This window comes from Meriones unguiculatus, chromosome 4, assembly GCF_030254825.1.
Source record: "Meriones unguiculatus strain TT.TT164.6M chromosome 4, Bangor_MerUng_6.1, whole genome shotgun sequence".
NCBI classification, from domain to species: Eukaryota; Metazoa; Chordata; class Mammalia; order Rodentia; family Muridae; genus Meriones; species Meriones unguiculatus.
This window is the reverse complement of record NC_083352.1, coordinates 53,191,014-53,263,102: the sequence shown is the minus strand read 5'-3', so window position 1 is coordinate 53,263,102 and position 72,089 is coordinate 53,191,014. Positions and strand designations below refer to the sequence as shown.

The following is a 72,089-nucleotide window of genomic DNA, read 5'->3' as shown; positions in this document are numbered from 1 at the left end:
CCTAAGAATAATAGGAATAGAGGCAAAAGAAGATTCCCTGCACCAAAGCCCAGAAAATATTTTCAACAAAATCATTGAAGAAAATTTCCCCAACTTAACGGAGAGGCCAATAAGAATACAAGAGGCCTATAGAACACCCAATAAAATAGACCAGAAAAGAAAATCCTCCCGCCACATAATAATCAAAACCATAAGTATACAGAACAAAGAAAAAATACTAAAAGCTGCAAGAGAAAAAGGCCAAGTAACATATAATAGCAAACCCATTAGAATCACACCTGACTTTTCAACAGAGACTATGAAAGCCAGTAGGGCCTAGATGGATATCATGCAGACCCTAAGAGAACACAGATGTCAGCCCAGGCTACTATACCCTGCAAAACTCTCAGTCCTCATAGACGGAGAAAACAAGGTATTCAATGACAAAAACAAATTTCAACAATACCTACATACAAATCCAGCATTACAGAAGACACTGGAAGGGAAAATACAACCCAAGAAAACTAGCTACATTCAAGAAAACACAGGAAATAAATAACCCCACTACAGTAAAACAAAAAGCAACCAAGCACACAGCCGTATGACCACAGTCAACATCAAATTCAAAGGATCTAACAGCCACTGGTCATTAATCTCTCTCAATATCAATGGACTTAATTCTCTAATAAAAAGACACAGACTAACAAAATGGATGCATAAACAAAACCCAACAATCTGTTGTATACAAGAAATACACCTAAGTCACAAAAATAGACATTACCTGAGGGTAAAGGGATGGAAGACTGCTTTCCAAGCAAATGGATGCAAGAAGCAAGCAGGAGTAGCCATTCTAATATCTGATAAAATAGACTTTCAACCAAAATTAATCAAAACATATGGGGAAGGACACTTCATACTCATCAAGGGAAAATTCCACCAAGAAGACATCACAATCCTGAACATCTATGCCCCAAATACAAGGGCACCCACATTTGTGAAAGAAACATTGATAAAACTTAAACCACACATAGATCCCCACACACTAATAGTGGGAGACTTCAACAACCCACTCTCAATAAAGGACAGGTCCACAAAATAGAAATTAAACAAAGAAACAATATCTTTAACAGAGGTCATGAATCAAATGGACCTAACAGACATTTACAGAACCTTACACCCAAACACAAAAGAATTTAACTTCTTCTCAGCACCTCATGGAACTTTCTCCAAAATAGACCACATAGTTGGTCACAAAGCAAGCCTCAAAAGATAGAAGAAGATTGAAATAGTCCCTTGTATCCTGTCTGATCACCATGGAATAAAACTGGACCTCAGTAACAACAGAAATAGCAAAAAGCCTACACATACATGAAAACTGAACAACTTGCTACTAAAAGACAGCTGGGTCAGGGAAGAAATAAAGAAAGAAATTAAAGTCTTTCTAGAACTCAATGAAAATGAAGACACAACATACCCAAACTTCTGGGACACAATGAAAGCAGTGCTAAGAGGAAAGTTCATAGCACTAAGTGCCTTCAAGAAGAAATTTGAGACAGCACATTCAAGCAACTTAATGGCTCACTTAAAAACCCTAGAAAAAGAAGAAGCAGACACACCAAGAAGGAGCAGACAGCTGGAAATAATCAAACTCATGGCTGAAATCAATCAATTAGAAACAAATAAAACAATCCAAAGAATCAACGAAACCAAGAGCTGGTTCTTTGAGAAAATCAACAAGATCGACAAACCCTTAGCCAAGCTAACTAAAAGGCAGCAAGACACCATACCATCCAAATCAACAGAATCAGAAATGAAAAGGGGGATATAACTACAGACACTGAGGAAATCCAAGCAATCATTAGGACTTACTTCAAAAGTCTATGCGCAACAAAATTTGAAAATTTAAATGAAATGGACAGTTTTCTTGATCAATTCCACGTACCAAAGCTAAATCAGGACCAGGTAAATCAACTAAATAGTCCTATATACTCCAAGAAAATAGAAGCAGTCATCGAAAGTCTCCCATCCAAAAAAAGCCCAGGACCTGATGGTTTCAGTGCAGAATTCTACCAGACCTTCAAAAAAGAGCTAACTCCAGTTCTCTTCAAACTATTCCACAAAATAGAAAAAGAAGGAATATTACCAAACTCATTCTATGAAGCCACAGTCACCTTGGTACCTAAACCTCACAAAGACCCAACAAAAAAAAGAGAACTTCAGGCCAATCTCCCTTATGAACATTGATGCAAAAATACTCAACAAAATACTCGCAAACTGAATACAAAACACATCAAAGATATCGTCCACCATGACCAAGTAGGCTTCATCCTAGGTATGCAGGGGTGGTTCAGTATACGGAAATCCATCAATGTGATCTACCATATTAACCAACTGAAAGAAAAAAACCACATGATAATCTCCCTAGATGCTGAAAAAGCATTTGACAAAATCCAACATCCATTCATGTTTAAAGTATTGGAGAGATCAGGGATACAAGGCACATATCTAAACATAGTAAAGGCAATATACAGCAAACCTATAGCCAACATCAAACTGAACGGAGAGAAACTTAAAGCAATCCCACTGAAATCAGGGACAAGATAAGGCTGCCCACTCGCTCCATATCTCTTCAACATAGTTCTGGAAGTCCTTGCTAGAGCAATAAGACAGTTGAAGGAGATCAAGGGGATACAAATTGGAAAGGAAGAAGTCAAATTATCACTATTTGCAGATGATATGATAGTATACGTGAGTGACCCCAAAAACTCTACCAGGGAACTCCTACAGCTGATAAACTCCTTCAGCAAAGTGGCCGGATACAAAATTAACTCAAAAAATCAGTAGCCCTCCTGTATACAAAAGACAAAAGGGCTGAGAAAGAAATTAGGGAAACAACACCCTTCACAATAGCAACAAATAACATAAGGTACGTTGGAATAACCCTAACCAAGGAAGTCAAAGACTTGTATGAAAAAAATTTCAAGTCTCTGAAGAAAGAATTAGAAGAAGATATGAGAAGATGGAAAGATCTCCCATGCTCAAGGCTTGGCAGGATTAACATAGTAAAAATGGCCATCTTACCAAAAGCAATCTACAGATTCAATGCAATTCCCATCAAATTACCAACACAATTCTTTACAGACCTGGAAAGAAAAATTCTCAAGTTCATATGGAATAACAAGAAAACCAGAATTGCTAAAACAATCCTTTACAATAAAAGATCTTCTGGAGGTATCTCCATCCCTGATCTTAAGTTGTACTATAGAGCAACAGTTTTAAAAACTGCATGGTACTGGCATAGAAACAGAATGGTGGATCAATGGAACCGAACAGAGGACCCAGAAATAAACCCACACACTTATGGTCACCTGATCTTTGACAAAGATGCCAAAACCATACAATGGAAAAAAGATAGCATCTTCAACAAATGGTGCTGGTCCAACTGGATGTCTATATGTAGAAAAATGAAAATAGATCCATACTTATCACCCTGCACAAAACTGAAGTCCAAGTGGATCGAAGACCTCAACATAAAACCAGACACATTAAATAGGCTAGAAAATAAAGTGGGGAATACCCTAGAACTCATTGGTACAGAAGAAAACTTCCTGAACATAACACCAACAGCACAGGCTCTAAGAGCAACAATCAATAAATGGGACCTCATGAAACTGAAAAGCTTCTGCTAAGCAAAGGACACTGTCATCAAAACAAAGCGACTGCCTACAGATTGGGAAAGAATCTTCACCAACCCTTTATCTGACAGAGGACTCATATCCAGTATATATAAAGAACTAAAGAAGCTGAAAAGCAGCAAACCAAGCAATCCACTTAAAAAATGGGGAACAGAGCTAAACAGAATTCTCTGTAGAAGAATACCAAATGGCAGAGAAACACTTAAAGAAATGCTCAACCTCATTAGCCAATAGGGAAATGCAAATCAAATCCACCCTGAGATTTCACCTTACACCCATGAGAATGGCCAAGATCAAAAACTCAAGTGACAACACATGCTGGAGAGGTTGTCGAGAATGGGGAACCCTTTTCCACTGCTGGTGGGAATGTAAACTTTTACAACCACTCTGGAAATCAATCTGGCACTTTCTCAGACAACTAGGAATAGTGCTTCCTCAAGATCCAGCCATACCACTCCTGGGCATATATCCAAAAGAGGCTCAAGTACACAAAAAGGACATTTGCTCAACCATGTTTGTAGCAGCTTTATTTGTAATAGCCAGAAGCTGGAAACAACCCAGATGCCCCTCAACTGAAGAATGGATGCAGAAATTGTGGTACATCTATACAATGGAATATTACTCAGCAATGAAAAATAAGGAAATCATGAAATTTGCAGGTAAATGGTGGGACCTGAAAAGGATCATCCTGAGTGAGTTGTCCCAGAAGCAAAAAGACACACATGGTATATACTCACTCATATAGACATACAACATAGGACAAACCCACTAAAATCTGTGCATCTAAAGAAACTAAGCAAGAGAGAGGACCCTACCTAAAACGGTCAATCTCCATCCTGAAAGGCAAAGAGGATAGACATCAGAAGAAGAAGAAAACAGGAAACAACCTAGGAATTTACCACAGAGGGCCTCTGAAAGCCTCTGCCCTACAAACTAACAAAGCAGATGCTGAGCCTGATGGGCAACTGTTGGGCAGAGTGAATGGAATTTTAGGTAAGACCTGGGAAATAGTAAGAGCTGGAGAGTACAGGGTCTCCACAAAGAGAGCAACAGAACAAGAAAATTTGAATACAGGGAACTTTCCAGAGACTCATGCTCCAACCAAGGACTATTCATGAAGATAACCTACAACCCCTGCACAGATGTAGCCCATGGCAGTTCAGTTTCCAAGTGGGTTACATAGTAATGGGAAGAGGGACTGCTTCTGACATAATCTGACTGGCCTGCTCTTTGATCACCTCCCCCTGGGGGGGAGCAGCCTTACCAGGCCATAGTAGAGGACAATGCAGCCACTTTTGATGTGAACTGATAGACTAAGATCAGAAAGGAGAGGAGAACCTCCCCTATCAGTGGACTTGGGGAGTGGCATGCATGCAGAGGGAGGAGGAAGGGTGGGATTGGGAGAGGAGGAGGGAGGGGCTTTTGGGGGGATGCAGAATGAATAAAGCGTAATTGATGAAAAATTTAAAAAAATAGGAAAAAAAAAGATAATTTAAGAACCTTAAATGACTTTCAAAAGTGGAGGAAAACATGGAGTTAGTCAATTTACATGGAACATGTCTCGCCCCTGGGGGCAATAGTCTCCTGAACCTACTCAGACCTCGGACACCACCACTGCTAGTTCTAGAACTGATGCAGGATGTTCCAACGAGGGGGTTAAGGCTTCTCATAATATTTCCTATAAGTCCATACCCGTTTGTTTATATCCCCCATTTTTATTCATTGTTAGCCAGACAGAGCCAAGTAATTGTGGTAATGATACTTGCTTTTTTGCCCAATGCTGGAATGCTAGTAAATTTAGGTATGCCCTGGTTACTTGCATGCCTCGCTGGGTGCCTGTGCCCCTTGATGCCCCTCACGCTATGACTCTCTTCAGACAGAAAAGGGATCTTGGAATTACAGCCACCATTGTTACTACCATCTCATTGGCGGCTGTTGGAGCTACCACTGCGGCATTAGCCATGAGTCATACTGTGCAGACTGCTCAGACCCTGAATAATCTTTTAGCCAATGTAGCTCATGCATTAGATGTACTAAAAGGAATTAATGCTCAACTAAAAGGCGCCTTGATGGTGTTCAATCAGAGGATTTACTTTGTACAGGAGCAAATTGATACCCTATGGCAAATCACTCAACGTGGCTGTCAATGGAAGTATGCTGGACTTTGTGTCACTAGCATACAATACGAGAATTTTTCCCGTGCTGCAAATCTGTCTAAACAATTGTCTAGCTATATTTTAGGTAATTGGACTGGAGAATTTGATACTACGATGGAGCAGCTGAGAGTGGCCATTGTTACGGAAAATCCTACCAGAGTGTACGCAGGACTAGCCACAGGATTATTATCATGGATTGCTGCAGCCATGAATCATCTGAAGGAATTGGCAATCATGGGAGCGTTAGCAGGCCTTCTGGTGTTGGTCTCCTTGGTTTGCCTGTGGTGTATATGCAAGATTAGAGTCTCACAACAGCGTAATGCAGCCATGATCATTCAGGCCTTTACAGCCATTGAAGCAGGACAGTCTCCCCAAGCGTGGTTGGCTACCATAAAAAGCTAAAATGTTATGCTCAGGATGCGAGGCTAAGCACTGCACTCAGGGTCAGCCGCTTTGGACCCAGAGAAGAGCATGTCTGATTGCATGCGGGGGAAAAAAGTTATCGGATGGGTCTGATGCTCTTTGGGTGGATGACACCTAAATGAACATCGGTACAAAGTCCCAATTTATTTCTAATATCAGATATCAGACCTCTACTCTTGCCTGATGTGTCTAAAACAAAAAGGGGAAACTGTAGAGATCTGCATAATGCCACGCCTTAAAGATGGAGCTGGTTTCCGCCTTCCACCTTCCCGATGGTGAGTGCTCTCTGTCACAAACAACTCCATATTTGGCTAAGGCTGAGGATCTGGCTTGCTGCCATGTATGTGGACCTATCTGCATTGCCCACGTGGCACGCTGGGGTTGGCTACCCAGAGGCTATTTAAGCTGTGGGCTGGCTTTCTCCAGGGTCAGAAGATTGTTCAAGGTTCCTGAATAAACTGCATTGAGAAAACAAAAAAAAAGAAATATTCACGATCTTTGATCTGGGCTTGAGACTTGATTTATTGACATTGTTATGATGTAGGATGTCCAAGGCTCTGAGTTTGATCCCTATCCCTGAAGACAATAATCAAAAGATGTCTGTCTTCTTAAATCAATAAGCATGCTTTCTCTTACTGTGTCTGCTAGAAATGTATTATCTGTCCTATTTATTGTTGTGAGTTATTTTATTTCTTTTTCCTTTAGTATAATTTTAACATTTTCTACGGAAGGCCAATCTGTGTGCTCTGTGCTGTCTTTCTCAACTTTTTTCCAAGAAATGAGAACCAATTCAGATTGTAATTACTTTAATAGAGATGGCTTTGCTCCACAATAGAATGGTTAGGAAGTTCACTAGAGTTTGTTTAAAATACTATGATGTGTTCTGAAAAGGGGTCTAGATAAAATATTTGGAGTCCAAGTCTCTTTGAAGATAAAAACTCAGGAAGATAAATGTAGCAATATGATTACTTTTTCTGTAAGGATACTCATCTTGAATAGAATGGGTCTAAGACATTGGAGTCTTCCTAGAAGATGAAGAGCGGGGTTTCCACACATTGGAGACTATCAGAAAGTATCTGTTCCTCATGTAAGAGGAATAGAAAGAAATATCTCATAGACCACTTTCCATTCCCCAGCAGCAGATGGGAATTAGCTTGATGTCTTTAAAGAGAGATGGTGAGATATTTTGAGCTGCCTGGAAAACTCAAACCATAAATTAATTGTTTAATTGAGTCTACGATATAGTTCCTGTTTTCACATATTAACATTTTCATACTATAGAAATATGAATATAGCCTGTGATGCCACACACTGAATACAATAATAGACTTGAGAAATTTTCAACAGAAGCTAAAGAATCTCTTTTGGGATGTGTATTTATCTTCATCTCAGAGAATTCATACAAGTAAACTTTCTGGAAAATGAGCAGCTCACAATGAACAACTGATGGCCTTTACGAGAATCAGGGCCCATCCTGTGTGACAGTCGTTAGTAACAGATTGTTTCAGCCCTCCGTATTATGAGAAATGGAATGGTTGCTATAGAGAAGGCATTTATGACAGTGAACAATTCTGGAAATGTCTTTGGGGAACAGGAAATTAACATCAACACAAAAACAAGAGGCCTAGCAGATCTGAATATGAACCATGTAGAAAAGCCTTAAACGACCTGAGTTTCACAGTTTATATAGGGTAGTGATTTTCATTTCTCCCTTAATAATGGGATAGTGAGATGGTTCTGTTTCTCACTGTATATTTTTACGTTTGTGAAGTCACACTCCAACACAAGGTGTTTTTGGAAGAGAGCTGTTCTCTATTTCATTTAGTTAGATTTTACACATTTTTTTTTTAAATATTAGAACTATGGAGAACAGTCTCTCGATATGTGGTTCAGAATTTCTCAGCAGTGTCATTTCCTTCCAGTGAAGGAAACACTCTAGAGTAAGCATTGCCTCTTTCATGCCTATGTTAGATGCTGGGCCCTGAATCTAGAGCTCACAGTTGTTTCTTTTAGAGATACACGTACACACACTTTAGAAATCTTTTGAGTGATGCTGGTTAACATCATCGGTTAAAGCATAAAGCTAAAGATGCAATTTAATGTGTCCTGTGAGTGTCAGTTTTCTTTATTTGAAACTCCAGTCCAAGAGGGCTCAGGCTTTTTCACAAAAATGTGAGTTGGTGACATGTTAGCTAATGGGTAGACTCAGTAGAGAGAATGATGGAGGCCACCCATCACAGTGCTGGTGCTTTAGTGGCAGTATTTTGTGTATGAACCATAGCATTAAAAAGAAATTGTCTTGATTTATGTTCATTCCCGATTCCTTTGTACTTCTAAGTAATATAAATAATGAGAATAAAAAATTTATTGGTTGTCAAGGGCATTTCTACAAGCTATATTCTACAGAAAATACCTTTTTGTTTCTGTGAAGGCAAAATCCTCTTTGTAACCTTTTTTTGTGAGTTTCTTTTTTTATTATTTTTTATTTATTACAATTTATTTGCTTTGTATCCTAGCTGTAACCCCTTCCCAATCCCACCATCCCTTCTTCTTCTCCTCCCTGCCCCCTTCCCAGTCCACTGATAGGGGAGGTCCTCCTCTCCTTCAAACTGATCCTAGCCTGTCAGGTCTTTTCAGGACTGACTGCACTGTTTTCCTCTGTGGCCTGGTAAGGCTGCCCCCAACTCAGGGGGAGGTGATCAAAGAGCCAGCCACTGAGTTCATATAAGAAACAGCCCCTCTTCCCCTTCCTAGGGAGCCCATTTAGAGACTGAGCTCCCATAGGCTATATCTGTGCAAGGGTTCTAGGTTATCTCCATGGATGATACTTGGTTGGAGTATGAGTCTCAGAAAAAACCCCTGTACCCAGATATTTTGGTTCTGTTGCTCTCCTTATGGAGCTCCTGTCCTCTCCATGTCTTACTTTCTCCCCCTTCTTGCAAATGATTACTTGCACTCTGCCCAAAGTTTGGTTATGAATCTCAACATTTGCTTTGACACACTGCTGGGTAGAGTCTTTCAGAGGCCCTCTGTGGTAGGCTCCTGTCCTGTTTCCTGTTTTCTCATTCTTCCAATGTCCATCCCATTTCTCTTTCCGAGTGAGGATTGATCATCTCTCCCAGGGTCCTCTTTCTTGCTTAGCTTCCTTAGGTGTACAGATTTTAGTATGTTTATCCTATATTATATGTCTAGTATCTGCTTATAAGTGAGTATATACTGTGTGTGTCTTTCTGCTTCTGGGTCACCTCACTCAGAATGATCTTTTCTAGGTCCCACCATTTGCCTGCAAATTTCATTATTTCCTTGTTTTTAATTGTTGACTAGTGTAAATGTATCACAGTTTCTGTATCCATTCCTCTGTTGAGGGACATCTGGGTTGTTTCCACGTTTCCAGGTTCTGGCTATGAATAAAGCTATTATGAACTGGTTGGGCAAATGTCCTTGTTGTGTACTTGAGCATATTTTTAATATATGCCTGGGAGTGGTACAGATGGATCTTTAGGAAGCGCTATTTCTAATTGTTTGAGAAAGTGCCATATTCATTTCCAGAGTGATTGTACAAGTTTACATTCCCACCAGCAATGGAGGAGGGTTCCCCTTTCTCCAGCATGTATTGTCACTTGAGTTTTTGAGTTTAGCCATTCTGAGGGGTGTAAGGTGAAATCTCAGGGTCGTTTTGATTTGCATCTTCCTAATGCCTAATGGCTTTGAACATTTTTAAGTGTTTCTCTGCCATTTTATATTCTTCTACAGAGAATTCTCTGTTTAGTTCTGTACCCCATTTTTAAATTGGATTACTTGATTTGTTGCTTTTTAACTTCTTGAGTTCTTTATGTATTCTGGATATTAGCCCTCTGTCAGATATAGAATTGATAAAGATCCTTTCCCAGTCTGTAGGCTGTTGTTTTTTCTGATGACAGTGTCCTTTGTTTTACAGAAGCTTTTCAATTTTATGAGGTTCCACTTATTGATTGTTGCTCTTAGAGCCTGTGCTGTTGGTGTTCTGTTCAGGAAGTTGTCTCCTGTACCAAGGAGTTCTAGGCTCTTCTTCACTTTTTCTTCTAACTGCTTTAATGTGTTTGGTTTTATGTTGAGGTCTTTGATCCACTTGGACTTTAGTTTTGTGCAGGGTGTTTAATATGGATCTATTTGCATTTTCTACATGTTGACATCCCATACTTAGCCTTTCAATAAATATTCCAAATTCACAGTGTGAAGCAAGTGTATTCATGTAATTAAAATAAAATTGTCTTAGGCATTGATATTTGAAAGTGACAGTCTTTGATGGTTGACAAATCTCTGTGTTTTATTTTATGACAGAAAATAAATGCAAATTGGTTTCATCTTAATTTGACAATGTCACCTTGTCAAAGAATTTTTTCTTAGTTATATGAAAAATTATATTACAAATGTAGCAGAATTAAAAACAAATCCCATATACTGTTTAAAGGTTTGGATGTAATAGCTCTGTCACCCACATGAAGGCCTGTGAAATGGCTAGACAAATGAGTAACAGTGAAGCTATGCTTCGTTATCATTATGCATTTTATCTAGTCCAGTGAAGCCACACACCAATGAAGACAATGCTACAGTCGTGAGTATTTGTAGAGATGAAGACCACAAGCCAGAGTGCCTCTACAATGACGGTGTTGATATTTTAGAGCACATATTTTATTGGGAAGAGGTATCTCACACATTGCAGGGTGCTGAAATCGCCCTTCGTCTGCAGCTGGCAGATCCCTCCAATAGCAGTCAAAGGTTTTTGGGAAATCTCACTGGGAAAGAAAACACAGTTGCTTCTGGCTGAGAAACACTGCAATGTTGCTGTCATAAATCTGAGCTTATGCAAGGCTTGTACGGCAGGCACAGAGGGCTAGAAAGTACTGTCTGTTTTAGTGAACAAGCCTGAGACAAACTGACACCTTAAAACATCAGGCTTGTCCTGGAGTATCACTTGTGGTAATAAATTTTTCTTTCTTCTTTTGTTTTACTATTTTCTGTAAAAGGAAGAATTTTTTTTTTAAACAGAAGGTGAGGCAACAATGCCTAATTTCTTCAGAGACGTGCACCTTATTTGAAGATCGGAGAAGATGTGAGAGGCCTGTGCTGAGAACTTGGATTCTGAAGCTAGACTAGAGTTTGCAGGTTCAGTTCTCTGAGATCAGTTGGGTTATCTTTTAAAAACTTCTGCCTTTCCATTTTCTGCGTTCTCTACTAGCAACATAGGGGTAATGTGTGATTTAAGAAGTCATAAGGAGGAAATAGTATGTATGATGTGTGGTGTGCTTAGGAAAGCACAGTGACTAGAAATGATGAACCAATATTAAGAGATAAAAAGAAAAAAGTTATAAGAAAATCGGTGACCTAAGTTGGTTAGAAAATTTACAAGCTCCTTAGTGTAATTCAGCTGTGTACTTACCATTTAAGCCACATAGACTTAATGGTGTGGCAGTACTATCATGCCTTAGATACACAACAAATGACGTTTTCCACAGCTTAGGTGAAACCATGACCTCTTAAATATAGAACTTGCTACAGTTTCTTGATTGGACATGTTTGGCCCATGAAATTGTGTTTTCACTCACCATGACCATTGTCATCTGTATATTTCATCTTTGTCTCAGCTTAGGTATGACAAACATTTGTTGAGCTCCTTTCCTTCAGTTCATTAGAACAGTGTGGTCAGGACTTCCAAACTGCTGAAGTACAAGCAAGCCATAGCTGAACACCAGCAGAGACATTTTATGATTCTTGGCATGGAATGGAGCAAGAACATACACAAAGAAACAACTGCTAGGAGTGAAAATCCTCTGAGCCCACTTAAGTGATTTTTTTTACTCAGAGATGAAAACACATAGAGAAATTTAGCTATAACCTGAAGCACTGTCTAACTGAAGCAATATAATGCTTTTATAGTTCAAATTAAAAAAAAAAAGAAATGGATGGAAGCATGCTTTTGTTATTTCCTGTTATTTTGAGTATGAATTGGGATTCATAGAAACTATTATTAGGCCTGGGTCCTTGATATATAAATACATATATATATATATACATATATACGTACATATATACATATATACATACATACATATATACATATATGTTCTTGCTGAGTTCCTTTTGTTGTCATTAGAAAGAGGTTAGTGTTGGGATGGGACATAGCTCAATGGATAAGAGCACTGGATGCTCCTCAAGAGGACCTGAGTTTATGCCCAACATCCACATGGTAGCTAAGAACTTTCTGTAACTCCAGTTCCAGGGCACCTGATGTGTTCCTCTGGTCTCATGTCACCATGCACATGAGTGGTGCACAGACATTCATGCAGGCAAAACACCCATACACATAAAATCAAAAAATTAAAATGTACTTAGTTATGAAAACCTCAACTTATATCAGATATATAAAAAACTTCATGTGCTCATTGTTATCTTTATAGCAATAGTTTATAACTTTCCTTTAAGACCCCAACGCTAGCATGTGCTTTAACTATAAGAGCAAATACAAACTACCTAAAATACCTCATGTCTTGAGAGTATGACTTGAGAGAAGCCATGTGTGGTATGACCTGAGCCAAGTTTATTTATAGAGCAAAGGCATCAAGATCTCTACGAAAACCCATTTTGAATCCCTCTTCTAGGGTTATGAATGCTATCCACGGTTGGGTATCCTGGAATGCATTTCTTAAGGGAACATGATTTGTCTGTTCTAAAGGTATTTATAGAGGGATAGCCTCTTGCTTCTGTTATTCTAAAGCTGTATCAATGCGGTTTTTAAATTATACAGACACCTTGGAAGGGGCAGTACAGGACTGTTACACTTGTGCCATCAGAAAGGTATGAGGGACATAGTTTACCTTATCAATCAGCCACCCACACTTCTGCTACAAATTACACTTCGGAAAATGTGCCCTCCTCCCACGTATGCATTTATATTTCGTTTTCTCTAAACAAAAGTAAATATCCAAGTTACCTTTTCCTATTATCTTCATGTTAGTGGAAAATGTGTTGAGGCATTTTTAGAGCATTTATTTTCTGTTTTAAATGAGTTGTATAAGAATATGTACACCTCCTGAGAGGTTGTGGGTTTATTGAGAAAACCGGCAAATTCTTCTCATTGTTAGCCCGTCCTAGTAGTGCTTGCATATTCTTCAAAGGTAGATAATTTCATTGCAGCTGTGCCAGGCAGACACAGGCTTTGTTGAGCCTGGGGCCCTCTTCTGTGGGTCTGGACCCAAATCTGATCTTGCTTACTTTTCTGTGTCCTATATTTTTCTATTAGAACATTCATCACAACAGAGAGGGTTTTGATTCTCCCACTCTCTCTTTTGCAGCACCCTGCTGTTAATTATTATGAAAGTCTTTCTCATCTGTACTTTATAGCTTTAATTCCCCAGGTTTCTAATTTATTACCAAAGGATTGTTCTCCTTTAGTGCAGGCTTGGAGAATGCCATCTGCGTTGCCAGTTACCAGATAGGGCTTTGCTCTCTCTTTGAAATTTCTCCTGGCTTTGTGTCCTCTTGTTTTTGCCTGGCAGTAAGAAGTTGTTATAGAAAGACCTGGCTTTTTGGCAGGGAAAGAACAGCTTCCAGGCTAAGTGATACCTGAAAAAAAATCTCCCCACTGTGCTCAAGTCATTTCTCTCTGATGCTTCGAGTGCCAGGCCATCCAGAACCTTTGTGGCTATAGCAGCCCTGGGTTTAATTGCTTCATGTGTTCTCTGAATGACATAAAAGGGAACAGGATGAAGCCGAATGGAGAAATCCAGGGTTTGATCTCCTATTTAGCAAGGAGACTTGAATGACAGTCTAGCTTTTTCCATTCTAGTTCTTTTTGCAGCAATTTTATTCTTGTCTTTATGTGCAATTTTTCTTTTCATTTTTTCAAGTTTTAAATCTCTCATCTGCTTCCTGAAGGAGACAACCCAGTCTGTTTCTTTTACATAAAAGAATATGGAGAACTTGTGTGTGTTTGATCTCCTGAGTGAGTGCATTGCAGTGAATGCTGAAACAGACTGGTGTTTTGATCTTAATTCACACCTCTTGTAGAGGACAGGAGACGTTTTACTGAAATAAACTCATGAGAGAAAATTAACACGCTTCACACCAGAATGAGATGCAGCAAAATAGGGGCACTTAGTTTGTGATGTGCGATGTGCTTGCCTTTATAATTGAACAACACTATTCAAACACAAAGAATTATACTGATTGGGAAACATTCAGGAACTAAGGAGGTCACTTGATTTCTACTCTATTATTTTACCCATTATTTTATGTAACACCAGGAATAACCTGATTTCATATTTCTATTGAGGCACATATATTTAGGATTTTTATTTTAGTGTTAAAGGGTAGGAAGATGCATGCATGTAATCTTAGTTCTTGGGAAATTGAAGCAGAAGGATCAGGAGCACAAAGCCAGCCTCTGAAAGACCCTGTCTTCAAAGTCAAATAACTGACTGGCCAACTACTAACCAATCAACCAGCCAACCAACCAACCAACCAACCAACCAACCAAACAAACAAACAAACAAATACAAAATCAAAGGTGGATCAACTTTTAACTAGTTAGTCATAGACTTTACAATTGTCTATTTGGAAGACAATTTGTTGAACTGAACTTTTCTTTAATAAAGGGTCAATAACTTATTTTTGCTCATTGAATTAATGTATTCAGAGATTAAGAGAAACAGATTTAATTATTCACTTTCTGTTTATCTTAGGTTTTGCCACTTTGTCAGAAGCGGAATGAAACACCACTCACTCCCTGACTATGTTTCAAAAACATAATGAATGCTCTCAAAGCAGGTAGTTTTCACTTGAAACATTGAGAATCAAGCTATTATTTAAGAAGAACAATGAAATGCTTTAAGAGTTTCAGGGTTGGAATTTAAGATCAGAGGGCAGAGGGCTGATCTTCTACACTGAAGGCAATGACATGGGGTGCAGAGATGGAGGTAGAAGGATCACAGTTCAAGGTCATCTTTGAGCTGAGTTTGAGGTTAACCTGGGGCAAAGAGCCCCCTCCTTTTTTTCTTTTTTCTTTTATTTTTTTTAAACTTCATGTTCAGTTGTTCAAAGTGATTTTTTTTTATAGAAATGGTTATTTTGGACTCATCTAACACAATATTCTTTTAATGAGAAATTTTGAAGCTGCTCATCTGGATCCATTTGACAGCTGTCTTTATTTATTTATTTATTTTTTCAATGCAGTTTATTCAGGAACATTGAACAATCCTCGGACCCCGGGGAAAGCCAGCCCACAGCTTAAATAGCCTCTGGGTAGCCAACCCAGGCGTGCCACGGGGGCAATGCAGATAGGTCCACATACATGGAAGCAAGCCAGATCCTCGGCCTTAGCCAAATGTGGAGTTGTTCGTGACAGAGAGCACTCACCATCGGGAAGGTGGAAGGCGGAAACCAGCTCCATCTTTAAGGCATAGCATTCCGCAGCTCTCTACAGTTCCCCCTTTTTGTTTTAGACGCATAAGGCAAGAGTAGAGGTCTGATCTCTGATATTAGAAATAAATTGGGACTTTGTACAGATGTTCATTTAGGTGTCATCCACCCAAAGAGCATCAGACCCGTCCGATACCTTTTTCTCAGAGGCGGGACCTGGGGCATCAACCCGCATGCAATCAGACATGCTCTTCTCTGGGTCCAAAGCGGCTGACCCTGAGTGCAGTGCTTAGCCTCGCATCCTGAGCGTATCATTTTAGCTTTTTATGGTATCCAACCATGCTTGGGGAGAATGTCCTGCTTCAATGGCTGTAAAGGCCTGAATGATCATGGCTGCATCACACTGTTGTGAGACTCTAATCTTGCATATATACCACAGGCAAACCAAGGAGACCAACACCAGAAGCCTGCTAACACTCCCATGCCCACCCGTTCCTTCAGATGATTCATGGCTGCAGCAATCCATGTTGATAATCCTGTGGCTAGTCCTGTGTCCACTCCGGTAGAATTTACTGTGACAATGGCCACTCTCAGCTGCTCCATCGTAGTATCGAATTCTCCAGTCCAATTACCTAAAATATAGCTCAACAATTGTTTAGACAGATTTGCAGCGCAGGAGAAATTCTCATGTTGTATGCTAGTGACACAAAGTCCAGCATACTTTCATTGACAGCCAGGTTGAGCGATTTGCCATAGGGTATCAATTTGCTCCTGCAAGAGGTCAATCCTCTGATTGAACACCATCAAGCTTCCTTTTAGTTGAGCATTAATTCCTTTATGTACAACTAAGGCATGAGCTACATTGGCTAAATGATTATTCAGGGTCTGAGCCGTTTGCCCAGTATGACTCATGGCTAATGCCCTGGTGGTAGCTCCAACAGCCGTCAATGAGATGGTAGTAACAATGGTGGCTGTAGTTCCAAGATCCCTTTTCTGTCTGAAGAGAGTCATAGCGTGAGGGGCATCAATGGGCATAGGCACCCAGTGAGGCATGCGAGTAACCAGGGCTGTCTTTAAAATCATCTCAAGTGAAGTTCAGACTTGTTTCAAAAGAGAATTAGATGACATTAGACTGCAAACCTACTCTCAACAACATCTGATAAGCAAATGCCTTGAAATGCCACTTTGAAGATGGCTCACTGAAGTTTGAGGATAATCAAGTTAATACTTTGAATTCACAGTACACATTTCTATATATTTTGAAGTTCCCAAGACATGTTCTTTCTTGGCTGCCTTTGAGCTCCTGAAATTTGTCATGATAATCTTGATGAATTTGAAGACATATTGAAGTTTGTTTTTGCTGTATAATTTGAAGTTTTAAATATATCTATGGAGGGTTGCAACCATCAACAGAATAAATTTTAGAATATTTTTACAGTCCTGGAAAGCAATCTCAGTCCAATCGGCTGTCACTTCTCACTTACCTGTTCATCAGATTTTGGCATTAACTAATTTTCTGTGTCAATAAACACAATTATGTACATTTTGTATATAAATTCAAACATTTATACTATATATACAATAGTATATATTATACATAGAATATCATAAAGATATGTAATATGTATACATATGTATAGTGACTTGTTTCTTTAAGCCATTGTAAGATTCTCTCAAGGTACTTCCACATTGTAGAATGTAGAATTTTCTTCATGTGTGTTGTATAATATATATAATATAATAACTCCTTAAAAGCTAAGCTATATTCACTGTTTTTGTTCACTCCATGACTGGTAGGGATTTGACTATTTCCACTCATTGCTATTATGGGTTATGTTGTTATGAATATATGCCAGCTTTTGACTAGACATTTTTTATTTCTCTTGAATACATGCTTAAGAATGGGGTTCAGCAGAGAAGAGCATGTCTGGTTGCATGCGGGTTGATGCCCCAGGTCCCGCCTCTGAGAAAAAGGTATCGGACAGATCTGATGCTCTTTGGGTGGATGACATCTAAATGAACATCAGTACAAAGTCCCAATTTATTTCTAATATCAGAGATCAGACCTCTACTCTTGCCTGATGCATCTAAAACAAAAAGGGGGAACTGTAGAGAGCTGCGGAATGCTATGCCTTAAAGATGGAGCTGGTTTCCGCCTTCCACCTTCCCGATGGTGAGTGCTCTCTGTCACGAACAATTCCCATTTGGCTAAGGCTGAGGATCTGGCTTGCTTCCATGTATGTGGACCTATCTGCATTGCCCACATGGCATGCTGGAGTTGGCTACCCAGAGGCTATTTAAGCTGTGGGCTGGCTTTCCCCAGGGTCCGATGATTGTTCAAGGTTCCTGAATAAACTGCATTGAAAAAAAAAAAAAGAATGGGGTTCAGATTATAAGAACCTGTTTCATATTCTTGAGGGACTGCCAAACTATTTTCTAAAGTGAGCAGATTTAACTTATTTCAAATTTTACTGTACCTCTACTTTCAAAAGGGATTTAGGTCAATTTCATCTAAGTGCTGGAGTTGGTTTTGTGTTTCCTCTGTGTTTTTAAGATGATCTGATTGCTTTGGTCACTTTTGTGTGCAAACAATTAGAATAATTGGAAGTTTTTTTCTTGTCTTAGAGCTTCAATACAGTTGAGTAGTGCATGTGTACGTGTGTGTGTGTGTGTGTGTGTGTGTGTGTGTGTGTGTGTGATGTATAGTGTGGTGTATAAGCTCATTATGCTAACACCAGAGTAAAACATCAGATAGTTTCCTCTTCTGCTATCTCTCTTATTGCCTAGAGTCAGAGTCTTTTTCTTCACCAGATGTCCACCGTTGATGCCCACTGTTTAAGCTAGTCAGGCTGTGGAATCTACCTGTCTCCTTCCCTCAGTACTGGGGTGGTGGGCACAGTCAGCTATGCCTGATGTCTTACGTGGATGCTGGGGATGTGAACTCAGATCTTGATTCTTGCACAAGTGATTTTATACACTGATGCCTCTCTCTAGACTCCTGTCCTATGGTATGTCTTTTAATTCAAGGTGATGCTATATACTCGGAGCCTTGCTAGAACTTATTGCTCTATGTGTTCAACTGTTCTCCAGTGGGGAAGGTTAGCAAAGACTTTAGTGTGCAAAGAGTTTTGATTGGTCATCTTCAAACAGTTGAAGATGTTACATTAGGATATTTTTATAGTTTGCTTTGTCTGTAGACCACTGTGCCTTAGGAGAAGATAAAATAAAGTTTAAGGATTATTGGTAAGTGTGTAAAACACTTATACAGTTAAAGCCAAAACTGGGATAACACGGGAAAACAACCTTCTCTCAGTTGAATAACACCTATAGAGGTGAAGGATGCTAACAGTGACAATGATCTGTGCTACACATACTCCGAGGTATTACAGTGACTAGTGGCTTAAAATATCTAAATAACTTTGAGATGTCTGGAATACTTATCCTGGGCTTAACACTGGGGTCGTCCCTGTGGCTTCCTCCAGAGGGCTTCAGGTACTGACTGTTAATGAAGGCCTGAGAGACTCCTTACTTTCCAGTCATGGAGGAGCAGTTCTCTGAGCAATAAGAGGCTCCAGAGAACCAGGGCCAGCTGTCTTAGACAGCTTGTGAGAGCCACATGGGGATACTACTGACACAAGGAGCCACTGATAAGAGCAGCCAGTGTCTAGGGAGGACTTTCTCCAAGAATAGTCTGCAAAGCCATTACCCTCGGCATCTTCTCCTGGGATGAAAATTTTAAGTAACAAATTGGAGAGCACTTAGTTTCTTAACGGTGTTGTCCAACCTTTGCCAACTGAGCAAGTCACTGCAAGGAAAATGTTGCTACCCCCTCGTAATTCCCAAGGTAAAACTTGGCTTTCTTTTTAATAGCTAAAATTCTATATCAATATCAAACAGTTAACAACTTATCCAGAAAGTGGATACTTATCCCTTTCAAGGCTATGAGAGGAAAAGTTGTGGTTGTCTAAAGTTTGTGTACTCATGCTTATGTGGTACAGCAGTACAAGATAAAGATGTTGCTAAATCTTAACATGCTCAAAGTCACACTTTCCTCCTCTCAGAAGACTCATCAAGCCCCAATACCAGCAATTCTGGAATAACATGAGAATCTCTAACATGTAAGAAAACAAAATGTCCACAAAAGTTGAGCTCTGAAAATGTATTTTTCTACTTTGAAAGTAAATTGTTGCTGTTGTTATAGGTTGGGAAAAATAAAAACAGAGTGAAGCTAAACAGATCACGACTCTGAGCCATTTGAGATTTAATGCTGGTCCCATCTCCAATACTTTTGGTTTGCATAGTTTGAGGAAGGTGACTCATTCTTTCTGAGCTTTGATCCCTTCAATATGGAGGGGAAATACTAGCCAATTGTAAAGATTAAGAACGTGAGTTTTCTGTTGGTATTAGTGAAGTGTTAAAAGGAAGCATCACATAGTATTAACTGACATCACCTTTTTTTCCTGCTCCACGATGAAGTCTGAGAGTTATGATATTGCCCAGGAGTTCAGGAACAGGATTCTTTTCTCTGCCTATTAAAGAAGTAAAAGGTTGAAAACACATGCTATTGTAAACCTTGAGGAGTCCTGGTGTAACCACCCTCTGATTCCAGCGGACTCAGAATCCTTCTTGGAGTAGTTAGGCTCAATAATAGAATATAGATTATGAATGGACTCAAATGGAACTTAGAATTGAATTTAATAAAAAAAACCCCAGACAGTCAAACTCTATGCCTCACTGATGCCAAGAGTTGAGGAAAAGAATGGAGCAGAAAAGGGAGGAGGGGAAATGCCACAAACCTATGTCATTTAGGTAAATAGGTATAAAAGTTAGCCACGTGGTGGACAGGGTATCTTTAGAAAGAGGTTAAGAAGCCCAAAGTACTAGGAAATTTTAAAGCACACTTAGGCTCTGGCAAACAACAACAATAAATACCAAAACCAAGAGCAATAACAATTAGAAAACAAAGACAGAGAAACGGATAAGGGTAGCGCTCAGTAGAATTTCATGTGGTCTCCTGAGGACTGTGCTAGGGGTCCTGGGAAGGAAAAGCACAATGTCCTAAAGCCAGGCATCTTTTCTAGGGGTGGTACTGTAGCTGGCATGGTCCTATAAGTTGAATGGTCCTGCAGCTGGAATGGTCCTGTAGCTGGGCTGGTTCTGTAGCTGGAGTGGTCTTGTAGCTGGATCCTTGAACTGCCCGAGATAGATTAATTTTAAGGAAGGAGACAAGGATGTGTCCCTACCTAGAAATAGATTTGGCTATTTGCCATAACAGTTACATGTGGGAGGCTCTGAGACATTTCAAATAAGAAAATTTCTAGTCTGTGAAGAAAATTAGATGGTAGGAGAGACAGCTGTGATGGTTCTGCATAGGTTCCGCAATTTCAATAGTTTTGTTTATTGGTTCATGTGGTACAAAACCAGGACCAAATATATTTAAGAGAGAGTAAGCCTACTTCTTCTCATTTTCTTTAGGCCTCAATTCTCTTGCTGGAGGCATTTCCTTTCTGATCTAATCTAAATAATTTTTGTATAGGTGAGGGGCAGGCGCAGAGAGGCCACAGCTTTGTGTTGGCTGTCTTTTTGGATCACTTTCCACCTTATTTTTTGAGTCAAGGTTTCTCATTGAACCCAGTTATCATTGAGTGTCTCTCTATCTCTAATCCTTTGCCACCAATCATTCTGCATTGGGGTTATAGATATGTGTGACTATTCGTAGCTTTTAGAAACGGCTGTTAGGATCCTGAACTCAGGTCTTCATGCTTGCATAGCAAGAATTATGCCAACTGAGCCTCAGGCCTTCTGATGTGTTACTTTAGATTAAAAAAGAATCTTGCCAGTCTGACTGAAAATATTGATGTTAAGAACATAGTTTTCATGAGGCCCTGTGCCCCAAAACAAGCAAATGTAAATGAGGGAAAGCACAATTTTACAGGGCAGACATCAGGGAGCAAATCTGACAGCTCTTGACAGAACCAGGAAGACAGGAAGAAGATGAAACAGTAGAGGAAGGAGCACTGCCAGAAAAAATAATACATTTGGATTTAAATCAGTGTGTGTGTGTGTGTGTGTGTGTGTGTGTGTGTGTATGTGCGCGCGTGCGCGTGTGTGTGGTGTGTTTACCTTAGAGAGAAATGCTTTGAGAAGTCTTCTGTTCTGTGGTCTAGAATAGAAGATAATGCAATAGCTTAGCTGAAGATGGAACATACTAGATCAATGAAGAAAAGAACTTCCAGGGTCCGGGCTTGAATTAAAATAAGATAATAATGTGAACAAGCATTGTCTTAGCTCCTTCTTTACTGCTGTGACAAAATTCCTGACCAGACCAATTTCAAGAAGGAAAGTTTAGCTTTGTTTCACAGTTTGAGGTGCAGGAGCCAGAGGCAGCTGTTCACATTGCATTTGCAACCAGGAGACAGTGAGTCGTGCAGGTCCTTCTCAGCTTTCTACTCCTCAGACAGTGTGGGACTATGGTGCAGCCTTTATTTAAGGTGGGTGTTTTCATCTCACTAAACCTTATTTAGAATTTCCCCTATAGACACATCCGGAGTCGTGTCTCTGAGGAGATTCTATCAAGTCAGCAATCAATATTAGACTTCACAATTGTAAAGAAATTCTCAAGTTCTCCATATATTCTTGAGCTAGCTGAGGAGTACTAGAACGCATTTGGTATTTTTTCCCAACTGGATAATAATGTATTTATTATTTGAGGCTCCCTTAGGGTTATACGGATATTGAACAGATTATGACTAGACAGTCATTTTCAGAGAGTAGGAAATGATGAAAATGGAGAAATTTGGGTTAAGAAAAGGATAAAAAACATTTTATCTTATTATGCCCATAGTTGACAAATTGGAGGACTCTTGACCTGATAGCTTAGGAAAACATATGGGCATTCAGGAGAATGATTTGTTACTGTATTCCTAAATGGGTGTTGGTGTTTGAATTTGAGATGGTGCCAAGGCTCATGTTATGGTGCGCTTTTAGTACTGTTTTGGAAGGCTGTGGAACCTTTAAAAGAAAATCTGTTGAAGGAAGTGGGTAGGGCTGTGAGGTTTACCTCAATTGAGTCTTGACCCATTTCTTGTTGTTCTCTGCTTCCTGGCTGTTAGTGTATGTGAACAGCAGTTACCTTACTCTCCTGCTGCTTTGCATTTTCTGCCATGATAGACTATATGCCTCCCCTCAAACTTATGCCAGAACAAGTGCTTCCTCTTTAAGGTGTTCCTTGTCGGTTATTTTGTTTCAGCAACAAGGAAAGTAGCACAATACAAACTGTAGGCAAAGGTTAGATTAGGTCACTCCTCCAAAATTTGGGTTTCATCCATATAATGTTGCCAGCCAGAACACAACAGAACAGCTTGGCACCTATTATTTTCACGCCATTTATGCTTAGTCATACACATAAAATACATTTAAAAGGCCAAGATGAATCACTGCCTGCACGGATGTTGGGATGGGAAGTGTGCCACAGGAGTCCCCAGTTTGGGCCATCCTGCGAGCCACTCCTTCAGCCACCCACACTAGGGCAGAAGCATGGTGGCAGCTAAGGTGGCTTTAAGCAAGTGAGCAGATCCAGCTGAACTTATGACAATATTTTGAAGTTTTGCAAGCATTGAAAAAAATGGATATTTTTTTAATGTCTCTTGCTGACTTTGTCACTTGGTATCTGAGTATTTCGGAGAGAGACAGCCTAACCCACAGACTGGAACTTTTAAGTGCCGTAGTGGATCAGATCAAAGATGGATTACTATTCTTCCATCCTTCCAAGAATCTGTACCATTTGAATCTGCCCTGTGTTCCCCAGATGCCTTGTTTATGGTGGTCCTCTAACTGTTTGACAAAGCTGGCAAAGAAGAGCTTATGTTTGAGGATGTCAAGCAAATGTTTGGACAGACTACAATTCATCAACATATTACATTTCACTGGGATTCATAATTTGTGTAACTACATTTTAGAAAGGAAAGAAAAGGTCTCTGTACATATGCAGAGTTAATCAGTTTTTGCTGGGAGTCCAGTTAGGACATGAGAAGTAGTCTTCTTCCAATGAATCAATCAATGCCAATACTGCAAAGAGTCATAGCCATTGACTTCCAAGACATCATGGTCACTATAACCCTATGTCTTGACTCCTTTCACTGAAGAATGTCCAGGAGCACTGCATCCCATCAAGTTAGTTTCTCCTGTTGTAATGGATTGAATTTGCTCCTTAACAATGTGGACCTCCATTAGAAAGATCTACAGCACTCGGGATGGCAGTGGGGAAGATGTTGAGGTGACTAAGGAGGAGTCCTCTCTGGCAGCTGGTAAGTTTAGTCAGGCTGTACATACACACAGAAGGTAAAATCTTGTAACTCAGACTTATATGAGCCAAAGGAATAAATGGCTTTAGCAGACATTGAGAAGATTGCTCCTCCAGAAGAAGAAACTCTGACTGAAGGAAATTTGACTGATGCCCAGGGGCAGTCGAAGGCCTCAGGTGATGCTGTTCATTCAGTTCTATAGCTTGCAGAGTCAGCCCACAGGTGTGGCCTTTTTCAGGAGCTGATGGAGCCACTGTTGTGTAGGCTCTTGATCTTGAAAAAAATCAGTGATCAACTAGCTCTTTTGTGTGTGTGGGGTGGTGGTAGTGGAATGAGGCACATGTATAAAACCAGCTTTGACTGTTTTCAGAATATGCTCCATTATGAAGGCTTCTTTATACGGTACAGAGGTTTTCTACCACAGTTATTGGGAGCCACCTTGAAGAAGGCTACAACGTTTACAGTGAATGGTTTTGTGAAGGATAAATTTATTCACAAAGACATCTAGGTCCCACGTGTAGCAGAGATTTTTGCAAAAGGCTGTGCAGGAAGCTCCCAGGTGAATTTCACAAATTTTTTTGTATTAATTTATTAACGTATTAAATTAATTATTTAAATAATTAATTAAATTATTAATTTAATTTATTCATTTTGTATCCTCCCATAAGCCCCTCCCTCCTCCCCTCCCAGCCCCACCCTCCCTCACTCTTCTTCATGCATGCCCCTCCCCAAGTCCACTGATAAGGGAGGTCCTCCTCTCCTTCCTTCTGATCTTAGTCTATCAGATCACATCAGGAGTGGCTGCATTGTCATCCTCTGTGGCCTGGCAAGGCTGCTCCCCCCTCAGGGGTAGGTGATCAAAGAGCAGGCCAATCAGATCTTGTCAGAGGCAGTCCCTCTTCCCATTAGTATGTTACCCACTTGGACACTAAACTGCCATGGGCTATATCTGTGCAGGGGTTCTAGGTTATCTCCATGAATAGTTCTTGGTTGGAGTATGAGTCTCTGGGAAGTTCCCTGTGTTCAAATTTTCTCAGTCTGTTGCTCTCCTTGTCGGGTTCCTGTCCTCTCCCGCTCTTACTATTTCCCACTTCTTACATAAAATTCCATGCACTCACAAATTCTTTAGAAGTTGTCAAGATTTGCTCATAAGTGGCTAGAGGGATCACTACAAGCTGCAGAATCAGTTCTGTATGTGGCATAAAATCTGGGGTTCTTTGGCATCTACTAGTGTGTCCAAGCATGCTTTTTGTGGGACATTTCTTTCATAGCATCTACTTCCCTTCTATGTCCATTTGGAGGCTTCCTTTGCAAACGAAGATGGGCAGATCAGACCAGAAAGCCTGCTCTTAGCTGTTGTTACAGCTGCTATGGCTGAGGCATCTTTAGTGACCCCTGCTGCTGTTATCAAGACTAGATTATAGTTGGCTTCCCCGGGCTGGCCAAACCACTTGCAGTGCTGTGATGAACGGCTTCAGAAAGACACTATGGGAAGAAGGCCCAAAGACGTTGTGGAAAGGGGCCGATGCTCTTCTCTTCCTATTCTTGTCCCAGTTCGGTGTCACCTTGCTGACTTATGAATTGCTGCGGGGATGGTTCTATGTTGATTTTGAAGGAGTAACCCAGCAGGATCTGAGTCCATTTCCACATCTCGGGTTACCCTGCTTGCTCCCAGTCCTGGCCATGTTGGGGCCTGTAAACTGGCAGTCACAATATTCGCAGGGATTGAAAGTCAATTTTAATGTTACTTACCTGTCTTCAAGTCATCAACATCCACCTAAAGAGTGGGTAACAGGAGCCTTTTGGAAGACTGAGCAGGGATGTGGCTGTACAGTGGTCAGTACTGCAGAAAATCCCATCTCTGGTTGAAGCTCGGCTCTGCCCCTTCCTCATCTGTCTCATTTACATTGAGGTCAAGGCTTTTCGTAAAAGGCAATCACTCATTTTCTGGATGTTTTTGGTCCAAGGATGTTTTTGTTCCTGTGGAATTATTACTAATTAATTTTTTGCACTCTGCTCACAAACTTGTGTTTGTATCATTTATATGCAACCACGTTTGGTCAACACTGACATGATCTGGAATAAGTCTGAAGGGAACTGAAGAAGGCCTCCTACCTCATTGAGGCCACTGAAGGTAGCCATGATTCCTAAAGCAAACAATGAGTTCTGAGGATGTTTAAAGTAGTACAAAGCCATGTATATATTTATAAAAATGAAAAACATTGCAATAAATAATAATAACAACCCCCTAACACCCAGCCTGAATTTAAATTTTAAACATGCACAAACTTGGTGCCATTATGAAGATTTTACGTAAAACTCTTTTTTTTTTTTTTTTTTTTTTTTTTCAGAATGAAAACCACATTGAAGATATTTAGTAATCATGTTCTCTTACTTGTACTACGTCTACCAGGGAAAATTTTTGAATTTTAAGGAAATGCTTTTGGCATTTTTATGATAAAGACAAAAGAAACTAAGCATAACAGTTTGGAATAAACACGTATGATGAACACGTGCTGATTACTGTCTATTTGAATAAACACTATGAGAATAAGGTACACCCCTTCTTGCTGGTGCCCCCCTACTCCCACATCCCCACAGCTCGCACACATTTGTCTTTAAAATCCACTTTATCTTGAATCGTGTCAGACAAGTACACTCTTAAATTTTATTTAATTTAAGGTGCCTTGCATCACGGGCAGAGGTTTGTGCATTGGTGAAGGGAGAAATAAACTGCTTTTAAAGTTAACCTTCCCCCCCAAAAAAAAACTCATTTCAAAATTAATTTTGTCTAGAAGGCTCTCGTTCTCAAGACAAAGCACATTTCCATCTCATCACGCAGGCCTGAAATCTCTTCTTTTTACTCTTGTTTCTTTGATTCCCACTTCCTGGTTAAACCTTGTTTTTATTTTCTGTCACCATTCATTTCTTTATCTGTCCACTCTACAACAGCCCGTGTCTTACTCGGTGTATCGACAGAGACGCTATCTATTTTCCGTGCAGTGTGTCTTCATGGCTTTACCTTGCCTGTAGCGCCACGTTCATTCTCTCAGTCTCCACTTCCCTGGGTATCCTGTCTGGGCAGTCCAGGCACAGTCTAGAAGTGAGGGCTGGCCCACATATCCCCTGTCCCTCCAGAGGCTTTGGTGGAACTGTGCTGACTGGTGACGTGTGGAGAGGACCACTATAGTGTCTACGCAAAACTGAGATGCTTTGCTCTCAAGCGATTTTTTTTATCATTCCTTTGATAATTTGATAATTTCATACTATTGTGAAAGGTACTGTTTCTCTGACTTATTTTTCAGTGTGTTTGTCATTAGTTTATAAGAACGCTACAGATTTTGGGTGCCAATTTTGTGTCTTGTTACTTTGCTGACAGTGCTTATCAGCTGTAGGAGTATTCTGGTGAGGTCTCTAGGATCTTTTATGCATAGAATCATACCATCTGCAAATAAATATACTTTGCCTTCTTCCTTTTGTATTTATATTTTCCTGATATCTGTCAGTTCTTATTGCTCTAGTGAAGATTTCAAGTACTATATTAAACAGGAATAGAGAGAGTGCACAGCCTTGTCTTGTTCATGATTTTAGTAGAAATGTTTTGAATTTTTCTCCATTTAGCATGATGTGACTTGTGGCACTGTTGTATGACCCTTATTATGTTGAATTGTGTCTTCCATATCTCTAAATTCCTCAGAACTTGTATCATGAAGGGATGTCGGTTTTGGCAAAAGCCTTTCTGCCTCTAATGAGCTGATCATATAGTTTCTGTCCTTGGGTGTGTTTATGTGGTGGATTACATTTATGTACATTGAGATTGTTTCCTTATGGCTGGAAAATTCCACTTCATGTATTAAACACATTTTATTTATTCATTCCTCTGTTGTTGGATACATAGGTTGATTCTATAATGTATCTATCACAAATAGTGGTGCAGAAAACATTAATGTGCAAGTATCCCTGTGATTTGTTGGTCATAGTCTTTTGGATGAATAAACAAGAGTATGGGCAAATGGGGATGAGTACGAGTAAAAAAGTGGATCAAAGTGGTATATAGGGAATAAACTCATAATCCTTTATATACCTGGATAAAAATGGTTTCACGTAACCCTTCAAATTAAAAATAAAAGACCAGTTTCCAATTCTGAGCTGTAAGCTCCTTGTTGGTTAGAATTTTAATTAGTATTCTGAAATTCGGTAATATCACAAATGTAACACTTCCATAGAGGGGTTTGTGCTTTGTCGTTTGTGAGCTCTTACTCTCTAAGACTACCAGGGGCACAGTGTAAAAACTGTCAGCTTGGTAGTTCTGTGTATCCTTTCCAGACTCTGGCAAATAAAAGGTACTTCAAAGTTTAAGTTTGTTTGCATGTTTTCTGACTTTCTATCTTTCCTTGACCAGAGAATGTTGATATCTCTCATGTTTACTTCTGCGTGGTTACCTTTAACTAAACTTGCAAAAAGAATTCTAATTATTTTTTATGTGAGTGAGATGAAACTTTTAAAAAGTATCTGTGTCTTTACAGATGCTTTTCAGTTTCATGAGGTTCCATTTATTGATTGTTGCTCTTAGAACCTGTGCTGTTGGTGTTCTGTTCAGGAAGTTGTCTCCTGTACAAATGAGTTCTAGGGTTTTCCCCACCTTTTCTCCTAACTGATTTAACGTGTCTGGTTTTATGTTGAGGTCTTTGATCCACTTGGACTTCAGTTTTGTTCAGGGTGATAAGTATGGATCTATTTGCATTTTTCTACCTGTAGACATCCAGTTAGACCAGCACCATTTGTTGAAGATGCTGTCTTCTTTCCATTGAATGGTTTTGGCATCTTTGTCAAAAATCAGGTGTCCATTAATATGTGGGTTTATTTCTCGGTCTTCTGTTCAGTTCCATTGATCCACCATTCTGTTTCTATGTCAGTACCATGCAGTTTTTATTACTGTTGCTCTATAGTACAGCTTAAGATCAGGGATGGAGATACCTCCAGAAGATCTTTTATTGTAGAGGATTGTTTTAGCAATTCTGGGTTTCTTGTTATTACATATGAAGTTGAGAATTTTTCTTTCCAGGTCTGTAAAGAATTGTGTTGGTAATTTGATGGGAATTGCATTGAATCTGTAGACTGCTTTTGGTAAGATGGCCATTTTTACTATGTTAATCATGCCAAGCCATGAGCATGGGAGATCTTTCCATCTTCTCATATCTTCTTCTAATTCTTTCAAATGGGACCTCATGAAACTGAAAAGCTTCTTAAAGCAAAGGACACCATTATCAAAACAAAATGACTGCCTACAAATTGGAAAAGAATCTTCACCAACCCTTTATCTGACAGAGGGCTAATATCCAGTATATATAAAGAACTAAAGAAGCTGTAAAGCAGCAAACCAAGTAATCCAATTAAAAATGGGGAACAGAGCTAAATAGAGAACTCTCTGTAGAGGGATATCGAATGGCAGAGAAACACTTAAAAATTCTCAACGTCTATTTTCATTTTTCTACATGTAGACATCCAGTTAGACCAGCACCATTTGTTGAAGATGCTATCTTTTTTCCATTGTATGGTTTTGGCGTCTTTGTCAAAGATCAGGTGTCCATAAGTGTGTGGGTTTATTTCTGGGTCCTCTGTTCGGTTCCATTGATCCACCATTCTGTTTCTATGCCAGTACCATGCAGTTTTTAAAACTGTTGCTCTATAGTACAACTTAAGATCAGGGATGGAGATACCTCCAGAAGATCTTTTATTGTAGAGGATTGTTTTAGCAATTCTGGGTTTCTTGTTATTCCATATGAAGTTGAGAATTTTCCTTTCCAGGTCTGTAAAGAATTGTGTTGGTAATTTGATGGGCATTGCATTGAATCTGTAGATTGCTTTTGGTAAGATGGCCATTTTTACTATGTTAATCCTACCAAGCCATGAGCATGGGAGATCTTTCCATCTTCTCATATCTTCTTCTAATTCTTTCTTCAGAGACTTGAAATTTTTTTCATACAAGTCTTTGACTTCCTGGGTTAGGGTTACTCCGAGGTACCTTATGTCATTTGTGGCTATTGTGAAGGGTGTTGTTTCCCTAATTTCTTTCTCAGCCCTTTTTTCTTTTGTATACAGGAGGGCTACTGATTTTTTTGAGTTAATTTTGTATCCTGCCACTTTGCTGAAGGTGTTTATCAGCTGTAGGAGTTCCCTGGTAGAGTTTTTGGGGTCACTCACGTATACTATCATATCATCTGCAAATAGTGATAATTTGACTTCTTCCTTTCTAATTTGTATCCCCTTGATCTCCTTCAACTGTCTTATTGCTCTAGCAAGGACTTCCAACACTATGTTGAAGAGATATGGAGAGAGTGGGCAGCCTTGTCTTGTCCCTGATTTCAGTGGGATTGCTTTAAGTTTCTCTCCATTCAGTTTGATGTTGGCTATAGGCTTGCTGTATATCGCCTTTACTATGTTTAGATATGTGCCTTGTATCCCTGATCTCTCCAATACTTTGAACATGAATGGATGTTGGATTTTGTCAAAGGCTTTTTCAGCATCTAGGGAGATTATCATGTGGTTTTTTTCTTTCAGTTTGTTAATATGGTGGATCACATTGATGGATTTCCGTATATTGAACCACCCCTGCATACCTGGGATGAAGCCTACTTGGTCATAGTGGATAATATCTTTGATGTGTTCTTGGATTCGGTTTGCAAGTATTTTATTAAGTATTTTTGCATCAATGTTCATAAGGGAGATTGGCCGGAAATTCTCTTTCTTTGTTGAGTCTTTGTGAGGTTTAGGTACCAAGGTGACTGTGGCTTCATAGAATGAATTTGGTAATATTCCTTCTGTTTCTATTTTGTGGAATAGTTTGAAGAGAATTGGTGTTAGCTCTTCTTTGAAGGTCTGGTAGAATTCTGCGCTGAAGCCATCTGGTCCTGGGCTTTTTTTGGATGGGAGACTTTTGATGACCGCTTCTATGAAAATAGATTCATACTTGTCACCCTGCACAAAACTGAAGTCCAAGTGGATCAAAGACCTCAACATAAAACCAGACACATTAAATCGGCTTGAAAAAAAAGTGGGAAATACCCTAGAACTCATTGGTACAGGGGGAAACTTCCTGAACAGAACACCAACAGCACAGGCTCTAAGAGCAACAACCAATAAATGGGACCTCATGAAACTGAAAAGCTTCTGTAAAGCAAAGGACACCATCATCAAAACAAAGCGACCACCTACAGATTGGGAAAGAATCTTCACCAACCCTTTATCTGACAGAGGACTCATATCCAGTATATATAAAGAACTAAAGAAGCTGAAAAGCAGCAAACCAAGTAATCCACTTAAAAAATGGGGAACAGAGCTAAACAGAGAATTCTCTGTAGAGGAATACCAAATGGCAGAGAAGCACTTAAAGAAATGCTCAACCTCACTAGCCATTAGGGAAATGCAAATCAAAACAACCCTGAGATTTCACCTTACACCCATGAGAATGGCCAAGATCAAAAACTCAAGTGACAACACATGCTGGAGAGGTTGTGGAGAAAGGGGAACCCTTCTCCACTGCTGGTGGGAATGTAAACTTGTACAACCACTCTGGAAATCAATCTGGCGCTTTCTCAGACAACTAGGAATAGCGCTTCCTCAAGATCCAGCCATACCACTCCTGGGCATATATCCAAAAGAGGCTCAAGTACACAAAAAGGACATTTGCTCAACCATGTTTGTAGCAGCTTTATTTGTAATAGCCAGAAGCTGGAAACAACCCAGATGCCCCTCAACTGAAGAATGGATGCAGAAATTGTGGTACATCTACACAATGGAATATTACTCAGCAATGAAAAATAAGGAAATCATGAAATTTGCAGGTAAATGGTGGGATCTGGAAAGGATCATCCTGAGTGAGTTGTCCCAGAAGCAAAAAGACACACATGGTATATACTCACTCATATAGACATACAACATAGGACAAACCCACTAAAACCTGTGCATCTAAAGAAACTAAACAAGAGAGAGGACCCTAACTAAAACGTCCAATCCCCATCCGGAAAGGCAAAGAGGATGGACATCAGAAGAAGAAGAAAACAGGAAACAACCTAGGAACCTACCACAGAGGGCCTCTGAAAGCCTCTGCCCTTCAGACTATCAAAGCAGATGCTGAGCCTGATGGGCAACTGTTGGGCAGGAGAACGGAATTTTAGGTAAGAACTGGGAAATAGTAAGAGCTGGAGAGGACAGGGTCTCCACAAGGAGAGCAACAGAACAAGAAAATTTGAACATAGGGAACTTCCCAGAGACTCATACTCCAACCAAGGACTATTCATGGAGATAACCCAGAACCCCTGCACAGATGTAGCCCAGGGCAGTTCAGAGTCCAATTGGGTTACATAGTAATGTGAAGAGGGACTGCCTCTGACATAATCTGATTGGCCTGCTCTTTGATCACCTCCCTCTGGGCGGGGGAGCAGCCTTACCAGGCCATAGTAGAGGACAATACAGCCACTTTTGATGTGAACTGACAGACTAAGATCAGAAAGGAGAGGAGAACCTCCCCTATTAGTGGACTTGGGGAGTGGCATGCAAGCAGAGGGAGGAGGGAGGGTGGGATTGGGAGGAGAGGAGGGAGGGGCTTATGGGGGGATGCAGAATGAATAAAGTGTAATTGATGAAAAATTTAAGAAAAAAGGGAAAAAAATAATTTAAGAACCTTAAATGACTTTCAAAATTGGAGGAAAACATGGAGTTAGTCAATTGGCATGGAGCACGTCTCACCCCTGGGGGCAATGGTCTCCTGAACCTACTCAGACCTCGGACACCACCACTGCTAGTTCTAGAAATGATGCAGGATGTTCCAACGAGGGGTTAAGGCTTCTCATAATATTTCCTATAAGCCCACACCTGTTTGTCTATATCCCCCATTTTTATTCATTATTAGCCAGATAGAGCCAAGTAATTGTGGTAATGATACTTGCTTTTTTGCCCAATGCTGGAATGCTAGTAAATTTAGGTATGCCCTGGTTACTCGCATGCCTCACTGGGTGCCTGTGCCCATTGATGCCCCTCACGCTATGACTCTCTTCAGACAGAAAAGGGATCTTGGAACTACAGCCACCATTGTTACTACCATCTCATTGACGGCTGTTGGAGCTACCACCAGGGCATTAGCCATGAGTCATACTGGGCAGACTGCTCAGACCCTGAATAATCATTTAGCCAATGTAGCTCATGCCTTAGTTGTACATAAAGGAATTAATGCTCAACTAAAAGGAAGCTTGATGGTGTTCAATCAGAGGATTGACCTCTTGCAGGAGCAAATTGATACCCTATGGCAAATCGCTCAACCTGGCTGTCAATGAAAGTATGCTGGACTTTGTGTCACTAGCATACAACATGAGAATTTTTCCTGTGCTGCAAATCTGTCTAAACAATTGTCGAGCTATATTTTAGGTAATTGGACTGGAGAATTCGATACTACGATGGAGCAGCTGAGAGTGGCCATTGTCACAGTAAATTCTACCGGAGTGGATGCAGGACTAGCCACAGGATTATCAACATGGATTGCTGCTGCCATGAATCATCTGAAGGAATGGGCGGGCATGAGAGTGTTAGCAGGCCTTCTGGTGTTGGTCTCCTTGGTTTGCCTGTGGTATATATGCAAGATTAGAGTCTCACAACAGTGTGATGCAGCCATGATCATTCAGGCCTTTACAGCCATTGAAGCAGGACATTCTCCCCAAGCATGGTTGGCTACCATAAAAAGCTAAAATGATAAGCTCAGGATGCGAGGCTAAGCACTGCACTCAGGGTCAGCCGCTTTGGACCCAGAGAAGAGCATGTCTGATTGCATGCGGGTTGATGCCCCAGGTCCCGCCTCTGAGAAAAAGGTATCGGACGGGTCTGATGCTCTTTGGGTGGATGACACCTAAATGAACATCGGTACAAAGTCCCAATTTATTTCTAATATCAGAGATCAGACCTCTACTCTTGCCTGATGCGTCTAAAACAAAAAGGGGGAACTGTAGAGAGCTGCGGAATGCTATGCCTTAAAGATGGAGCTGGTTTCTGCCTTCCACCTTCCCGATGGTGAGTGCTTTCTGTCACGAACAATTCCACATTTGGCTAAGGCCGAGGATCTGGCTTGCTTCCATGTATGTGGACCTATCTGCATTGCCCCCGTGGCACGCCTGGGTTGGCTACCCAGAGGCTATTTAAGCTGTGGGCTGGCTTTCCCCGGGGTCCGAGGATTGTTTAATGTTCCTGAATAAACTGCATTGAAAAAAAAAATTCTCAACGTCATTAGCCATTAGGGAAATGTAAATCAAAATGACCCTGAGATTTCACCTTACATCCATCTGAATGGCCAAGATAAAAAACTCAAGTGACAACATATGCTGGATAGGTTGTGGAGAAAAGGGAACCCTCCTCCATTGCTGGTGGGAATGTAAACTTGTATAACCACTCTGGAAATTAGTCTGGCGCTTTCTCAGACAACTAGGAATAGCGCTTCCTCAAGATCCAGCCATACCACTCCTAGGCGTATATCCAAAAGAGGCTCCAGTACACAATAAGGACATTTGCTCAACCATGTTTGTAGCAGCTTTATTTGTAATAGCCAGAAGCTGGAAACAGCCCAGATGCCCCTCAACTGCAGAATGGATAGAGAAATTGTGGTACATCTACACCATGGAATATTACTCAGCAATGAAAAATAAGGAAATCATGAACTTTACAGGTAAATTGTGGGACCTGGAAAGGATCATCCTGAGTGAGCTGTCCCAGAAGCAGAAAGACACATGCAGTATATACTCACTCATAATGACATATAATATAGGATAGACCTACTAAAATCTGTGCATCTAAAGAAACTGATTAAGAGAGAAGATCCTGACCAAAATGCTCAATCCCCATCCTGAAAGGCAAAGAGGATGGACATCAGAAGAAGAAGAAAACAGGAAACAACCTAGAAACCTGCCACAGAGGGCCTCTGAGAGGCTCTTCCCTGCAGATTATCAAAGCAGACACTGAGACTTATGGCCAACTTTTGGGCAGAGTGCATGGAATCTTATATAAGAAGTGGGAAATAGTAAGATCTGGAGAGGCCAGGAACTCCAAAAGGAGAGCAACAGAACCAGAAAATTTGAACACAGGGGTCTTCCCAGACCAACCAAGTACCAGGGATGGAGATAACCTAGAACCCCTGCACAGATGTAGCCCATGGCATTTTAGTGTCCAAGTGGGTTCCATAGTAATAGGAAGAGGGACTGCCTCTGACATAACCTGATTTGCCTGCTCTTTGATCACCTGCCCCTGAGGGGGGAGCAGCCTTACCAGGCCACAGAAGATAACAATGCAGCCACTCCTGCTGTGATCTTATAGACTAAGATCAGACAGAAGGAGAGGAAGACCTCCTCTATCAGTGGACTTGGGGAGGGGCAAGTGTGAAGAAGGGGGAGGGAAGGTGGGACCGGGTGGGGAGGAGGAAGGAGCTCATGGGGGGATACAAAGTGAATAAAGTATAATTAATAAAATAAAATTAAATTAAAAAATGTATGTGTCTATTTGGTAGCTTCATTCACATTTTACTAATTTTTAATTTCCTTTTAATTTGCAGTTGTTTATTATATTTTTCTCACATTATGAAGTAGCCTAATGTGCCATAAAATATTATTAGCTACCATAAAAATTAAACTGCTACCCAGAATAATTCATTTACAGTCTTTTGTTATTCAAATTAGAAGTTCTGTGAACTATGAACATGTTAGTCATAGAAGTCCAGTTCACTGTAGTAGTTCCCCATCCATGAACCAAACCATATAGACAAAAACATGTAATGCAAATGCAGTTATAAATGTAGCAGGCAGGACTCAGCCCTAGGCAATTTTTGATCAAACAGCATACCACGTGACACAGGGGACTGAACTGCATCAGTTGCAGAAACAAAATCATTATGATGTTTAGCGGCGTGTCTATCATTTAGGGTCATGTGCTTGCCCTGACTTACATAACTCCAGGCATGCCTTTGAGAAAAGGATGCTAAAGACAGATCAAAAGGGAAATATGAGTATTCTTTTATGCCCGAGTCTTATCATTAGCTAATCACCACCTTAGCGTCATTGGGTAAGACATGGGTGATGATAAGGCAAGTTACTGGCATTGAGAAGAAAGGCAGGGCCAAACTCAGTTTGTGAAGCTCTCAAGTGCTGATAAGGTTGTATAAATAAGTTGGAAGAAAAGATGGCGAAAAAATAAACAGAAGTAAATCTTGGCCAACTCTTTTAGATGTATCCAACCTTTCAACATTGAACATAACATTGTCATTTATAAAACTTGTATTTGAGAACTGCACAGTTGAGTGAAAAACAAAAAGCACACACACACACAAAGTCATAATGTTTTAATAAAGTTTACAACTTTGTATTGCATCATAATTGTAGCCATTCTTGGCCAAATGTGCATGGGCTATAGACTGGACAGGACTGCATGATGAAAACCAGCACAAAATACAAACTATTTGAGTTGTTATTGAAACTCTTGTTTAGAGCATAACGAAAGTGATTTATGGGGTTGAAAAGATGACTCAGCAGTTAAGAGCACTGGCTTCTCCTCCAGAGGACCGAGATTGAATTCCCAGCACCCCCACGGCAGCTCACAGTTATCTTTAACTCCTGCTCCAGGGGATCTGACACCCTCACACAGACATATATACAGTCAAAAGACCAATGTACATAAGAAAAGAAACAAAGAAACAAAGAAAGATTAATAGTCAAAAGAAATACATTTTGATTTCTGCTAAATAAAAAGCTTGGTTTTGTGGTTGATGAAGCAGCATATTTGAGGGAATTAAATATACTCAACTGTCAGCCTTCTGCCAACTGCATTTAAAATAAAAAAGGAATGGAAGATTTAAAAGAGACAATGGTGACCCAATACTAAAGACACATTTTATAGAACTTTATTTTTTAAGTGTAACATATTAAAATTATCTTTGTGCATGATATTATTGAATATTTGTCCAAAATGATGTGCTACAATGTTGCAGTATATTTATTTCATAAAACATTACAGAGTTTTACTGTACTTAGGCAATAGTCCTTATAATTTTAATATGTAAGAAAGTTTTTGATATTCCATAATATATAATTCAACTCTAACCTTTATATAATAAAGTTAGAAGGCTTAAAATAGTTTAGGTCTTAGGTACTCAGAAGATTGGAATTAAAAATTATCTTTGAAGATTATTCTGCTGTCACCAATCTGACAAGTAGAAGAACACAAGTTTCAAAAATGTAGTCTTATAGCTTGACCTGTGTTCAAAACTTGAAATGATTTGAAGATTAAGAAAATGATCAAAAAATCTTATTAGTTTAAAAGTTTCAAATTTACATAGCTTTAGAATTTTACACCCACATAGTTTCCCTGGTTGGGGAGATTTTAAATCTTTCTCTAAATTTTGATCATGCTTATAATATATTACTATTTTTTGTTGACTTGGAAGAAAGAACATTTTTGACTTAATGTATCCTATTATTACAGGGCAGAGATTTGTTTGACAGAGACTTTCCAACATAGTTCAAGAGGTTCCTTTGATAGCCAATCATACAGAAGTTTTGGTAGATATTTAAACGTTTGGACCACAAAGAATCTTTCCCACATATCAAAAAGAATTCTTTCACCTCCACAAAATAAGCTGTGAGAACTTCAGCTACTTTTAAACACACTTGTACATATTAAAGATTTTATTAGGTACAAAAAGATCTCATTTCTCATTGCTGCAAGTTCTGCTCTTTTACATCCCTGGGCTCCCATGGGAAGCTAGCCTGAAAGAACCTCTGGAAATAGTCAGCATGCTGGGATTATGCCTACAACCTTAAGACATTTAGAATTGTTTCTTATAGCTGATATAATAAGGTATCCCACACAGAGATACTTAAAAACAAAAATGTATTGTCTCACAGTGCCGGAGTAGAGATGCCCAAGGTGAAGGTTGTTAGCAGGGTTGATTCCTTCTGAGCTTCCAGGAGTAACTGGTTCCCTGCATCTCCCCTGACCTCTGGTGATCTGCAAGCAATTTGTGGCATTTCTTGGCAAGCACACTCATTCTCTTGATCTCTGCCTACATATTGTATGTCATTCTTCAAGTTGCTTGTCTGTGTCCAATATTCTTTCTAAGGAACACCACTTATGTAGTATTCAGGCTCCACACCACCTCCTAATAAAATCTCATTTTAACCTAGTCTATCTGCAATGAGAACATTCTAAATAAGGTCATGGTCTTATAACCAGAATATTAGGATTTCAGTATTTGAATGAGTGGAGGGATAGAATTCACTCTGACAGAACATCTAGGAGAACATGTTGGAGGTTGGTCTCATGTGTGTTACTGGCCCTCAAGATCTGGGTACATCTATCTTTGTTTTGTAAGCATGCCTAAGACATACCTGATTGATACCTGGGAATGGTCTATATCTGAGAAGGGCAGAATGGGGTAGGCATGTGGCTAAGGTTCCTGGGCTTTTGGGTTCAAGAGAGACTCACAGGAAAGAGACAGATGGGAAGAGAGGAGGAGAGAGGATACCACAATAGGTTAGTGTGGAGAAGAAACCACGTGAGCTGGGAGAAAGCACTCCAATAATGGTGTGAAAAGGCTCAGATGAAGAATATAGGCAAGTACCATGAGATTATGGATAAAAGATAGTTCAAACGAGGATGTTTAAGGAGGATGGCATTGGATGGGGGCTGAGAGGTGAGTGGTGAGGTAGGAATATCTGCCCAGCCCAAGGCAAATAAGACAATTATAAAATCTAACAAGTATCTGTGTCTTAGTATTTTCAATAGCAGGTTAAATAATAGTGCTGTGTTATTCTCAGGGCTAATAATAACATTACATAGTCTAACACTCATTATTTTTTATTTACTATAACAGTATTTCTGGAACATGATTAAGAGACGAGGTGAAGTGCTAACAACAGTCCGAAAAGAGTTTCAGAGAGTACAGCCACCTCACCTGCTGCTGCTGCTGCTGTTGTTGTTGTTGTTGTTGGTGGTGGTGGTGGTGTGTGTGTGTGTGTGTGTGTGTGTGTGTGTGTGTGTGTCTGCAGTGTCCTATCCTGAGACTTCTGCTGGATGCTTGGAACTGTAGGGAGGAGTGAATTTTAAATAGACTCTCTTTTCCCCCTTATATTTACCAATCACCGAGTTTAACTTAAAAATTAGGAAACTTGAGAGACGGCTCAGTGGTTAAAATGATTGGTTCCTCTTACTGAGGACCCGGTTTCAGTTTCCAGCAGCCAGATAATGGCTTGCAACCATCTGTAATTCTAGTTCCAGAGGATTTGACACCCTCATCTCATCTTTGCAGGGATCCACATGGTACTCATACATACATTCAGGCAAAAAATTCACGTACACCAGAAATTAGTCTCAATGAGAAACCAACAAAAATAAATTATAATAAAATAGAATAATTGTAGCAGTGCATGAACATATCAGTACTCCAAACATTTGTTCAAAGTAGGACTTATACTCAACACCCTGCTTACCAGGCATCAACTAATTTCTAGTTTATTATTTATTCAGTTCAGTTTGCTTATTTAGTCTCTACATGTGATTGGAACTGTGAAATATAAAGCACACAAAATTTGATTGGCCTGCTCTTTGACTGCCTCCCCCTCAGGGAGGAGCAGCCTTACCAGGCCACAGAGGAAGACAATGCAGCCAATCCTGCATGGGGCAGAGGGCCTCCCCTATTAGTGGACTGAAGGAGGGGTGTGTGGAGAAGAGGGAAGGAGGGTGAGATTGGGAGGGAAAAAGAGAGGGGGCTAAAGGTGGGATACAAAGGTAATAAACTGTAATTAATATAAATAAAAATAAAATATTATAATTAATAAAAAAATTGCTTCTTACCTATTCACTTTTGAAGCCCCTAAAACTCCCTAGAGGCTATCACATTTGAGACAGAACACATTTGTTTATCTGTTGTAGGTGATGATTAATATTTACTATTGGTTTATCTTCTGGTAATGCTTGCTGTTAATCTTAAACAGCTGTATAACCAAATCACCACACAGAGAGACTGGGTTTTTAGTTAATCTAGAACACAATGCTGGGCAATATTTACTCCCTCCTAAACCTCCAAGTGCTCAGTTTGCTAACATTTAGATTTTCCACATTATACTTTCTTTTTTGTGAAATCTTAGGTCTGGTTCATGCTCCACATCCACCAAGATCTCTCCTCCAGCTCTGCTCTCCTAGCTCTCCTCTCACCCCTTCTTCTCCCACTCATCTTCTGCCTTGTGGCTCCTCCTCTCTTTCCTATACTCTGGCTCCTCCCTGCTCAACATTGTGTCTAGTTGCTTTATTTTTGTCCTGTTTACACAAGAGTTGAGACAGGATGCTTAGAATGAGAAACACAATGCAATATCTGGATTGAAACCAGAGAGTTGGGGGTGGGGTGGGGGAGAAATCAGTATTTGAATGAACAAGGGTAAGGTGTATACATTAAAAAAAAAACAACAAAAAACCATTATACCAACATTTATCATCTAATGAGGTCTATGTAGTATATTTGCATTTTTAAAATAATTTTTTATAGTAATTACAGTCAATTCATTTTGTACCCAGCTGTAGCTCCTTCCCTCCTCCCATCCCAATCCCATCCTTCCTCATCTCCTTCCATGCCCCTCCCCAAGTCCACTGATAGGGGAGATCCTCTTCCCCTTCCCTCTGACCCTAGCCTATCAGGTATCATCAGAACTGGCTGTATTGTCCTCCTTTGTGGCCTGGTAAGGCCGTTCCCCCCAGGGGAGGCAGTCAAAGAACTAGCCACTGAGTTCATGTCAGAGACAGTCCATGTTCCCCCCTTACTAGGGAAACCCACTTGGAGACTGAATTGCCATGGGCTACATCTGAGCAGGGGTTCTAGGTTATATCCATGAATGATCCTTGGTTGGAGTATTAGTCTCAGAAGAGACCCCTGTGCCCAGATATTTTGGTTCTGTTGCTATTTACATTTTTAAGGCTGATAATTTCTCTTCACCACTTTATCACTGACATTAAACAGCTCCCACAGTCTTTATCTATGCCATAAGGAGATGGTGGTCTGTGGTTCAAGGCTACCAAGCTTCATATAGGACGTGGGAGAAGTGTCCAAGCAGAAATCCTGCAACTAAACAGAATATATTGAGGAAGAGGTGGGTCAGAGTGATAGCTAATATAATTTATGGATACATTTCTAGAGAAGAGGGTCATGGTCAGTGACTAAGATACACTTTGTTATTTCCCAAATTTGGGAGACACAATATTATTGATTAGAGTAAATGGCAGTTGGTAGCCAAGTAAACCACAGAAAAAAATTAGCTACTATGAATCATTAGTTATTTTTGACAACCCAAAATCTTAATAGTTTATCCCCTGGGACCACTACTCAACCATGTACTTTAAGAAACTATAGTGCTGGCGAGCTTTGATGAACGTAGCTTCTGATGTTGCAGAGAGGCACAATGTTAAAGCAAAATCCCCTATCCCCTGGCTCTTATAGTCTTTCCACCCTTTCCTTTGCAATGCTTTCAAAGCCTTAGGTGTGAGAAGGTTTTGTAGTGTATCCCTTGGGAATGGGCTCCACGATTCTGCATTTTTAAAGGAAAAACTCCACAAAGTTAAAACCATTAGTATGAGAAGTAAAGATATGAAGGAAGTAAACATTATACAAACCCACAGATGGGTGGCTGGGAGGGTGACTCAGAGGATATGAACATTTGCTATGCAAGCATGAACACCTGAGTTGGATGCCATGTAATTTATGTGAACATGAGGCATAATTGTATGTGTCTGTAACCCCCGTGTCAATTCAGAGACTTTACTGGCTAGACAACAAAATGTTGAGCTTCAAGTTTAGTGAGAGAACTTGTCTTGTAGAATAAGGTGGAAGGCTATAAAGGAGGACACTTGTGGTCACTGGGGAAAGAGTTTAGAGGAGCATATTACCTTCATGACAATTGAAAGAAAGATTGAGGGACATTGGATATAGAAGCTTGTTGTATGTGATGGGAAGAAACAGCATATCAGAGTTTGATCTTTTCTGTCATTCAAATTCTGTGCACAGTGGTAGTTGTCTAGTCTTTATTTGCTCTTCACGGGATTTATTATAAAATACCAGTAAGTCAGTTTATAAATTATTTTGATATTTAAAAATTAAATACAGCAGAAATAGAATTATGAAATACAGAATAAAAGGCTTTGCTAGACCACGTGGTTTTACAAGTAAATCGGCAGTATGTTAAAAATCACAATTATTATTGACACCTAATGTAAGTAAAATGGTTTTGATGTGAGTGGTTTTTTTCTTTAGAAGGTTAAAAAAAAAAAAACCAAACCAAACCAAAACAAAACAAAAAACCAAACTCATTTATTCTGAATTTCAAGGTAGAACTCTGAGACAGAGTTGGGCACAAGGCTATCACATCACTTGTTTAGTGTGAACTTTCCTGTAGTCAAATGAGATTTTAATGACCTCTCCAGATTTCAGAGAGATTTATAAGTAGCCCAGTGCAATAAAGGATGAAGCTATGTGTATTTTTATTTTATATTTTATGTGTCTTAGGCTGATATTCTGTCTTGGCAGCTCACAAAATAGCTCCCCTTTCTAGTAAGAAATGTTCTAGGAGTCCACACCATACCCCTGAAGACTGCTGTAGTGAGGTCGTGGTGGCTCAGGGGGTATTAGGGAAGATTTGGCAGGGCTTATTGAAGGATTTAAAGAATTTAGAAATGTTCAAAAACTCTGTGAAACTTATATCACGGATATTGGTATTTGGGGATGAGTGTGTTGTCAATAGACAGAGGTTGTGTCAAAGGATAGAACCGGGGTAGGTGGAATTTAGCCTGATCCTCTCAGCACTAGAGATTTTCTGCATGGTCAGAGGCAGGGACCTCACATCTAACCAGCTCATAATGAGTATTGACCTTCTTCTGCTGGGGTTGGGTTGAAATTGTCCCTTACTCTTTCACTTTATCTTTCATAAGAACCCAAATCTCTTGTTTTCTTCTTCCTACTTGTTTCCCTTTTTCATACCAGTACCGGCCTCTTAGGGATATATACTGGCTTTTCCTCTTATTCGAGGAGAAGATACTGGCTACTGTCTTTCATAAATGAGTGATGTAAATCACTGCACTTTGGGTGCGATATAGGATGTCCCTAAGTGAGGAGCAAAGATGTGATTCTAAAGGCACTGCTACAGGCTGCTTGACTATGCATCCTAGCCACAGAGGGGAGCTCCCGTGACACACAGAAACATGGATTCACTGCGGCCAAGGAGAGGATATGAGTTTTCCTGTTGGCTTGTGCAGTGGTGTCAGATTTCCTCCAATGCACCCGCTTCACAGGTTTATGAGGGGATGGCCGGCACAGAAATATGAATATAGCAGGGAAGCAGGAAAAGTGACCTCTGGAACTGCCTCTCCAAGCAGAAAGGGTTTCTTAAAAGGAGCCTTTTAAGAAAATGCAGTGTGAACTGCGCCAGAATGTTTTGCCTCATAATATAACACTTTCTGAAGCCCCATTTGCTGTAGTATACATGAAATGCTGTTATCTTTTTATCTCAATTAATATTTGGGTCTACGGAACCAGGAAGGACAGCAGAGGTATTTCCTGGGCAGCACAAGTTCTTTCTTCTCTTTCCTCTCTCCCTCCCTCCCCTTCTTTCCCCTTCCCTGCCCTTACCTCTACCCTCCTGTTTTCTTTCTCCTGCTGTATAAAAATACCGTGACCAGAAGCACTTTATAAAGGACAGGGTTTATTTCATTTTATAACTTACAGTCATAACGAAATGAAGTTCAGGGCAGGAACTCAAAGCAGACATGCTGAAACAGAGATCATGGATGAACTCTGGTTACTGGCTTGCTCCCATTTTTGTGCAGCCTTTTTTTTTTTTTTTTTTTTATGCCACCCAGGACCTCCTAGGGGTGGCACTGTCCCCAGGAGCCTGGGCTTTCTCACATCAGTTAGCAATCGTTAACCAAGAAAATGCCTCACAAACTCGCCTACAGTCAACTATATCGGAGGAGGAATTCTCCCAATTGTAGTCTCCTTTTTTTCAGATAACCCTAGCTTGTGTCAAGTTGAAAAGTTAAGTAATCTGCATATCTTCCTCCCTCATTTCATTTTTTTTCCTTTAGCCATTCCTTCTTTCCTTTAACATTTTCCCTTTTTTCTATCTCCTTTCTTTCTCTGCCCCGTTTTCTAAAATTTTAAGTCAAAGTCTGATAGTCTTAAGTTTTATAGATGTAACATGTCATTTTCTTATAAAAAAAATCTCTGGAGCAGTTTCTAAAGTTTTATATTTATTTCTACAGAAAAAAAAAATCTATTCCAGGGACTGCAGGCTCTGTTTTTGGCACAAAAATTTTGCTGTGCTTTTCAGTCCAAATCAAGCCTTGCTCTTCCTCCTGCTGTGGGTAGCTGCAGTGCTTAAGAGGCTGCCTTGGGGTTGGTTCACCTGCTGACATAAGTGCTTGTTCCTCAGGAAAGGCCCAAGAGGAGCCTGCATAGTTAGCAATCAGAGGATTATCATAGAAAGACAAAGCATCAAAATTCCAGCCACCTTTTGAACTAGTAAAGGTACACATGAAATATCCCAAGGTTCCTTCCATGGCGGGGAAATGAAAGAAAGGATGCAAAAGGAATGTAGATGGCGAATGAATTTTGTATTAAATTCTGAGGAAGGCAATGAGTATCTGAAGGAGAAAATTTTCTTTTGTTTCCAACTTAGAGCAGGTGAAAAAGAAGTCTAAGTGTTTATTGTTCCAGATAAATGAGTTTTGTTCCTACTGTAATATAATACAAGCTACGGGTCCCGCTCTTTTTTGGTAGATGAACTTAAGGTTTCGATTGAATTTTCTGGTGAGAGGTTTTATATAAGAAGAGATAAAACTAGCCCAGTGTTTGAATTCTGAAAACAGCCAAGGCAGCTCCTTATGCCCTGCCTTAGTGGAGGTTAACCCACAGGCGCTCTGTAGGTGTTCTGGCTCAGGGTTGCCTTGTCTCCATAATGTATTTGTTAGGCAATGTAAGATTTCTGGACTTGAATGCCTGTAGGAGGATCTAGGCAACAAAACACCTGCTGCTGGTGACCTTTCATTCAGTGACGAGCTCAGGAGTGTGTATGTGTGTTTTTTTTTTTTTTTCCAGCCTGATATTTCCACTCCACGGGCTCATCATCAGTCTGAAGAAGGCTTGCATCTCAGGGTTTCTGTTCACAGTGAGCCACAGGGAAGTAGCCACAGTTAACAGTGGAAGTAGAGAGCAACACTTGAGGGTTCTTTTTATCACCACCGCACGCACATTCTTTATTCATAAAAACTACTCACTCTTTCTTATGTCTCCGCAAAAGTTTCAGGTCATGTCACCAAATTCCCAAATCTAGACTCACTTCTGGGTATTTCTACAGAAAAAAATTGGGATAGTAGCCTAATGCAATAAGCAAATGTCTATTTTATAGCTAGTTTAAGTTAATAAGTAAGCTCTTACTACAGTGGATTTATTGGCCTATGTACCAATTCTGGTCAGTCTTCTTGCTAAATTCAACCAAGAAAAACAGAATTTCATGCTCTGTGCCCCTTACTCTCCTGGCTCACATGGGAGCTTTGGCCAGTAAGCTTATTATTTTGTTCTTCACAGGCAACAAGAAGAAATATCAATGAGATTATACAACATAATATATTTGCGCTTACCATCACTTGTCACTCCATAAATAAAGGACGTGCTGTGCACATAGCTTGATAACTTTCATGGTTTATAGTTACTGGCTATCTTTAGGCCACACAATAGGGACTGATGGTGCTGCTAATAGTTTAGGAAACTGATCTTTTAAGTAAAATTGTATAGATGTGAATCCTTTCCCCTCTGCTTCTTGGCTGTGAGACCTTAGATAGTTCACTTATCCTAGTGTCTCGATTTTCTCCTCTGTCAAGTGGAGACAAAAATGGTTCTGAACACCATGAACATAACTGGAAGATTATGTGAGTTCATGGATGTAAAACTGTTGGACTGGTGAATGATGTTGAAAATCCTTATTCATGTATATTAGTTAAAGCCATATTGTCCCAAGGTCTAAAAAGACATGAATAAATTTACTTCCACTGAAGGCTAGATTACCTGACTGATATTTAAATTTTTTTTCTTGACTCTTATATTTTATTTTATTTATTTATTTTTTCAATGCAGTTTATTCAGGAACCTTGAACAATCCTCGGACCCTGGGGAAAGCCAGCCCGCAGCTTAAATAGCCTCTGGGTAGCCAACCCAGGCGTGCCACGTGGGCAATGCAGATAGGTCCACATACATGGAAGCAAGCCAGATCCTCAGCCTTAGCCAAATGTGGAATTGTTCGTGACAGAGAGCACTCACCATTGGGAAGGTGGAAGGCGGAAACCAGCTCCACCTTTAAGGCATAGCATTCCGCAGCTCTCTACAGTTCCCCCTTTTTGTTCTAGATTACCTGACTGATATTTAAATTTTAAGGAGAACTTTTTTTTCTTTGAAATGCTGGGAAGCTAACTATCATTAAACATATGAAAATAAATTTTATTTTATATTTAAATCTAAATAAATTATAAAATAGATCTCATAAATGTAAAAACATTTTATAAATTGAAAAGAGCAATGATGACAGTTGTACTTAGTAACTACTTTCAGCTGTTAATGATAAGATGATATTATAAATGTATGACTTTATAAATGTTAGCTGAGTGTTTTAGATTCCACCATCTTTTTTTTTTCCTCTTTCTTTTTTGCATTAGTTCTTTCTCAATCACACACATACTCTCAAAGAATTACCAGAACTTGGATATCACAGAAATCCCAACAGCAGTGAAAGAAGAAATAGTGACCTTTCTGCTTTCAAAGTTCAATGTTCTGGCTTTAAAAGTATGCTGGATAAAGCACCGTTGAGATGAGAAGAAAGCGAGAGAGAATGCCAGGGTGTACGTCTCCAACAGGGGGCTTTAAAGCACACACTCTACTTGGGGACTGGATGGAGGTTCCTTAGAATCATCAGATATGCCAGCAGATATGTAACCAGAAGCTGTTTCTGTACCATTGGTCTTTGATGGGACTCTGCTTTTTTGGTGGGTTGGCAGTGAACTGGAGAGGGCAAGGGCAGGCAATGGGGAAAGAGAGAGTGAAATACCTTCATTGTAATCCTGATGGTGAGAAGTTGAACCTTGTCCTAGTTTGTTTTCTTTAGTTGCAATAAATACCATGACCAAAAACAGCTTAGGGAAGAAAGGGTTTATTTCATGTTATATCTTACAGTCCATCAAGGGATATTGGGGAAAGAGCTAGGGCAAGAACCTGGAGGTAAGAACTGAAGCAGAGGCCGTGGAAGATCACTGCTTATTGACTTCCTCTCCTTAGGTTCTCACTCATCTCCCTTTCTTATACATTCTAGGACTACCTGCCCAAGGCATGGTGCCACCAACAGTGGGCTAGGCCCTTTTACATCGATCATTAATCAAGCAAATGCCCTCCCCACAAGACTTGTCTTCATGCCAGTATTGCGGAGACATTTTTCTCAATTGAGGTTCCCTCTTTCAAGATGACCCTAACTTGTGTCAAGTTAACAACAACTAACTCACATAATCCTCTACATGTCTGTAGGGGAAAACATGGAAATTGTCTGACACAGAAAATATGGAAAAGGAGAGCAAGAGTGAACCCAGACATGAAGCATGTGGATAGTTGAATGAGTTGGGGCAGGTGCCTACGAGAAGTAGACTATGTAACTAAATCTTTGAGACAGATGCTTCATCAGTAGATGACAGTTGGTCTAAAGGGTGACCCAGTCTGAATGTCTCTCACAATGGAAGGACTGTGATTCACAAGAGAAAAGAGAAAGATCACCCAGTCAAAACAGCTAAGGAATGGATTGTGCATGGATTCAAGCAGAATTAGTTAAAACAATCTCAAATTGACTGAATTATTAGTCTTTGGTTAACAGAGATTTCTACAACTGACTATAAGGGAGATTTTTTTTTGTTAGAAAATGCACATGGTTAGTAAACTATTAATTTATAGAGTCGTGCTCCTAGCTTTTCAGATTGAAAACACCCCAGCTCCCCTATTGCACTGCAGCCAACAAGGTGAGAGATATGGTCATCTGCCAAGTAGGAGAAGAGCTCCTGCCTTGAGAAAACCGTGAGGGACATGAGCACAAAATACAAGGAAAGTGTGAAAGAGAGTTGAACCACTGCTGATGAAAAACGTTGTATTGAAAAGTTCCCAGTTCAACTTACTCAATTGAGGTCTCCATTGAGAAATATTAAATATGAAAAGGCCTCCATCTCCATATGACTTTGTTGACACAGAGTATGGCCATCTGGAGTACAGCACTATTGACATTTCCAAGTGGGCATCTACTTGTTCTTGGGGTCTACTGCTACTCTGCACATTGTCGGATATTAAATAGCATCCCTGGCTTCCATCCAGTAGCATTCCTGACCTTATTTGTGACAACTACAATTATCCCCAGACATTGACAAATGTCCCTTGTGGTGCACAATCACCTCCAATTGAACCACTGTTCTGAGGTATAAATTCTTAGTATATAAATGTGTCCTTGACTGTGATATAGAACACAGTACTAGACATCAGTATATAGACATCAGTATTCTGCATATAGCATCAATAGCCCATGAAAGGTAAGATACAAGAGATGTGCTAAAGTGTGAGGGAAATTTTAAAAATGACAAGAGTACCTAGCTTATCAAGTCTCACCAGTACTACCTGGATCCTCTTGCTCTGCAAGGCCACATTGCCTGGGGCAAGTGATTAAAGAGCAGGCAACTGAGTTCATGACAGAGGGGGCCCCTGTGTTTCCCTTATTTGGGACCCCCCAACACACAAAAGACAAGCGTGTTGGTTTTCTAGGGTTAGCTCCTAGATATATTACCTATACTTTTTTTTTTTAGAATCACATTTAAGTAAATGTTATAGAAATTAAAGACCTTGATTCTTTGGATGGTTACTGAGTACATTCTGACAGCAGCTTCCTATTTTATTTAAAGTATTGTCTTCCATTTCTTTTTCTACATTCTATTTCCTCAGTGCTTAATCACATGTGTGTCTCACTGTCTCCAAAGTCTGGGTATGCTGATAAAGGAATAAGATATTAAAGAATTTTCTGAAAGAAAGAGAGAATGAGAAAGAGAGAGAGACAGACAGAGACAGAGACTGGTAAGTGCTATCATGAAGTATGAGGTTGCAAGGAGGAAGAATAAAACACTGAACTTAAGGGACATTCTGTGTTTTCTCTTGAATTTCATAAGGTGTTGTGATGCAACACTGTGTCTTAAAAGTATGCTGATTAAATAAAAGTAACAATCTAAAAATGTTATAAAATTAGTGTGAACAGTAGTAAAAAAAATCACTCTACTTTCACACCTATTTACTGGCCCAGTTTTCCTCATAAGCAGAATTTTACTTAGGTTTCAGAGCGAAGATATCATATAAATATTTCATTTTCAGGGAAACCGAGACTCACAAAAGGTATTATTTCCTCTAGTTCCCGAAACTGGGTTTGGCGATTCTAAGGCTTATTGACGGTTTACTGTGGAGTGATTTATATTGTCACACCCATGGATCCTCTGGTGTTTTAATAATTTGTGTGATATATAGGTTTGGATATGAATAGCTCAATGTCTTCATCATGCTATCTGATTCCCCAGCTTATCTTTTTCCTTTGAGTAAAGAGTTGTATCTGTGATTAATTCAGCAATTTTAACTGCAAAATATTTGTCCCATAATGAGTTCCCAGGTGGCGTGCAAATGCCATCTTTCAGATAAGATGAAAATTGTTCTGTCTTCCTTCATCAGGGAGCTAGCAGAATAATAGGAGTCAGTCCATAGCAATACTGGGATAACTGATCCAGTCCCCAGAGAGCATGCTGAGATGAGGATGCATATCTCCTGCTGATTTTTACAGCTGAGAACTAGGAAAGTGATTTTGACCATTTTCTTAGACATCCTGTGCTGTCACGGTCTCACTCCAGAGCAGTTTTCTAGTCTGGGGATTCCACTTGTTTAGCATTTTATACAGCATGACTTATCTACGAATCCAGTTCCTAAAACTTCTGCCACAGTGGCCAAACAAACAAGCACCAAGTGGGAATTCCTCAGCACTTCTTAAATATTTAACTGTTGAGGAGACCGAACACTAGGTTCCCCTCTTTTTTTTTTTAAAATTTCTGTTGAACTTTTAGCATGGATAAGCTGAGATCATTTCCCTGCCAGATGTGTCTCTAACTATCCATTTAAAGGCATTTCTAAAATTTTTCATAGACAATGTTATTGATGTTTGCCAAGGAGGTACAGGAGTGGTGCTGAGCAGGCATCTGGTTAAGTTATCCATTCTGTTTCAAGAGGTTTCTAAGGCTCATTAACTCAGCCTTCCCATCGGCCAATAGTGAGCACCCTAGTGCAACTGTGAATGTGGCACTTCCTGTCTGTTGCCTTTATGGAGAAATCTTTAAAAAAAAATCAATCCATGTGAGATGGTTTTAAGAGTATCACTGTTGACTGGTTTTCTCCATAATCCATGTTTCCGTATAAAAACTTTTAGTTCTGAGAAAATAAAGTGGTTATGTGTCCCATATACATTACCCAACAAAACATGAAAAGCATCTCTGTAAAGCAGAGTGAGTCGTTTCATTGAGGGATAGGCTGGCATTTTAGTGACTTGTCATAAATAGTGCCCTGGGACTAAGTAAACTGAGTTTAATGATGAGTTTTACAAGGTAGTTTGTTCCTTCTTCGGGGCTCAATGACCTTTTCCCGAGAGAGGAATTTATGTGAAATCTACATCTCTCTTTTATATTCTTCCAAACCTTTAGCTCACTAACAAGGAGCAGAGGAGATAAGGGGAATAAAACACAAAACTGAAAGAGGATGGGGGAAGAGGGAAAAGGCTTTTGTCCAGAGAGACAATAAAATGATATCCAAGAGATAGCTTTGCCCTCCAGAGGGGAAATATAGAATATTAGTTGGCTAAGAAAATAATTAGTGATTAAAGCATAAAGCTAACCTTTAGGGTTAGCCAGATCTTCCTGCTGTACCCATGGCTTCAATAAATAGCACTACCGTTCACACTTTCCCTTGGCCAAAATACCCTGATGCTTTCCTTGGTTACTCTTTTTACTCCCCTTCCTCCCTCACTGGTCGTTTCCTCTCTGTTGATTTCTAGAGCATATGCATGCCCTGATCATAATGGAATGCTGTGGTCCTAGTCGCTATCATCTTCTATGGTGGCAGTCTAGACATGCCGCTTTGCTGGTGTCACTGACTCTGCTCCTGCTGTTTACAGCACGTCCATTCCAGTGGAGCTACAAGATGTTTGGAAGTCAAATTCTTACCACATTATTCCCCAACATAGACAAAGGTAATGATTTACACATCTAGAAATAACACCTGGGAATCTTTAAACATCAGAAATCATCATGTCACTTTATTTGGTATATAATATATTTTATACTTATACACACACACACACACACACACACACATATATATATATATATATATACATATATAAATAGGTGCAATGTTCATGCTGTAGATGTTAGGTTTTATAATATGTTTTCAGTGGAACACTGAATCATCCAGGTTTCTTTATTTTCTAGGGATTTTATCAAAATACCTAGAGGTTCTATCAAAAAATCTTGCTGTGTTAATGCAATATAAGATGCGTGTTTCTTAGTTGTTCTAGATTTTAATGTTTAGCTGTTGACTCATTCAATGTTCTGAGTATTCATTTGAATTTGGAGAAGTATGGCCATATTCTGGCGTTACTCTAGAAGTTGAGACACACAATAGGTAATGTGTGGAAGAGTTGAGGCTTTGTTTCTGGTGTGGGTTTAGCTAAAATAGCTGATCCTTAGCTTTTTTTTCCTTTTTGTTTAACCTTCTCTCTTATGACACATCCTGATTGCAGTCTCCCCTCCCTCCACTTCTCCCAGTTCCCCGCCTCTTCCTGTCCCCTATCCACTTCTCCATTTCCCTTAAAAAAAAAAAATCAGTCGTTCCAGGAATAACCAACCATGGTTTAACAAGATTCATTAAAACTAGGTACAATCCTTTGTATCAAGGCTAGATGAGGCAACCCACTAGGAGGAAAAGGGTCCCAGGAACAGGCAGAAGAGACTCCTGCACCCCCACTGTTAGTAGTTCCACAAAATCCCCAAGCTAAACAACTTAGTTTTATATTCAGTTTTTACCTCTGATGTTTGTCATGACATGGCAATGGGTATGGTAAAAATATGAGTAACTGCATCAAGACTAGTTAACAATTACTTAGAGATTTTTATTAAGAGAATTTTCTTAAGACATTTGCATGCATTATCTTATGTATGTTCACAGTCCCGTGCAGTATAGGTGCTAATATTATTCCTGTTTTATATATGAGAAAGTTGATTTTGAGAAGTAACTTAGGCAATGGGGCAAAGCTAGAAGATTCTGGGAGGTGTTTCCCAAATATCTTTTTTTTTATCTTTCTCCCTCTCTTTTTTTCTCTTGCTCTTTTTCCTATTTTTTTTTCTTTCTTTATTTTATTCTTTCTTGGCACAAGGACAGTTTTATAAAAATTTGACAGTAAAACAATAAGACAAGCTAAACAAGCTAAATCTCAGCAGCTACCAGGAAGAGGGAGACATAGAGGAGGAAAAGAGAAAATGACACCTTTTAGAGTTAAACTCTGAGACAGCAAGCAAGGCCAACAATGGAGGTTGGCAAGAAGCTTCATGGACGACTGTAAAGTAGTTTTGGGGTGAGAGTGGTTTTGTAGAATAAGTGAGAAAACCCAGTTTCAGGAAATGCAAGCACAGGCTTCTGGCCGATGTTCAAAATAAAGAGGTAGAAAGAAGGAAAAGGAAAAGTCACCTTGATTCTAGACTGTTGTAAGAGAGAAATAACACGACAGGGAAAAAGTTTCAAGGGTTTATATCTACATTTCTCACAAATTGCAATAAATTTTCTTGTTATGAATGATGTTCAAAAACAACTCATGTCTTATAAGAGTAAAAGATTAAAAGTTAACTTGAGTTACTATTTCAAGGAAAGTTTCCTTGAGAAAGGTAGACATTTTCTTCATGCTCATAGGAAAATTTCCACTGGACATCATAAGCAAGACATATTGATTAAGGAGCGTATTCAGTTTACTAGCAAGCTGGAAAGAAAACAACTGTGGTGTCCATATGTGGGTCTCTTCAGAATTCATGTTGAGGCTCCGATATTAAGAGGCAGATCTGCAAGTGGAGAGTTTAGGTAAAGTCTTCCAAAAAGGTGTTGGTGTCAAGTCCAACCTTCGATCTCTCTTGTTTCTTCAGGTCTCCTGGCCTGTAAGGACACACTTTTGGTACACACACACACACACACATATATGGATGCTGTCACATAAACTAGAGATCTCAAACCAGACCAATGACTCATTGCGATGAACATTTGCAAGTGAAGATGTGTGAACAAAAGGGATGTGCTACTCTGGGACACATTGTGACACACTACAATTTCACTGTGCGATGTTTTCTGTTTTGTTTTTGTTGTTTGTGTGTGTTTTATTTTGGAGGGAGGTTGAAAGGCAGAAGAATGGATATGAGAGGACTAAGAGATGGAAGTGACTGAGGTATATGATGTGAAACTCACAAAGAGCCAATAAAAATGTTTTTAAAGAGCAAGGAAATGTGTTGTATGAAAGGAGAGAAGGTTAGCACTCCCCTTGGCAAGGATGGAAGAAGCCCTTGGGCCTAACAACACACATGCTACTTCGTGGCATCTAACCACTGTCCTTGTGGACTTGGGGAGGGGCATGTGTGAAGAAGGGGGAGGGAGGATGGGACAGGGTGGGGAGGAGGGAGGGCCTTATGGGGGGATATAAAGTGAATAAACTGTAATTAATAAAAATAAATAAATTTAATTATTAAAAAAAGCGAGGAAATGCATAGCACTGCACTGAGATTTTTCTTATGGAATAAAAAATAAACAGGATAAGTAGATAGAAATGTACAGTGAAATAGTTCTTTTGCCAGAAATTTACCCTTAAATGCCTAGAATTTAATCATGGATTTCCTTCAATGACAAAGATATATCTAAAGAAAATAACACTGCTATATATTTAAAAATAATTTACATGTTAGTTCTCTACAACTGTATTCATGACATAATTTTATTCAAGATAATAAGTAAGTCAGAGCAATCAGTGTTTTCCAGATGACCAGGTGTCAACTTGTGTGCTTGTGACGTGACTGGAAAGGACAGGGGAGATGACACATCTGGCAAAGTCCTTGCTGTACTACCACGAGGACTTATGTTGTTCTTTTTGTTTTTTTTTTTTTTTTTTGCTGAAATCCATGATTTTTATTATTATTATTTTTACAATTTATTCACTTACTATCCCAAGTGTAGCCCCCTCCGTCATCTCCTCCCAGTGCTACCATCCCTCCCTCTTCCCCCATCCCCCTATTCTAGTCCACTGAAAGAGGGAGTCCTCCTCCCCTGTTACCTGACCCTAGCCTATGAAGTATCACCAGTACTGCCTGCCAGAGGGAAATGATCAAAGAGCCGGCAACCGATTTCATGTCAAGAGACTGCCCCTGCTCCTTTTACTAGGGAACCCACAAGGAGACTGAGCTGCATATGGGCTATATCTGAGCAGGAGGTAAAGGTCCTTAGTTGATACATCAGTCTTTGCAGGCCCCCCTGGACCCAGAGATTTTGGCAGTGTTGGTCTCCTTGTGGAACCATGTCCCCTCCAGATCCTTCAATCCCTCCCCTTTTCCATAAGACTTCTGCCCAAACTTTGGTAGTGAGTCTGCATCTGCTTCGAGCTCCTGTTGGGTGAAGTCTTTCAGAGGACCTCTGTGGTAGGCTTCCGTCCTGTTCCCTCTCTTCCCTGTTTCTCATTCAGAAGGCAAACCGGGTAGACACACAAGGACCTATGTTAGATCCCTACCACCCTCTTGAAAAAGTCCAATCCAGCAGCATACACCTTTAACACCAAAGCTGCAGACACAGAAACAAGAGCTTCTGGACCAGAGACTCTATCTCATAAAATAAAGTAAGGGGCAACTGAGGAAGGCACCTGATAGTAATCTAGTAATCTCCGGGCTGTACACATGTGTATACAGTGTACTGACTGCACATCGGTGCACAGACATTCATACACAAGTGCTCACACACATACAAAGAATACTGAAAAATGTTAAATAGAAGATATGCCTTCCCTAGGCTTAAAGAAGTTCGTGTATCGGTTTTTTAGGTTTTAACATATTTGTCAGGATTTTATGTTTGTTTGTTTTGGACTTTTAATGTGGTAGTCACTTCAGATCCCACAGAGTTCTAGCAGCTGATGAGCATTTGAAATGTCTTGTTCGCTAATTTGCCTCCTGAGGAGCCATTTCATTTTCTGATGGTCTCGGGGATGGGGGTGGGAGTGAGGAGGCCCGACTGTGCTCCCCAGCAACACTAGAAAGACTTCTCACAGTGGGGAAAGAAGGTAACGTTGGTTATTTATAACGCAGTTCTTTAGCCTTCCCAAGTGTTCCTGTGGGGAGAAAATGAATTTTAGTTCTTTCATTACAGCGGCAGTTTGAATAGCTTGCATAGCTCATTCTGGCTTCTTATCAGTAAAATCTCCAAAGTCTTGTGTCGGATAGCCTGCTCTGTATGTTATCTGTGTCAAAAATGAAGATGCAGCGGCGGTCTCTATTTAAGGGCTCATCCTGAGCGCAGAAATCTATTGCGTTTAGGTAAGGCCGACTTTGCTAATAAAGTGGTAGTCAATGAAATCTTTTACACACGACACATTTTGCTCCTTTAGCTTCACATTGCATAATGAAGTCCAGCCTTTAAAATGTCTAAATTAGAGCGGCAGATAGATTATTCAACAGCTAAGAGCCCGGACTGCTCTTCCAGAAGACCCAAGTTCAGTTCCTAGCACTTTCACGACAGCTGACAATGGTCTATATTAGAACTCCAGTTCCAGGGGATCCAACACCATTATTACCTCCACAGGCGCTATACACAGGTGGTACACAGACATGCAGGCAGACAAAATACCCCTACACATAAATTAATTAAAAGGAAAAAAAATTAAAATGTCTAAATTAAATGTGTATGTTAGTAACTTGAATTGTTAAATACGTATTTTCCGTGAAATTTTTAAATTTTAATGCAAGTAAAAATCAACTTTCAGATTCTCTAGCTGTTTATTGTTAGGAATTAAAAAGAAACAGTATCTGATAGACTCTGTCAGTCTTATTTACTGTAACTAACATTCAGAGGGAACAAAATAGTGATACTTGATACAGGTCTATTTTTTCTAGTCATGAAAAGTAACTGGTAAGTTTTCATAAACTTTTTGAAAAAAATTTCATTAAGCCTTTTTTATAGTCTCTGAAAAAAAGTATACTGATCTCATATTTAAAACTGAAAGTAGAGGAGGGGCAAGATGGCGGCGCCGGGAGGACTCTCATTCTGAACAGCAGCAGCCTGATCAGCACAGTGACCAGTAATCAGAACTCACGGCCATAAAACACAGTCATTGTGTTTCCCAGGTGAGAGGATACCCCACGGTGGGGGATTCAATCAGCTTTTAACTCACCCGGCTAAACCGCGGAAGAGATCCCCGTTCACCAGACACTTGGCTGCCAGCCGCCAGCCCCAGCCCCAGCCCAGAGCCACAAGCCAGTGTCTCTGGTCATGGTCCCAGACTGAACCTTGGGCACCACACTATCAGAGACTGGAATTTTCAGTCGAGAGATAACCCCAGGGTACAGGAAATGACTGGGACCGGCCTTAGGTCACCCAGACATCCCCTGGAAAAGACTCGGGGTCCACGGGCACCCCAGGAGCCAGCCCGGAGCCAGAGCCCGAGACCCAGGTTCCGGCACTGAGCCTTGCCTGCCTGCGCTCTTGACTCGCTGCCTGAGATAGAACTGTGGGCACCAGGGCACCAGCGAATGAGTTTCACTGTCCGGTGCAAACACACAGGGAGGGAAACGGCTGGTCTGATCTCAGAGCACTCAGCCGACACCCCCAACCTGAAAAGGTCCCTGGAAAATTACCCAGCTTAGGGAGGCACCCAGGTTCCCAAAGGCCGCAAAGGCAGACACAGGCAGTTTCTGCGCACCAGACAGCTGGCAGAGACTGAGCCGCCATCACACAGCTGTGCTCCAGGCACAGGCAGTTTCTGTGGCCAGCCAGCTGGCAGACACTGAGCAGTGTGCACCAGGGCAAAAAAAGACACTGGGAGTCCGTGTCTCCAGAGAATCCACAGGGAAGGAAGGAAACTGTACTGACCTAAATCACCCAATCCTTCCCTAGAAAAAGTCTAGCAGACTAGTGGGGCCGAGGCACCAGCACTCAGCTGTGCTCCAGACACAGGCACAAACAGTTGCTGCGCACCTGATGTCCAACTGGGTCACAGCAGCCGATCATTAAATTTACAACAAGAAATCCAGAAACAGGGCAGCTGCCCTCAGGACTTCCCTGGGTGAGAGGAGAACCCTCTCGACTAACAAAGACCACAGTTACCACTGAGGTCTATATCCCTGAGGTGAGCAACTCCTGAAAAAACACCAGCCATCCAGGGACTATACCCAAAAAGCTGAGAAGACATCCTTCAGGAAAAACCAGCTTTCTGCAAAGGGGATTCTCTCCACCACAGGATCCCCAGGAACCACCAGAAAATAACCCCAAACATCTAAGATAGCACACTGGGTAGAGGCCAGCGTAAAAGCTCAAGCAACAAAAGACAGAGCAATATGGCATCTCCAGAACCCAGTTACCCAGGGGCAAGTAGCCCTGGATACCCCACCATAAATGAAATCCAAGAAGATGACCTAACATGTATGCTCATGAAGATGATAACAGAGGAAACAAATAAAATTCGTAAAGACATAGAGGAAGATAAACTCAAACAGAATATTGCCATCCATAAAGAAATAGAGGAAGCTGCAGCCAAACAGTTTATGGCCATTAGAAACGAAATGCTTAAAACACTGAATGAAATGAAAGAAACAGAGTTGAAGGAACTAAAAGAAAAACAGGAAAGTACAATCAGACAGGTGAAGGAAGTAAACAAAACAACTCAAGACCTGAAGATAGAATTGGAAAAATTAAAGAAAACACAAATGGAAGAAATAATGGAAAGGAAGAATCTAGGGAAGAAAACAGGAACTACAGAGGTAAGCATAACCAACAGACTACAAGAGATGGAAGAAAGAATCTTAGGTGTAGAAGATACAATGGAAGAAATCGATGTATCTGTCAAAGAAAATGTTAAATCTGAAAAATTCCTGACACAGACCGTCCAAGAAATGCAAGACAATATGAAAAGACAAAACCTAAGAATAATAGGTATAGAGGAAAAAGAAGACTCCCTTCTCCAAGGCCCAGAAAATATTTTCAACAAAATCATTGAAGAAAATTTCCCCAAGCTAAAGGAGAGGCCAATTAGAATACATGAGGCCTACAGAACACCCAACAAATTTGACCAGAAAAGAAAATCCTCCTGCCACATAATAATCAAAACAGTAAGTATACAGAACAAAGAAAAAATACTAAAAACTGCAAGGGAAAAAGGCCAAGTAACATATAATGGCAAACCCATTAGAATCACACCTGACTTTTCAACAGAGACTATGAAAGCCAGAAGGGCCTGGACGGATATCATGCAGACCCTAAGAGAACACAGATGTCAGCCCAGGCTACTATATCCTGCAAAACTCTCAGTCCTCATAGATGGAGAAAACAAGATATTCAATGACTAAAACAAATTTCAACAATACCTACAAACAAATCAGCATTACAGAAGACACTGGAAGGGAAAATACAACCCAAGAAAGCTAGCTACATTCAAGAAAACACAGGAAATAAATAACCCCACTTCAGTAAAACAAAAAGCAACCAAGCACACAACCTGATGACCACAGCCAACATCAAAATCAAGAGATCTAACAGCCACTGGTCATTAATCTCTCTCAACATCAATGGACTCAACTCTCCAATAAAAAGACACAGATTAACAGAATGGATACGTAAACAAAACCCAGCAATCTGTTGCATACAAGAAACACATCTAAGACACAAAGATACATATTACCTGAGGGGAAAGGGTTGGAAGACGACTTTCCAAGCAAACGGACCCAAGAAGCAAGCAGGAGTAGCCATTCTAATGTCTGATAAAATAGACTTTCAACCAAAATTAATCAAAAGAGATGGGGAAGGACACTTCATACTCATCAAGGGAAAATTCCACCAGGAAGACATCACAATCCTGAACATCTATGCCCCAAATACAAGGGCACCCACATTTGTGAAAGAAACATTGATAAAATTTAAAGCACATATAGATCCCCACACATTGATGGTGGGAGACTTCAACACCCCACTCTCAGCAAAGAACAGGTCAACAAAACAGAAATTAAACAAAGAAACAATGTCTCTGACAGAGGTCATGAATCAAATGGACCTAACAGACATTTACAGAACCTTACACCCAAACACAAAAGAATTTACCTTCTTCTCAGCACCTCATGGAACCTTCTCCAAAATAGACCATATAGTTGGTCACAAAGCAAGCCTCAACAGATACAAGAAGATTGAAATAATCCCATGTATCTTGTCTGATCACCATGGACCTCAACAATAACAGAAATAACAAAAAGCCTACACAATAACAATAACAGAAATAACAAAAAGCCTACACACACATGGAAACTGAACAACTTGTTACTAAATGACAGCTGGGTCAGGGAAGAAATAAAGAAAGAAATTAAAGTCTTTCTAGAAATCAATGAAAATGAAGACACAACATACCCGAACTTGTGGGACACAATGAAAGCAGTGCTAAGAGGAAAGTTCATAGCACTAAGTGCCTTCAAGAAGAAATTCGAGACAGCTCATTCTAGCACCCTAATGGCTCACTTAAAAACCCTAGAAAAAGAAGAAGCAGACACTCCAAGAAGGAGTAGACGGCTGGAAATAATCAAACTCAGGGCTGAAATCAATCAATTAGAAACAAATAAAACAATTCAAAGAATCAATGAAACCAAGAGCTGGTTCTTTGAGAAAATCAACAAGATCGACAAACCCTTAGCCAGGCTAACTAAAAGCAGAGAGACACCACCCAAATCAGCAAAATCAGAAATGAAAAGGGGGATATAACTACAGACACTGAGGAAATCCAAACAATCATTAGGACTTACTTCAAAAGTCTATATGCCACAAAATTTGAAAATCTAAATGAAATGGACAATTTTCTTGATCGATTTGACTTACCAAAGCTGAATCAGGACCAGGTAAATCAACTAAATAGTCCTATATCCCCCAAAGAAATAGAAGCGGTCATCCAAAGTCTCCCATCCAAAAAAAGCCCAGGAACAGATGGCTTCAGTGCAGAATTCTACCAGACCTTCAAAGAAGAGCTAACACCAATTCTCTTCAAACTATTCCACAAAATAGAAACAGAAGGAATATTACCAAACTCATTCTATGAAGCCACAGTCACTTTGGTACCTAAACCTCACAAAGACTCAACAAAGAAAGAGAATTTCCGGCCAATCTCCCTTATGAACATTGATGCAAAAATACTTAATAAAATACTTGCAAACCGAATCCAAGAACACATCAAAGATATTATCCACTATGACCAAGTAGGCTTCATCCCAGGTATGCAGGGGTGGTTCAATATACGGATATCCATCAATGTGATCCACCATATTAACAAACTGAAAGAAAAAAAACACGTGATAATCTCCCTAGATGCTGAAAAAGCATTTGACAAAATCCAACATCCATTCATGTTTAAAGTATTGGAGAGATCAGGGATACAAGGCACATATCTAAACATAGTAAAGGCAATATACAGCAAACCTATAGCCAACATCAAACTGAACAGAGAGAAACTTAAAGCAATCCCACTGAAATCAGGGACAAGACAAGGCTGCCCACTCTCTCCATATCTCTTCAACATAGTGCTGGAAGTCCTTGCTTGAGCAATAAGACAGTTGAAGGAGATCAAGGGGATACAAATTGGAAAGGAAGAAGTCAAATTATCACTATTTGCTGATGATATGATAGTATACGTGAGTGACCCCAAAAACTCTACCAGGGAACTCCTACAGCTGATAAACACCTTCAGCAAAGTGGCCGGATACAAAATTAACTCAAAAAAATCAGTAGCCCTCCTGTATACAAAAGAAAAAAGGGCTGAGAAAGAAATTAGGGAAACAACACCCTTCACCATAGCCACAAATGACATAAGGTACCTCGGAGTAACCCTAACCCAGGAAGTCAAAGACTTGTATGAAAAAAATTTCAAGTCTCTGAAGAAAGAATTAGAAGAAGATATGAGAAGATGGAAAGATCTCCCATGCTCATGGCTTGGCATGATTAACATAGTAAAAATGGCCATCTTACCAAAAGCAATCTACAGATTCAATGCAATGCCCATCAAATTACCAACACAATTCTTTACAGACTTGGAAAGAAAAATTCTCAACTTCATATGGAATAACAAGAAACCCAGAATTGCTAAAACAATCCTCTACAATAAAAGATCTTCTGGAGGTATCTCCATCCCTGATCTTAAGTTGTACTATAGAGCAACAGTTTTAAAAACTGCATGGTACTGGCATAGAAACAGAATGGTGGATCAATGGAACCAAACAGAGGACCCAGAAATAAACCCACACACTTATGGACACCTGATCTTTGACAAAGACGCCAAAACCATACAATGGAAAAAAGATAGCATCTTCAACAAATGGTGCTGGTCTAACTGGATGTCTACATGTAGAAAAATGAAAATAGATCCATACTTGTCATCCTGCACAAAACTGAAGTCCAAGTGGATCAAAGACCTCAACATAAAACCAGACACATTAAATCGGCTTGAAAAAAAAAGTGGGAAATACCCTAGAACTCATTGGTACAGGGGAAAACTTCCTGAACATAACACCAACAGCACAGGCTCTAAGAACAACAATCAATAAATGGGACCTCATGAAACTGAAAAGCTTCTGTAAAGCACAGGACACTGTCATCAAAACAAAGTGACTGCCTACAGATTGGGAAAGAATCTTCACCAACCCTTTATCTGACAGAAGACTCATATCCAGTATATATAAAGAACTAAAGAAGCTGAAAAGCAGCAAACCAAGTAATCCACTTAAAAAATGGGGAACAGAGCTAAACAGAGAATTCTCTGTGGAGGAATACCGAAGGGCAGAGAAGCACTTAAAGAAATGCTCAACCTCACTAGCCATTAGGGAAATGCAAATCAAAACAACCCTGAGATTTCACCTTACACCCATGAGAATGGCCAAGATCAAAAACTCAAGTGACAACACATGCTGGAGAGGTTGTGGAGAAAGGGGAACCCTTCTGCACTGCTGGTGGGAATGTAAACTTGTACAACCACTCTGGAAATTAGTCTGGTGCTTTCTCAGACAACTAGGAATAGCGCTTCCTCAAGATCCAGCCATACCACTACTGGGCATATATCCAAAAGAGGCTCAAGTACACAAAAAGGACATTTGCTCAACCATGTTTATAGCAGCTTTATTTGTAATAGCCAGAAGCTGGAAACAACCCAGATGCCCCTCACTGAAGAATGGATGCAGAAATTGTGGTACCTCTATACAATGGAATATTATTCAGCAATGAAAAATAAGGAAATCATGAAATTTGCAGGTAAATGGTGGGATCTGGAACGGATCATCCTGAGTGAGTTGTCCCAGAAGCAATAAGACACACATGGTATATACTCACTCATATAGACATACAACATAGGACAAACCCACTAAAACCTGTGCATCTAAAGAAACTAAGCAAGAGAGAGGACCCTAACTAAAATGTCCAATCCCCATCCGGAAAGGCAAAGAGGATGGACATCAGAAGATGAAGAAAACAGGAAACAACCTAGGAACCTAGAACAGAGGGCCTCTGAAAGCCTCTGCCCTTCAGACTATCAAAGCAGATGCTGAGCCTGATGGGCAACTGTTGGGCAGAGTGAATGGAATTTTAGGTAAGAACTGGGAAATAGTAAGAACTGGAGAGGACAGGGTCTCCACAAGGAGAGCAACAGAACAAGAAAATTTGAACACAGGGAACTTCGCAGAGACTCATACTCCAACCAAGGACTATTCATGGAGATAACCCAGAACCCCTGCACAGATGTAGCCCAGGGCAGTTCAGAGTCCAATTGGGTTACATAGTAATGTGAAGAGGGACTGCCTCTGACATAATCTGATTGGCCTGCTCTTTGATCACCTCCCCCTGGGGGGGAGCAGCCTTACCAGGCCATAGTAGAGGACAACGCAGCCACTTTTGATGTGAACTGATAGACTAAGATCAGAAAGGAGAGGAGAACCTCCCCTATCAGTGGACTTGGGGAGTAGCATGCAAGCAGAGGGAGGAGGGAGGGTGGGATTGGGAGGGGAGGAGGGAGGGACTTATAGGGGGATGCAGAATGAATAAAGTGTAATTGATGAAAAATTTAAAAAAAGGGAAAAAATAATTTAAGAACCTTAAATGACTTTCAAAAGTGGAGGAAAACATGGAGTTAGTAAATTGGCATGGAGCACATCTCGCCCCTGGGGGCAATGGTCTCCTGAACCTACTCAGACCTCGGACACCACCACTGCTAGTTCTAGAACTGATGCAGGATGTTCCAACGAGGGGGTTGAGGCTTCTCATAATATTTCTTATAAGCCCACACCTGTTTGTTTATATCCCCCATTTTTATTCATTATTAGCCAGATAGAGCCAAGTAATTGTGGTAATGATACTTGCTTTTTTGCCCAATGCTGGAATGCTAGTAAATTTAGGTATTCCCTGGTTACTCACATGCCTCACTGGGTGCCTGTGCCCCTTGATGCCCCTCAAGCTATGACACTTCAGACAGAAAAGGAATCTTGGAACTACAGCCACCATTGTTACTGCCATTTCATTGGCGGCTGTTGGAGCTACCACCAGGGCATTAGCCATGAGTCATACTGGGCAGACTGCTCAGACCCTGAATAATCATTTAGCCAATGTAGCACATGCCTTAGTTGTACAAAAAGGAATTAATGCTCAACTAAAAGGAAGCTTGATGGTGTTCAATCAGAGGATTGACCTCGTGCAGGAGCAAATTGATACCCTATGGCAAATCGCTCAACTTGGCTGTCAATGAAAATATGCTGGACTTTGAGTCACTAGCATATAACATGAGAATTTTTCCTGTGCTGCAAATCTGTCTAAACAATTGTCGAGCTATATTTTAGGTAATTGGACTGGAGAATTCGATACTACGATGGAGCAGCTGAGAGTGGCCATTGTCACAGTAAATTCTACCAGAGTGGACGCAGGACTAGCCACAGGATTATCATCATGGATTGCTGCAGCCATGAATCATCTGAAGGAATGGGCGGGCATGGGAGCGTTAGCATGCCTTCTGGTGTTGGTCTCCTTGGTTTGCCTGTGGTATATATGCAAGATTAGAGTCTCACAACAGCGTAATGCAGCCTTGATCATTCAGGCCTTTACAGCCATTGAAGCAGGACAGTCTTCCCAAGCATTGTTGGCTACCATAAAAAGCTAAAATGTTATGCTCAGGATGCGAGGCTAAGAACTGCACTCAGGGTCAGCCGCTTTGGACCCAGAGAAGAGCATGTCTGGTTGCATGCGGGTTGATGCCCCAGGTCCCGCCTCTGAGAAAAAGGTATCAGACGGATCTGATGCTCTTTGGGTGGATGACACCTAAATGAACATCAGTACAAAGTCCCAATTTATTTGTAATATCAGAGATCAGACCTCTACTCTTGCCTGATGCGTCTAAAACAAAAAGGGGGAACTGTAGAGAGCTGCGGAATGCTATGCCTTAAAGATGGAGCTGGTTTCCGCCTTCCACCTTCCCAATGGTGAGTGCTCTCTGTCACGAACAATTCCACATTTGGCTAAGGCTGAGGATCTGGCTTGCTTCCATGTATGTGGACCTATCTGCACTGCCCACGTGGCACGCTGTGGTTGGCTACCCATAGGCTATTTAAGCTGTGGGCTGGCTTTCCCCAGGGTCAGATGATTCTTCAAGGTTCCTGAATAAACTGCATTGAAAAAAAATATATATACTGACAGAAGCCTCACAAAAATTTATGTTGGCTCATAGTTTAAGGAGACGGTCTCTCATGGTGGGGAAATCATGGAGGCAGGAGCCTCATAGTCAGGAAAAAAAGAGTGATGAATGCTTGTTTTAAATTCCCTTCTTTATTTTATTAATGTGCAGGCTAGGGTTGTAGCGTATGGAATAGTAGCACCTCAACTAATCTGATAATCTCCCACATTTATGCTCAGAGTCCTGTCTCCCACAAGACTCTAGATCTCAACAAGCCGATAAGTGACCTTAGCCACCATAATACGTTATTGACATTCCAGTTGTTAGTAGCACTGTACACTGATTTAATATTGGTCCAACCAGCACGTGTTTCTACTGCCTTAAACATGCTAATCTGAGGCTGAAATGTTTAGAAGTAAGGCAATGTGGCCAAGGCTGTTAGAGTATGGAAACCAGGGTCTTTGGAGCACATGAAAATTCTATGTTCTCAAATAAGTAAGTGAAGTCCTCTGATATTCTGTTTCTTTATTGAAAATGGTATTCATATGACAGTTGCAGAGTTAAATACTATGATATGTGTTGATTCTATCTCTCTGGGTTAGAGGCTACTATTGAACTACCTTTATGAAAAGTGAACTAGTTTTGTTGGACAAATGTAAACAGAAAGTAAGCATAAAATAAAGTGTTACATTATTTAAAAAAAAAACTGAAAGTATTGTCACTTCCTACTTTTAAATATATGTGATTTAAATAATATTCTTAAATCTATTGCCAGAATTTTAGAAATTTAACTTACTGGTGTTTGAAGTATTTAAGAAGTGACTTGTTATATGTTGCAGCTACTTTCCTATTGCTAACAGTTTCTTATTGCAAATAGTTTCTGAATGTTGTTTTTAAGATTTTATTTTTTATTTTGAATGCTCTATGTGCATGTACACCTGCATGACAGAAGAGGGCAGTAGAGAGTATAGATAGTTATGAGCCACCATGTGGTGTTTGCAATTCAACTCAGGACTTCCTGGAAGTGCAGACAGAACTCTTTTTTTTTCTTTTTAATTAAATTTTTATTTTTTATATTAATTACAGTTTATTTACTTTGTATCCCAGCTGTAGCTCCCTCTCTCATTCCCTCCCAATCCCACCCTTCCTCCTTCATTTCCTCCCTGACCCTCTCTAAGTCCACGGACAGGGGAGGTCCTCCTCCCCTTCCATCTGACTCTAGCTTATCAGGTCTCTTCAGGACTGGCTGCAATGTCCTCCTCTATGGCCTGGCAAAGGCTGCTCCTCCCTTGAGGGTGTGGGGGAGAGGTCAAAGAGCCAGCCACTGAGTTCATGTCAGAGTCAGTCCCTGTTCACCTTACTAGGGAATCCATTTGGATCTTCAGCTGCCATGGGCTAAGTCTGAGCAGGGGTTCTAGGTTATATCCATGTGTGGTCCTTGGTTGGAGAATCAGTCTCAGAAAAGACCCCTGTGCCCAGATATATTTGGTCCTTGTGGAGTTCCTGTCCTCTCCAGGTCTTACTAACTCCCCCTTCACTGTGACCAAGGTTTGGTTATGAGGCAGACAGAGCTCTTAACCACTGAGCCATCTCACCAGCCCCTGTGAATATTTTTTAAATTAATATTTCAGTCTTCAGAATCAGATTTATTATTTTCTTCCCTTCCAAAGGATTTTCTTTTCTTTTCAGTTTTTGTTGTTGTTGTTTGAGAAAGGGTTTCTCTAGGTAGCCTTGGGTTTCCTGGACTTGCTTTGTAGACTATGCTGAGCTCAAACTCACAGAGATCCTCCTGCCTCTGACTCCATGAGTGCTAGGATTATAGGCATGTGGCACCACGCCTGGATTTTCCCAAAGGGTTTTTCCCAGTTCTTTTGACCGTAACAGAGCTGCTTCAATACTTCTGAAACCTTAGCTCTCCTAAACAGCTTTAAAGTTTTCCTCCTTGCTTACTGGGACCCAGTGGTGCTGAGCCCTGCCAGAGTGTACATTAAAGTGATTCTCAATTAATTATAGAAACATACTCCTATTTTTCTAACAGAGATTGTTCTAATTCGAGTATACTCTCTGCTACAACAGACGTTAAACTTATCTCCTTGTAATCTTTCTCAAATTATGCTGTTGCTACATTTTTCTGGATATTTATGTTCATGTGATTACTACACTCCTAAACTCTTTGGTCACTCCCAGTTGGAGTCATTCTGAAACTTAACCCCTGCCATCTAACACTTAAATCCCAATTTCTAATCCATCATTCAGGAACTTTTATAAACATTCTCAAATTATTGAATGGAATAGTATTTATAGTGCTGCTAAGGTTTGTGTGTATCTTCCAAAATACATGGTAAAATTTAATTGGTATTACAGCAGTGGGTAGAATTGGGGTGTTCAAGAGGTGGCTGGTCATCGCATGGATGTATCAATGTTACTATTATGGAGTGGGCAAGTTGCAAAGACAGTTCTTAATTCAAAGTCTGATTTCAATTCAGGCTTCCTCTCTGCCTCATTCCAGCTCATGATACAGCATGAAGACCCTTGTTAGATCTAGCACCATGGACTTGCCAGCCATTGGAAGTGCTCACCAAACTTATTTATAAGTTGCTTATTCTGTTGCATTCTATTAGGAGGAGGAGGAAGAGGAGGAGGAGGAGGAGGAGGAGGAGAAGAAGAAGAAGAAGAAGAAGAAGAAGAAGCACCCAAACAAAGCAAGGCAATGTCTCCAGATAAAAACTTATCGTTCATAAGATCATGGTATTTACTTCAAATACGAATTAGCCTCCCCTCTTTGATCTGACACATAATTTATTTTAGTCTTTCAAAAATTAGCAAACACTACACATTAATTTCTTAAATATTTCCTGTGAGTGCATCGTCTATTGGAATTTCAAAAGGGATTTATTATGCTTTTGTTCATGGGCCTTTGTATTAACGGCAAAATACACCACAAGAGCAAATTGAAAGAAGAGGTTAATTTGGGCTTTAGAGATACGGGGCTTCAGCCACGTGGTTTCATTGTTTTAGTCTATAGTGGTATTATACACCATGAGGTAAATGTACAACAGGTGTTTGTTCCTTATAACAGTCTGGAAGCAAAAGGAGAGAGAGAGAGAGAGAGAGAGAGAGAGAGAGAGAGAGAGAGAGAGAGACTGTGTGACCTTGAAAAAAAGTTACTTAAGTTCTGTGACCATCAAGTCCAATCAAGTTAACCTTCAGACACCTCCTGAGCATAGGTGGCAGGTCATGAGATGAAGCTATAATATTTATGTGAAGTCCTGTTTGCTTCTTTTTTTTAACTTTTAAAAATTATTATTGGTGTTGTTGTTATTATTATCTACAATTTATTCACTTTGTATACCAGTTGTAGCCCCCTCCCTCATTTTCTCCTACTCCCACCTTCCCTCCCTCTTCCTTCCATATCCCTCTTCCCTAGTCCACTGATAAAGGAAGTCATCCTCCCTTACTGTTAGATGCTGTTCTGTCAGGTCCTATCACGATTGCCTGGATCCTCTTCCTCTGTGGGCTGGCTAGATCACCCCACCAGGGAGAAGTGATCAAGGAGTAGGCAACCGAGGTCACGTCAGAGACTGTCTCTTTTCCCCTTGCTAGAGGACCCACATGGAGACTGAGATGTCTATGGATGGGCTACATCTGAGCAAGGGTTCTAGGTTCTCTCTATGCAAGGTCTTTGGTTGATGCATCAGTCTCTGCAATCCCCCCTGGATCTGGCATTTTTAGTTTTGTTGGTCTCCTTGTGTGGCTCTTGGCCCTCCAAGTCCTATATCCCCCCTTTTTCCATAAATGTCCCTGCAGGAGCTCCACAAAGACCAACTGTATCTCGGCAAAGGGGTCTTTTTTGAGACTGTTTTTCTAACCAAGGTCGATGCATGGATATAACCTAGAACCCCTGCTTGGATGTAGCCCATGGCAGCTCAGTATCCAAGTGTGTACCCTAGTAAGGGGAACAGGGACTGTGACATGAACTCAGTGGCTGGCTCTTTGATCCTGCTTCCCCCAAGGAAGGAGCAGCCTTGCCAGGTCACAGAGGAGGACAATGCAGCCAGTCCTGAAGAGACCTGATAAGCTAGAGTCAGATGGAAGGGGAGGAGGACCTCCCCTATCAGTGGACTTAGAGAGGGGCAGGGAGGAGATGAGGGAGGGAGGGTGGGATTTAGAGGGAATGAGGGAGGGAGCTACAGCTGGGATACAAAGTAAATAAGCTGTAACTAACATTAAAAAAGGGGAAAAAACACTCCCTGCTTTCTGTCCAAAGTTTGGCTGTGAGTCTTTGCTTTTACTTATATCCCTTGCTTGGTGGAATCTTTTACAGGACATCTGTGGTAGGCTCCAGTCCTGTTTCTTCTCTTCTCCTGCTTCTGGTGTCTATCCTATTTTCACTTCTGAATGAGAATTAAGCTTCTTCCCTAGGATCCTTCTTATTGTTTAGCTTCTTTAGATCTGTAGATTTTAGTATGTTTATCTTATATCACATGGCTAATATCCACTTATAAGTGAGTATATATCATATGTTCCTTTCTTCTTCTGGGGTACCCCACTCAGGGTGATCTTTTCTAGTTCCATCCATTTGCCTGCAAATTTTATGATTTCCTGGTTTGTAATTGCTGAGTAGTATTCCATTGTGTAAATGTACCACAATTTCTGTATCCATTCCTCTGTTGAGGGACATCTAGGTTGTTTCCAGATTCTGGCTATTATGAATAAAGCTGCCATGAACAGCTGAGCAAAAGTCCTTGTTGTATAGTTGAGCATCTTTTGTATATTTGCCTAGGAGTGTTATAGTTGGGTCTTGAGGTAGTGCTAATCCCAATTTTCTACAAAAGTGACAGATTGAATTTCAAAGTGGTTATACAAGTTTACATTCCCACCAGCGATAGAGGAGGGTTCCCCTTTCTTCACATTTTCTCTAGCATATGATACCACTTGAGTTTTTGATCTTAGCCATTCTGATGGTAATAAGATGGACTCTTCGAGTCATTTTGATTTGCATTTCCCTGATGACTAAGGCCATTGAGCAAATCTTTAAGTGTTTCTCTGCCTTTCGATATTTCTCTGTTGAGAATTCTCTGTTTATCTCTGTACCCATTTTTAAATTGGATTATTTGGTTTGTTGGTGTTTAATTTCTTGAGTTCTTTATATGTTCTGGATATCAGCCCTTTGTGAGAGGTAGAGTTCTCAACTTCATGTGGAAAAACAAACCAAAACAAAAACTAAAATAGCTAAAACAATCCTGTACAATTAAAGGACTTCTGAAGGTATATCTATCCTTGATAGCAAACTGTACTACAGAGCAACAGTAATAAAAAAATGGCATGGTACTGGCATAGAAACATACTTGTGGAATGATGGAATCAAATTGAAGATGATGAAATAAACCCACACACTTACAAACATCTGATTTTTGACAAAGAAGCCAAAACCACACATTGATAACAGGTCATCATCTACAATAAATGGTGCTTGTCCAACTGGATATCTACATGTAGAAAAATGCAAGTAGATTCATAGTTATCACCCTACAGAAAAGTAATGTCCAAGTGGATCAAAGACCTCAATAGACACACTAAATCTGTTAGAAGAAAAAGTGGGGAAGAGCCTTGAACACATTGATTGACACAGGAGACAACTTCCTGAACAGAACACCAAGAGCTCAGGCTCTAAGATCAACAGCCAATAAACGGGACCTCACAAAAGTGAAAAGCTTCTGTAAAGCAAAGGTCACTGACAGCAGAACAAAACGACAGCCTACAGACTGGGAAAAGATCTTCATTAACCATGTTTGTTTCTGTTCTGGGTTCCTGGCTTTGGTTCCTGGCCATCTAGGCAGTTTCAGGAGTGGGCTCCCTGTGGTGGCCCTTTTCCTCCTACTGGGTTGCTTTCTCCAGCCTTGATATGAGGGCTTGTGCCCAGTCTTGCTTAATGTGTTAGGCCATGTTTGGTGACTATTCCTGGGAGGCCTGCTCTCTCTTTCTCTGTCTTTCTCTGTCCCTCTGTCTCAGTCTCTGTCTTCAGCAGAAACTGAGGAGGAGTGGATCTGGAGGAGAGGAGAGGTGGGTGCTGGAAGGAGTGGAGGGAGAGAGAACTGTGGTTACAATGTAATGTAGGAGAGAAGAATAAAAGAAAAAAAAGATTTAAGTGAAGTTGAGTGGGTGGCATACTGGAAAGTGATCTGGACACTAATACTCAGCAATAAAGAGAAGGAGAGGATGAAGTAGGCTACAGACCTTGCCAGATGTGAGACAAAGGAGTGAGAGGTTCTTTTTAGCGAGATTCATGAAGTGACCTTGTGGGGATTAATTGGGTAGCTGAATCTTAGAACATTTCTTTAACATGTAAAGCTTTGAGTTTTATCTCTCGAAGAGGGAGAGGGAAAGGGGACGGGGGAAGGGGGAGGGAAAGGGAAATTAGGAAGAGGAAATAGAGATAGGGGGAGGGAAAGGAAAGGGAAGAGGGAGAGAGAAACAGAAGGTGACAAAGAGAAAGACAGAGACAGAGAGATACAGAGAGAGAGACAGAGGACATACCTGTGGGTGGGGGTAGAGATGGGGTGGGGTGGTCTGGAGCCCAGTATGCTCTCCTCTATAGCTCATTTCATTTCAGTTATACCCCAGCTCCCACGAGTTCTACCACCTCTTGCTTACACCATAGGGTAATGGCTAAGTATTTAACCCATGGGTTTTTGAGGGGTGAGGTGTGAGATGGCAGATTTCTGCTTCAAGTTAACAGCAGTTTTTTTTTTTTTACCATAATTACGGTTTTGCAAGCAACTATAGAATCAGATGGAAAATCATTTCAGTCTTTTAAATTTTGTAGTAGTTGAAAATACAAATATGTAGTTTATATTCCTGTATCACATGAATACTTTTAAAATGGAGGTTTTGTTTGTTGTTGTTGTTGCTGTTGTTGTTTTTTGTCTTTTTGTTTTGTTTTGGATTTGAAAGGTAGGCAATTTCTTGTGTGTGTGTGTGTGTGTGAATATGTTTCTATCTTACAAATGGTGTTAGGTAAAA

General features: G+C 40.3%; 2 pseudogenes; both read left to right on the top strand.

The window, feature by feature from the left end:
• Window positions 1-23,185: 23,185 nt before the first annotated feature.
• Window positions 23,186-25,183, top strand: LOC110539990 (electrogenic aspartate/glutamate antiporter SLC25A13, mitochondrial-like; annotated as a pseudogene).
• A 28,469-nt stretch (window positions 25,184-53,652) lies between these two features.
• LOC132653889 (U6atac minor spliceosomal RNA) lies at window positions 53,653-53,757 on the top strand (annotated as a pseudogene).
• The last annotated feature ends 18,332 nt before the right edge of the window (window positions 53,758-72,089 follow it).